Source organism: Glandiceps talaboti, chromosome 10 (genome assembly GCF_964340395.1).
Source record: "Glandiceps talaboti chromosome 10, keGlaTala1.1, whole genome shotgun sequence".
NCBI lineage: Eukaryota > Metazoa > Hemichordata > Enteropneusta > Spengelidae > Glandiceps > Glandiceps talaboti.
This window is the reverse complement of record NC_135558.1, coordinates 17,292,716-17,348,270: the sequence shown is the minus strand read 5'-3', so window position 1 is coordinate 17,348,270 and position 55,555 is coordinate 17,292,716. Positions and strand designations below refer to the sequence as shown.

The following is a 55,555-nucleotide window of genomic DNA, read 5'->3' as shown; positions in this document are numbered from 1 at the left end:
AATGTGTGTAGCCTTTCGGGAGGGGGGGGGGGGCTACGAAAATTCTTAGATTCACATCGGATGGCTATGACTTACGGTTTGACAGCATGATCAAGACAGAGGGTGCAGCAAAAAAAATGAGAGAAGTTTCCAATCAGCCTCTGCTAGCTCGTTCCCCTATGTTGCACTTGGGGACTAAAGTTAAGAGTTCGATGATGGTAACCTTGTTCATAGGTACTATATATAACCAATTCTTCAGGATGAAGAGATTAATACGCATTTAATACTTTTTCCTTCGGACACTACAAATCAACACTGTAAATTGCAGTTTAGGAAGGGGCACGTAAAGTTCTATAACATAATTCCAAAGGGACTTTACTATTACAATAATATACTACTATATTGTATATACCGTACCAATATTACTGTACGGACTGACTGTCAAAACTGATTTTTTAAGACTACTTGATATCCTACCATTTTAGAACATATTTCAACCCTATGAAGTATAAAGGGTCGCTTTTCATCATGATACATAATGGTGTTGTCTCATAAAACATGGAAATTATTGCCCGGAAGGGTCTGAATAGCCGAAAGGAACTGATTAGCCCCAAAATTGGCTTTAAGAGTAAAAAAAAAACATCCAGAGATTCTACTGAGGAGCGAACCCTTGGACCCCTCCCCCATGAGAGATTGATAAACAACGTCTCAAGTTCTTCACATACCATTTACTGTCAAAATACTGTTAAACTTTTTTTTTTAATATTTCAACACTATCTAATTGCTAATTGCACGATATATCGTCTTCATAAGGTATTTGCGATATGTCTTAGTCAAACAATATTAAAAAGATGAAGTATGATTTCGTAATGGGAATGATGATATCACATGTTGGTAATGGTATATTAAATTTAAAAAAATCACTATGACAACATTAGGTTTGATTGACAGACTATGTTATTCATTTCCATGATGTTGCACCAATCACAGTACGCTAAGATGATGTAATGTCTCTGACGAAGACGATATGCTGTCCGTCATGAGAGTCACTACGCATGTGTAAACGGCATTGTCTGTGATGTCAAAGGTCAAACTGAATACAGACAAGAGGAATGCAATATACCATCCAACAATAATACAGAAATACTCAGTTAACCCGAAATAATGAAATATGGATCCATGTTATTGTAATCGTGCATGACAAAACAATCTACTGGTGAGTTTTGACAGTTGGTGACAATTTCATCAGTTTTGTGCGCAGCTTTTAGATGTTAGACGGGCGGTGCCGTGCCTGGACGGGGGATCCAGACACATAGACGACAATCAGCACACAAAACTCAGAGGAGGGCAATAGATGGTGTTTATGCCCTCAGACTTTTCAATAATCCCAGAATTATCGGGGGGATATAATCTGGGTTATTCCAGTAGAGCATTTCATCACACGCTCTTACAATGATATGGACCCATATCTCATTATTTCAAGTTAAGCGAGGATTTCTGCATCATTGTCAGATAATACATTGCTTTCTTCTTCTCTGTATTCAGTATGATCTATGACGTCACAGACAGTGTCATTCACACATGCGTAGTGAAACCCATGAAGGCAAGCACATCACCTTCGTCAGAGGCACTACATCCTCTCAACGTACTGTGATTGGTCAGAAACTCAGATGTCATATCTTGTTTTTTTAAGTTTTAGTTTTCTTTTCTTTTCTAAACAATCTTCTCCAAGATTTCTTGTTTATGCTCTCGTCGATTTCACCTCGTGCTTCATCGGTTGCTTCAAGGGTCTTTTGCTTTGCACGCGAAAACAACTTCTTGAATTTTTTCATTCCTGCTTTCTTTTTTTCATTACTTTCTCTTTTTAACATGGCACCCTTCTCCATCTTCTTTGTTACATCTTAGCGGAAAAAATAACATAAAATCATAAGTTCTGTGCGAGTGTATTGATACCCTTGTGTGTCTCGTTAAATGTGTCTGTATGGTTATATCGTTACCTGTCTGTCTGTCTGTCTGTCTGTCTGTCTGTCTGTCTGGCTGTCTGTCTGTACGTACGTACATACGTACGTATGTATGTATGTATGTATGTATGTATGTATGTATGTATGTATGTATGTAACATACATACATACATACATACATACATACATACATACATACATACATATATACATACATATATAATACATACATACATACATACATACATACATACATACATACATACATACATTACAGGGCCGCAGTCTGACCAAATTGCCAAGGGGGGCAGAACTTTGTCTTGGTGCAATCATGCATTTAAAATTTAGAAAAGTGCTAATTTACATAGATTTGCATGGAATTTACATAATATATATTGTAGCATACGCAATTAAATATATGTAAGGTCAGAAAACATAAAAAATGCTTGTCAACGGGTAACCTAACCCATCACATTGGGTAAGTAGGTCGATTTCATTTTTTCACAAAGCTTGACAAGGATAAAACAAACCATATATAATGACAGCAAAATGTTTCAGGTCGAGTTTAGATAGAACTTATTCAGTCATCTTGATACTATCTCATGTAATTTGTCTGCATAGCTACAGTTAGGATATGTACACAATTTACGGTTAAACAAATGGTGTAGTTCCTCGCACCCTCTCTTCTCAAAAAATGTTAAGCCCCGCCTATTGAAACTCAAGCATTATTTTAGCCACCCCTTCTCAGGCTTGTGTCACCTACACTACAGTGGAGATATAAAATCATATGGTACAATGATGCATTGGAAGGAGGCAACTCCAAAGGTGAAAAAAAAAATGAAAATAAGACCATTTAGAGGCATAAAATATCAAACCATAGACATAATAAAATACCAGAATTGAAACAATTATGCTATGTATTACATATTATCTGGAAGTGTATTTTGTTTTGGCAAAGCTGAAAGATATTATGCATGGATGTATCAGAAAGAACCGATAAACGGTCATTTGCAACGAGTTGTAATAATTTACTTACCATCTCCACATCCAATCGACAGAACACTTAGTTCCTTCTGTGTGTCATCAACAGACAGACTACCAAACACCTCATTCATAGTGTCCTTACTTTTTTCTTTAGCTTTCCCCACTCCATTTTCCAATAAAACGTTAAATTTTGAGCGAACCGTCTGTGCTGAATTTTCTCCCTGGTTGATTGCATCTGCCATCCTTGAAACCTCTCTAATTGTAACTGGAGTATTAATGTTTTGATAACAATACACTCTGCGAAAAAAAAAGTTAAATTACTAATAATTAGATTTTATACATATTGAATTAGAGGTTGGTTATATTCATATAAATCACACAGCAAAAAATGGAAATCGTGACCGTATAGGGGGGAAAGTGGGGTTAGGGGAGAGATTTGGGGTGCAGACCAAAACAAAAGTTTAATTTGATTGGCTTCATTTACTATGTTATGTGTACAGCTGCTCAACTGCGTGTTTTACTCGGTCAGAAATAACGAGCATATTCTAATCGGTTCTAAACTTTTCTCGCCGTGTCCTGACGGAATGCTCCATTAGCTATATAGGGACAGATTTGCAGTGGGACACTACAAACCGTTCATACAACACCCCTCCCAACTTCATTGAAAAGGGGCTGCGCCCCGAAGTTAGAAAGTAGGGGTGATAAAGCCCAAGAGTGCCAACCGGGGAGTGCTACTTAGGGAGGGAAGAACTACACAATCACGATGACTGAAGCAACCTCCCATTACCTTGTAAAAGGTACAAGTGACTGTATTAAACTAACTATATTGAGACAACTATTGAATTATTTACCTCACCTTTCATGAGGTATTAGTAACTATGAACTAACTAGCCATTTAGACAGTAGCACAATGGCTAGCTACCTTGATGTCTTTACCAAGGTATTGGTAACTAAAAATAATACCACTGTACAGCTAGGGATTCTAAATAGGTGTTATTATGGTCCCCTGGCTTGCAATTAATTACTGCCATTCCTAGCTATTAACTGAAAATATATCTTTGGATAGTATACTACCGTTGGTCATCTCTACACCTCCTAAGAAGCTCCCAGTGCCAATGGCCGTGTACTAACACTATTAAAGTGCATTTGGCCGTTTATTATGTATATTTACCCCTGTAGTTTGCCGATGTTCAACTGTTTACCTCTAAGAAGGTGCCAATTGTCATGACACACTACAATTGTAAGCTACATAATAAACCATTTATTCCCTTCTTCCGACTTATAATTTAATGGGGATACCTATATCTTTAGGGAAACTATAAATTGTTCGGGTATTCCTCACCGTTATGGGGAGTAGTTCACGGAGAGTGGTGCCATGAATTGTAAAAATCAGAAACTCAACACCTCCCATGGTCTAGGACAATCGGGCGGGGGAAATAGGGAGAGTTTGTCTCCTGGATAAGGTAGTCTTCAGGTATCTGTGATATTGCTGATACCTGATGGACTATGGCATGCCTTACACTAGCTGTACACCCGCCAAAATATTTGGGAAGTGGGCGAGCCAGTGTTTACTTTGTGGGACATCCCCGAAGAAACAATGGAAATGTATAGACTGTTCCCATGGGGCAGTACTCAGTACAAGTTGTAACAGACTTTCACCGGGCTTCCGTCCATACGGGTTTCCATCACTTCCTCGTACTTGTAATACTAGGGGCTTTGAGACACACTTCTCTTGCAAGACTTGTAGGACTTGTTCCAGAAGTTCTTTCTGTTAAGGCCAAGTAAATTCGGGTACAGTGTAGTCAAGACCTACTTCACCTACAGCGTCTATATTGCTGGATTCTATCAGACTACAAAACTTCTAACTGTTTTGGAGACACTTTGTTGGCATTTTTTTGGATGCAGCCCTACAGCCTAGGCATTCTTTCAGCGAGGGTTGTGGTGAAGGGGTTCCATCTTCTGGAATCCACAGACACGTTCAGGTGATCGATTATTTTAACTCATTACGTATACAGTGCATATGACGAAAGCATGAAACGAAAAGGTTGCAAGTGGTAAATGCTTGGACGACACGTGCCTAATAACCTTAAAGCCATGGATGACACATATTCTAGGGAGATTACAAGGTGTGCGTACAATGGCACAAGGCATAGAGGAAATCAATACTGTTTATCATCATGTGCTCTTGCTGTTCGACTCATAATCAAACATACATGTACCTTAGCAGCCACCGAGGATACACCATTTGATTTCTGTAGGATTTTCGTGAAAACAAATTGTCTCTAGCCAAAAGGACGGACAAACTTTGCTGACGAACTCAAGACAGAACAAAAAAAATGTTTCAAGGGTATGAACTAAAAAACAAAAGTCTGTTGTGCTGCAGGTGCAGAAACTACCCGGTAGTAACAAATGTCAAATTGCCAGGTACATGTGTTCCGGCAGCACCTAACTAAACTATCAAATCAATTTACTAAGACTGACCTGACTTAGTACCTTGAATGAACCCTGTCATTTTTCATAATGATAAAACAATTTTAAATTACATTGCAAGCAATAATATACTTTGAGGATTTTCTCGGTCTTAGTATTCTGAATTCAAGTTTCAATTATCATCAGGAAATGGGTATTGTTATCATCTTGACATGTTATAATAACACCATATAACACTCTTTTAATCCTTAAATTCAAAAATATCTCAGGGCGAAAGGCGGGAACCCCTCCCGGACCCACCCCTACACTGCTCTAGATCTCTTGTATCCCTTGTATTTTGATTCAATTTTTACCTGGTACGTATTATCACTACCTCGACCAGGGGCATGAGGCAACAATATTAATTCTAGTGAAACCCGAAAATAATAATGATGTGATACAGGTAATAAAGGTCCAAGTTAGCTATGAGTCACATTTACATACTTACTTCTTTATTTATAGTATATTTTAATGAACGTAATATACATGTCTACACATATTTGTTTATTTTGGGTATAAGAAATGGAATGATTAAAACTATTATATGAATGTACTTGTACACTTTCTGGTCCTTTAAAAAAAATGAAAAATGTTTAATAATCGCAGAAAAAGTTTATATAGATATGGAAGACTCCAAAAAAAGAATTTAAAAAAAGAAAGTATACGGACAGACATGGTGCAAAATCGACGCTTAGTGCGCTGAGCTCGTGAAGGTTGAATTTTCAAATTCCAAGATTCGAATCATTCGATCTCGCGATCGCGCGACAAGACAGAGAAGTAAATTCTACGACCGTTAGGGGCGCTATTCAATCGGTACACTCCGATCCGGATCCACAGCGCAGCGTCCCCTATATTCTCTTTCCAGCGCGATTCGGTCGAGTTAAATCTATGTACTTCTCTGTGTATTATAGTTAGATATTAATTAGCGATTCAAGATACTGAAACAATTATAAACAAGAACTTGACGGAATTCGTTGATGTTGTCTATATCCACGTTATTCAATATTGTTATATACACCGGTTATAGACACCAGAATTGTTGCCTCATGCCCTTGCCTCGACATATTAAAATAGCACCTTTTAATCCTTGAGTTTCAAAACTCCTTGGGAGCGGGAGGCGAATCCACTCCCGTGCCCTCCTCTACTTGACTCTCTCAATCTTCTATTCATGATCATCAACTTTTACTGTCGACTTTCCAATTTTAGTAGCCACTTTTGGAAGTATGGGGTATTCAGTTCGAACGATAAAAAGTTACACGACGCGAAGCGAAACGATGTGGCGAAAAGTCGAATTTAAAGCTTATATTTATCAAAAAAAAATTGGTGTACACTTATTTGGAAAAACAATTCTGTTTACTTGCTCTTGCAAGATAATTCGCTACCCTTCGTTACCTACCGCTACCTTCGCTACCACATTTCAGTACTTTTGCTGGAAAAAATATTCCGCTACCCTCCGTTACCTACCGCTACCTTCGCTACCACATTTCAGTGCTTTTGCTGGAAAAAAATATTCTGCTACCCTTCGTTACCCTCCGCTACCACATTTCAGTACTTTTGCTGGAAACAATAATTCGCTACTTTTACCTTACGCTACACCCACCATGCTATTTGACAAGAATTTGAGAGAAAATATTGCTTTGACAGGTCACTTCATTAATAATGCAATTTGCAAACGTCACTTACTTACTGCTCAAGGTGCCATATGAATAACAATTATTCAAGTACACAAAACATATTATATTTAAAGAAGGATAACCCATTTTTCATGTGTGCAAAAGTAGTTCCTACGACATCTATGGAGCATTTTAATATCCCAGGCCATGTTTTGGTAATTTAACAATCATTTTACTTTGCTACCTTCGCTACCATCCGCTACGTAGCGAAGGCAAAAAAATAAAAACAATTCAACCCCAGATTGAGCACTATATATTCTCTGTAGTGGGCTTCTCCTCGAACGTAATCAGATTGTGTTTTACTGAAGACAGTTTGTAGTGTACGCAACGCAACGCAATGCAATGAAAAGCGACCGAAAGTTTCACGATGAGGACGTTTCTTTAGAAATTATATCTTAAATGTCCTCTTTTCTGGATTCATATAACACAACTGTGGCCTGGTGGCAAATATTTCAATGAATCGTACAATACTTCAAACGTTCGCTGAGATAAACATGCACAATATGGGAGGCGATCAGGCTAAAAAATGTAAACATGTACCAAGAAGGTCAATTCGGGCAAAATAATGAAGGTAAAATAGCAATGAACGACTAGCTGACATCTACGTCGGATTTTAATCAGATTACCCACAACCCACGAAATCAAATGGTTTACACCCCAAGTACCACAAAAGAACTTCAGCAAATCAAATTTTCGATGCTACGTCCTAATATAGTAGAATATTTTGAACAAACTCGGCTAAAATGTTTTAGCAAAAAGCCAGCAAGTATATTACTATAGGGTTTACAGACACGACAAATGGTGGTTTACATACCAACTATCATATACAAACTAACATATACCAAATTGTACTTACTCGTGGGTGTATGTGTCCAACCTCAGGTGAAATTACTAAATGCTTCTACAGGAACTTACAAGCACACTCTAATGAAGAGTTTAAATGTGATAAAAACTGGCTCTTCTGTGACATATCGAGCACCCCACTGGTTACCCACCTTACGTGACACGTGTACCCGACACGTGTACAAGCCATGAGTATTCTCATTAACACCCTATACGTATCGATTAATGCATCTCATCTCCCAATTTAATACAATGACATGACTTGCACACTTCAAAGTCCGTATATAAAAAGTATGAAAAAGAAAACGCGAGTGTTGTACCCCCTCCAAGATCTGGGGGTATAAACTATGAGACGCCATTTTATTACATCACTGCAGAAAGACGTATTTAAAGAGTATGTTGTATAGCATTGTTTTATATATATATATACACACACACACACACACACACACACACATATATATATATATATATATATATTGCTTTGCTTTTTTTCTGCAAAGATAGTGTATTTGAGATAGAGAGATGGGGTGGGGGCATAAGGGATCTATATTTATTAGACTCTAATTTGCATCCAAGACAACTACTATTATATATTCCTTCCAGGGTCAGACCCGACTAGCCTCGCTATTGTCTGACTCCTGTTGTCCAAATTCATTCTTTGCCATTTTGATATAATTGTGATGTTCATTTACTTTTTTTGATAATAAATCTTAACACAATCTGATTAAAATCCTATGTAGATGTCGGCTAATCGTTCATTGCTATTTTACCTTCGTTATTTTGCCTGAATTGACCTTCTTGGTACATGTTTAATTTTTTTAGCCTGATCGCCTCCTCTACTATGATATGAATACTCTGGTTGGTTTTCATCTTTTAAAGCACTAGTAAGTCCACACCTTGACATTTGGAACAGTTTACCAGAAAGGGTTATAATAGTGACTATATCAATTAATCATTTTATAGTGTGTATTGATAACACCTCAGAACAGTAAGGGGTCTATAAAAAGCCTCAATGGCTTCCTTCCCCATGTACATTCATGGGTACATGCATCGTAAAAAAAATTAAGGCATTCATTTATTGCATAGAACGACCCTTGCCAAATAGTATGTCCTTTTGACCAATTTCGGCGTATCGGTGTGACTTGTTATTAAGTGTACATACACACATTAAAAATATTCCTTTTCAGATCTGGCATCTGGTTTTAATACGTATCTACACATGTCGTATTGAATCATGGACAGGTACATTCTACACAGGATATAGAGTCCAAGTTTAGGTCTACACAAAATTTGAAATTTTACCTCTCAATATTAGCATACAAGTTACATAAATTGGACCTCTTGCAAATATTAGATAGAAAAGAAACATCACTCAGTAAAACACCTTTAGAAACCTTCAGAATGTTTAATTACCCCCACTTTTGACCAATTGAGATACTTTCTAGAGCAATGGAAAAAGTCAATATGGCAGCTACTTTAGAACGTTTTTGTTATTTGTTCTGTATGCAGTTCTCCCTCTACGTTCTGTAGAAATATCATATTAAAAAGTAAATGAATCGTTGTTAAAGGCATTTCATGAGTGCTTATTAATTTCCCACTTTGCAATGGTGTCAAAATGAGATAGGCTTAGCCATCAAGTTGGCATGTGACTACTTATTCCCAGCAATGAAGGTTATTTGTGTATGAGACGTTTACGTTGAGGATTTGAACGTCAGATTTTCTTTGAGTACTAAAACACGTGGAGTGATAGCTAACAATGCAATAAAATTTGATTTAAGATACTATTTTCTGGTGGGTTGGGGTTGGGTGGTACATTAGAATCTGTCTCTGCTGTTACTTTCAACCTTTATTCATGACTGACCATGAGATAGTTCGTTGCGTAATCGAATGTAAGAGTGCCTTCACGCTGAATAACTAAATTAAATATGCATATATTCATATTGTTCCTTTGAAATATTATAAAAGGTATTCTTCAGATACTGAATCTATCATCTTATACTACATTGTCCTTTATTCTGTTTTATTTTAGAATTTCGATGAAATAACGTAATCAAATGTAACAGCGGAGAACACGTCTATTTTGGAAAGGAATTCGGGCAGGTGTCCCACAGGGAACTAAACTCGGGCCCATTCTTTTCACAATCATGATTAATGATATTCAAGAATGTATAGAATGCTCACATTTTGTATTCCTGGATGACACCACTCTATCTGAGTGTTTCAATCGAAGTTCGTCTTCATCTGCTATGCAGTTACAATTAGACATGGTGAACAACTGGTCACATATAAATAACATGAAATTAAACCCCAAGAAATGTAACTTGAGAAATGGTTATGTGTTTCGCAAAAAGTGTTACTGATCCCCAGCCCCTCATGCTCGATGGTATTTCCTTGTCATCAGTTGAAAATTTTAAATGCCTTGGAATCACTATTAATAATCAGTTAAAGTGGGAAAACCACGTTAATGAAATTGTTACCAAAGCTTCCATGAGATTACATATTCTACGGATATTATGTCGGTTCGGTGCTAGCGTAGAAGACCTCAAGCTCATTTATGTATCCTTAGTTCGTTCAACTCTTGAATACTCGTGTGTTGTGTGGCAGGGGGGGTCTAACAGAAAAGTTAAAGACGCAAATTGAGCGCATTCAGAAACGGGCCTTGCGGATAATATATCCTTTTTACAGTTACAATGAATCACTGTCCTTGTTGAATCTCGATTCACTTGAATCTAGGCGGAAAAAAATCTGTCAAAAATTTGCTAAGGATGTAATTCAGTCCAACCACAAACTCAACTATCACATCCCAACTCCAAGTAATCATAACTATGCAACCAGAAATCGTAACCGTGTGAATTTTTCATTTCGCACAAAACGCAAAGAATGTAGTCCGATAGTGTACTGTGTAAATTTGTTTCGCAATAGGTAAAGTGCTTGCTACATGCTTTTCCTTGCGTTCTCGTGTTTTGTGTATTTCTGTAAATTGTGTTTTGGAGTTCTGTGTAAATTTTATGCTGTTGTGGTTTTACCTTGTGAGAGATACCTTTTTAAATTGGTTTTGTGTATTTCTGTAATTTGTGTTTTGGGTTCTGTGTAAATTTTATGCTGTTGTGGTTTTACCTTGTAGAGATTCCTTTTTAAATTGGATTCAATTGTATATGTTTTTGTAACTCAGTGTAATTTGGCTATTTGGCCACAATGGCTGAGATTAATAAACCATTATTATTATTATTATTATTATTATTATTATTATTATTATTATTATATTCATGTTGTTCCTTTGAATTGACATGTAACGTCACCCAAATAGCTACACTAGTAGAAACGTAGACAATGCATACGACATTTGAATAAAAATAATTGGATCTATTCACTCGAATACATAACTTTGTATAGTAACCATTCAATTGATGCTATGCTATTGATCAACAATATGTTTATATCAGATGTAAACTGAATGCCTTCAATAAAGGCAGAACTTTAGATTGCTGTTCCTTCACGCCTTGTCGAAAGAAAAATTCTGCGCTACCAGACAAGATATTGCATATCCATTAGTTACTACATCAATAAATAAAACGTAGCTTTGGAACTCATTTTTCATATCCTCTTCTGTAAAAGTTGAGTTTGCTGTATTTTCAACCCACTGTAACTTTCACTAGAGTTTAGTTCACTATACGAAATGTCATATTTGACCATGTCTTTCCACCGGGGTAAATCTTTAGCAGAGGATGTGTAAATGTGGTGAATATGAGACGAAGTGACACTTTTGACTTAATTCACCTCCGGTGACCTCTCCCCTGGGGCTGTGAAGTCAAAAGTACCACTTTGTCTCGTACTACCCCTTGACAGAGATGGTAGATAGGTGGGTCACAGGTAGGGTAAAGGTTGGGTAAAGGTGGGTAAATTTGACTTTTCGTATAGTTAACCTCAACTGAATCTCTTCTTTCGTGCCAGTAAAATGAATTTAATACTAGGCAATAATTTTGAAAAAAAATATTAATCAGGTCTACCACTCAAGTAATTGTTTTGTCAACTATTTTTGTCCTTGTTACCACGTCTACTCAAATAAAACCTACCTAAGACTAAGAGTACCCATTCATTCTCATTCAGGCTAATAGCCTACCATCCACAGACACCACCACGATCTAGGTTAATGTAATCTGTTCACCCTATGAGATTCGCCAAGTTTTATTACAAAAGGGCGATGGATATATTCACTTGTTTCAAAGATGGTAAATGTAATTTGCTATCTAGTTAAATATCAGTAATTGTACGTGTATTAATGTCGTACAGCTCGGTGTAGTTTTAGTGGAGATTCGACTAACCCTGGGCTTCGCATCACCGTTTCATAGCTGACCCCCACAGGCTACCTGTTCCGAATATATGCATGAACCGTTTATTGTTTCGATACTGAGAGGTATGACATGCAAAAATATACATGTACTAGTATACAATGATATTTTCTCTATTTTATCGATTAAGTAATATATCTATTGAGATCAGAAGTGCATATTTTTAATCAGCTCACACATCCATATAACACCAGAGGATGAGTGCATCCTTAAGTGTACATTCTTAAGATCTAGCCTAAGTACTGAAAATCACTAATTATTACTAATAACTCATTACAGAGGGAGGTGGCCTCTATGTTTGTCCAACACTTTATTACGGCAACCCTTACGGTACATTCCCTTATTGTCATAAACTATTGTCCGCTTATAGTAATGCTACTTCGTGTAGACTCTCTTGAGGCAAAGAACTGCGTAAAAGTTGACTAGACTGTACAGTGTTTTTCATCTTCAAATATTTGGCGTTCGATCTCGATGGAACACCCATTCGCGTGTCATAGTCACAATCTCACGTTTGTCTTTCCGTCGAACGCCTTCACATTTTTCACCGATGTGCATGCTCACTTCAGATTCAGAGTCAACGATTGCCTCTCCTTGTACATCATCCAAATCTTCTTGCCGTCGTCGAACCACACAATGCCTACATGAAACACACAGTAATTCATACCCACCACGTATTAGGAAAGTGTTGAACAACATTTCGTACGATTTCTTAGCGTATTTCCTTTTCCAATGCATCTCATAATCGTAATATTCATCACCGCATATCTCACTTTTGTGAGTTATTTGTGTACTATAGTCTAAATGTAAAGTTCGATAGAGGTCGTCCTTTGTCCCACATAGGGTAATATTATCAACGTTCCCGCCTAATTCACTTCTGACGACAATAGTGGAGCTTGGTAGGAACAGATTCTTACGTTTTGGCCATTTTCGTCCCGCCATAATCCTCGGCGTCTTTGACATGAGCAGTGACGCCGCGTTAAATATCGACATATCCACTGATCGACTTCGGGGTCGTGGGGCAGACGGAATCTTGAGAAAGTGTTTTTCAAATCTAGCAATTTCAGTCCCACTGTCGACTCTAGTCGTATCCTCATGAACCACTGGTGGGAATAGTTTGTGCTCCTCTTTGTCGAAACTCGTCTTAGAGACTATGATTTCTGATGTGCTTTCACATGATTCAAGAGTATGGTGTTCCTCGTGTACATGCCTTGTCACAGGGTTATCTTTCAATTTGCAGGAGGGAGTATGTTTTGAATTTGTTGTTTCCAAGAGTTGGGTAGACAGAACTTTTGCATTACTTTTGTCCTCGTTAACATCGGTTTGGTATTCCGAGCGCTTTCTATTATTCGATCGCTTTTCACCTTCGGTGTTATCAGTATCACCCAAGATGACATCATCGTTGTCATCACCCGTATCGCGTAACTCTACGCTGTGTTGGTCAACATGTTTTCCCTCCGTTGAAGTCAACACTGTTTCTTCTGAGGAGCTGGAGCTTAGAGCTTCTTTTTCTCCATTTGTGTTTGTTTGGTCGGTCCCTGTTGCCGCTGCCATGAGATCTGCCTGTGTGTGAGTGTGTCTGTGTCTAGATATGCTTTCATCCCTCAGTGTTCCTCTAGATGAACGTATATTCTGCAACTCATCGAGCACAAGACGACTCGCATTCATAGTCCTATAGACTTCAGGTTGCAAAGATAAACGCCGATTCCTTGGATACGCGTACGGGGGAGTAACGTCGAAAAGGAAAGACGACTTCGAAGCTAAATCTTGCACAACCATCTCTTCTTCCAGTCCAAATGTCGACTCTTGTACCGTGTGTTTACACAGTGCATCGGAGAGCTCAGAGAGTTCGTAAAAATCTGCCTCGGCAAGCAAATCTTGGAAATCGCTGTAAAGTTTCGGCACTAGTACATCCCTACATTGTAAAAAATGCAAAATGAACCCAAACACTTTCCCGTTCCTTTGTCGCGTTTCGTCATAAGGTACTGTACTTTCGTATAAACGTTTACCGATTATCGCATCATTTCCAAAAAGTTTCCAAAATCTTACTCCTTCTGGGCATTTAAAAATACCTGTACGTTTCGTTGCATACACGTAGGTGCCAACTGTGGTTAGATAAATCTGCTCGTCCGCTTTGAAAGGACAAAACGTAAAATCACCTGTATTTCCAACAAAATCCATAATGCGATGACAATTGTACGATCTCAGACTAAAAACGGATGAGTCTTCGACTTGTTTCATACATATTAGCGGGTTTTTCAAATCTCACATACAAATGTTGACTGAATTAAATGGAACCTACGCCATTCACATACAACATTCTAAAAAGCTGCTTTTCATGTTCCACCGTGACGTCGTTCGATATGGAAACTTTTATTCCAAGGACAGATCTAGACCACTGGTGGCGCTATTTTCTATGCGTGTCGCAACCGGCACCGTGACGTCATTTCAGGGTCTGGCTAATTTCAAGCGTGGGTCGAATCACTTCTCTAGATCTGCTGTAGTATGTATTTCTTTGTTTCATGTACTTGAGACATATTGAACCATATGCATGGAATATAAATGTCACTCCCTAGCGCGGATCTAAAAAACAACAACTTCGCTGACGGTAAGTTGACAAAACCCTACCCCCACTGACCTAGCTTTTCACTGCCGACCCTAAATAATAAAATCGCAAAAATTGTGAAGTCTCACGAGAAAAAGTGTGGATGCGAAAACTGTCATCAACTTAAAAAGACGTCGACAATCTAAAACTATTCTCCCTATCCGTAATGGCTGTACATCTGATAGGAAGAAATAAACAACACAGAGACCATTCGGAAAATAATGGAAAACCTGAACTCGACACGCACACGTCCAAAAAATATATGATAAAATGATATGAAAAATCTACCTACCTCACCTATTCTAAAATTGATCGTAATCGGAACGACACAATTTTTTTATTAGGCCTTATTGTTCTATCATTGAAACACGTGATCTTTTGATAAATAAGACAAATTACAAGGAGTATCTTTCAATTCTCTCCAGACACCTAGAATGATTTTTCATTTAATGGATCAACTACTTGTCAATTTAATTTTCTCTGTGAAAGATCAATTAGATTTTAAAAGGGGGACAAATTTAAGGGGAGGGTGGTTTCATGATCTTTAGCCACACTCTTTCATTGATAATCTATTGTATTTTAGAGCAATACATTTACTATAGCGACAATGCTTAAATTGCACAATTTGACATTTTTAAAGAAAAAAATGTATAAAAAGTGTACAAGACATATCCTATTAAAAGTAAAATTGCTTATGGTATAGTATGAGAACGAGAATGGTTCATCTCCCTACATTCAAAAGAATTCATTGCTCTACCCTACGTTGAACTAATGATCAGTTATAATTACCAAGGTATGGCGATCATCATACCAAATGAACATGGACGCCCCGTGTACTCGAGTCTCATCCTTTGGAACACAGACTTTGTTTTGAAGATGAACGCCAATCCAGGAACTAAAAGTATGTTCAACACACTTTGGGTTCTACTGTCTGACTGAGGGAGTTATTTCATTATTTCACTTTTTGCTCGGTTGCCAAGAAACACCAAAACCAACCACTTTTTCATCACCTCTATTGTCCGTGATGTCTCAGACTACAGAGTTTTAGTTCAAGGGCACTATTGCTGATGAGTCTTTAGCAGAAATAAATATTTATTAGAAGAACAAAGCATATTCATGGCTATTTACGTAAAGGAAATAAGCACTGAAAGGTTGACTACAGGAGTGAAAAAGACGGTTCCAATTTGGTGTTTTTCGACAATCTGGCCAAACTTTAATGGCTCTCCAGAATCAAATATATGCAGAATGGCCACAATTGTACTTCGTAATTGTACTTCGTACTATTGTGACCGCGTATAGGAAAACAAAAAGTATATATATATATATATATATATATATATATATATATATATATATATATATATATATATATATATATATATATATATATATATATATATATATATATATATATATATATATAACTCGGTGAGTATCAATCTGCTAAGACAGTGCTCTATACCGCAGTGGCAGAGCGTAATAGTTAAAAAACTATATATATATATATATATATTTGTTTATTGTCTGGTTTGTGTATTATTATTATTATTATTTATTTATTTATTTATTTATCTATTTATTTATTGTGTTTGTTTGATTTCGTAAATATAACTAACTAAGCCTGAGCGCCCTGTGATACTTCCACAAATTAAATTCAATACTATTGAAACGTTGAGGGCACCCGTCAATGTCAATGTATGACAATTCCAACTAACATAGGGAGTCTTTTTATGTCACTTGAGGTCATCAGCAACCAACATGGCTGGAAACACTAGCAGACGTCTTCTCTTGATTTCCAACTCAACCTTACACGGTAGTGGCTACTTAGATCATTGCCAGGATAATATCAAATCATTTCTTGGCAGGTGAGTTTTTTAAGACATACAACCACTTGAATGTGATGCTTGCATCCGGGGACCGAGTGCTACGAGGTATACATATTGCAATAAAATAGGGGAGGTGACGCCGTGACATGGGACGTGAGGACATGTTCATTGTTGTATTCCTGTCACGTTCTGTCAGGTATTTCAAAGTCATGTTGCTTTTCTACATAGTGTTTTCGTTCATTAATTACTAAGAATGTATTTTTCAAAGATTGACACTAGTGTGACGACGGTTGAAACATTAAGAACAAATTCTCTAACGTTCAGTCTTTCGGTTTCACTTCATAAATAAGTAGTTGATCCACGCTTTCACTTTCGTGTTGATTATGTTGGTTACAAGACGCAAGAGTCACACGACTAGTGTATTTAGTAATTAAATTCAAAGGAAATGTTGCAGTGTTGTTGAGAGTTCATTTTAATGAAATTGAACTTGTTGAATTCGTATTCATATATTGCTTGGCTGAGAGGGGGCGTGGAAAAATGTGAAACTATTTTAACTAATCACAAAGTGTTTGAATTCGTTTGTATTTTACTGGTAACAGTGGTAGAGCCGAGTGCCAATAGAAAGCATTTCAAAATACTTTGCAAGCATAATGCCTTAAAAGATATAATATTAATAATGTGAATTGTTAAAGATTATAAGTAAAATCTACAAAATTTGACAAAAGGTTGTCATATTGTTTTAGAAAATATTATTTTTGTTATCATTCATGTTTATGTCATAGATAGGTGAAGTTTAAACAGTTGAGAAACATCTAATAGGAATGTTGTGACACTGTTTTCATACCCAGCTTTATTGTAATACTAGCCATGCATGGCTTTGGTGTATTTGTTTGTTCGTCCAAGTTTTTGTGGCAGACAGTCACATGACTGCAACAGTTGTAGTGATTGTTTCAAGTTAGAATTTTACTCCTTCTGTTTTTGAGCTTTGTTTTTCATTCTGTTCCAGTTAAATATCGGAATGAAATTAAGGCTCAAAACAGAAAGAAAACAACAGCAAAAACCACAATGAATGTTACAATTATTGCAGCTAACACTAACTTTATATTTATAGTACCAAAATATCAAAGTTTCATTAATTTGAAAATCAGGAGACTAGAAACAAAATGTAGTCTGTCTCAACAAAAATCTTCCTACACTGCCACATTTTATCATTTGGCTTTATATCTTACCAACAGAGATATTTGTCAATCAAGATTTTAAAACTTAGCAATGTTGGTAAGATTTTTGTTGAGCCAGATGGTAAAATGTAGCAGTGTTTGTAAGATTTTGGTCAATCAAGCTGACGTTTTGTTTCCTGTTTTGTGATTTTAATTGTAAATATTTGAACATACTGTCCCATTTACCAGGCAGTTTCATGTATTCATGTATGTATAATACAATATTTCTTTCTTTTTTTACATTCAGCATCGAGAGGGTTCTTTTTATCCCCTATGCATTGACGGATCGTGATGGCTATGCCAAGGCAGCCAGGACAAAGTTTGAATCTCTTGGTGAGTGTAAGATAACACAGTGCCATTTATTTACTTTGTAATGTCCCATGTCACACTGCAAATGATATATGTGGGAAGTGACACACCTGTAGGTCAGTGTTTTGTTTGGTGTCTGCTAACAGCTCGGGATATGAATAAATCACACTTAGTTTCCCATAGTTCAGTGAGAATTGAAGTGGGGAGTCTTCTGGTAAATAACATTTTTATACTTCAATGGAGTTTACTTGTCATACAAATCTATTAATGTTGAACAGTGGTCAGTGGACAGTTATGAATGACACATGGCGGTATCTGCTATCCAAGAGACAAGATAAACACATTGTTTGTCTTTTGTGTCAAAGGGGACATGTGTGTCTCAATTTACTCAGATAACAGTTGTTTATAGTATGGCAGATAGCGAGATATCCAGGTTTAAACTCACACCATACACCCTGCGCCTACACGTGTAGGGTCTATGCTCAAACCACAGACCCGTCATGTAGGGTCTCTGCTCAAACAGACGCACACTGATTAATTGGGACAGTCGGGTTATGTCCTAAACCTACATATTTTCGGCACAAGAAAATGTTGCGATTTGACAGTTCTCAGCTAAGTTCTCAAAGACTGATGTTTTAACTAATTACCAGACTGGTACAAAATAAAAGTTATAAAATTCATGCACAAGAAAGATTTTTAGTCATTACTTATTTTTTGTATTTTATTATTTTCAACAAAAATAAGCCAAAAAATACATCTTTAGTAAAAATATCCAGGTTTACAGATGACATTACAGTGTATTTGTGAATGAGAAATCCAGCTTGCCTGTAATTACCATAAAAAGTAGAATAACATAAATATGTTCATTTGAATTTTCGCTGTTGTTTGCTGTTCAAATCTAAACTTGATAAAGTCTCCCTCGGTGTGACAGATTGTGACTAGTTGGAAATACAAACTACAGATAGAATGGTTTGTAAGGTATCCCATGACGGAGCGCCCTCACACATCAGTCAACCCCTTTCATAGGCTGGTGAGGTTGGAGCAACACCCACATAACATATCTTCCAGTCTACAGAAAAAAATAGTCCAAATTGTAACAAAAAAAATATAACTTTTATGGTCCTACTTGGTGACATTTAGCTGGCCTTTTTATGTTTTTGTTTCTAGTAATTGGGCATGTATTTTAGTGAATGCAGAATTTGGGGTTTGCTTCCGAAGTTGTTTTTGACTTTGAAAAGAAATGTTCATTTGAAACTATGAACCCAGAGTCCATGAACATTCATTGTTCCAAAATGCATTAGATTTTTATCTTCGACTTCATTATATAATGTATGAGGTCAAGTAAGTTATGATATACCCAGTATTGATCCCTGTGTAATTCAATGGAGATCATGCACATCGAACCCGGGCAATAATTATCCATATCACAGCCCAGCACACTTTGCCAAAATATGGCAAGTGCCGCGCTCATATCGATATCCATTTGCTCTGTGATTTGCCTTTGTTAATTTCTTCACTATGTCAATCATGATGTTTCTGCGACTAAAATATTTCAGTGCCAATGTATGTGATTATGTGACACAAATGATGTTTCTATATGTCACAACATGGGGTATATGAAAACCTTTAAGACCTGGATATGGGTTTTGCGGACCTTAGTAGTACTGCTTATGGGCGCTCCTAAAGTCGGGCCCTTATGCCATTCAACGTTACTGCATTTTGCAAAACCCATATCCAGGCCATAAAGTCCTGAAAGTGAAGAATATTCTATAGTTTCAGAAATTTATACTAATATCTTTGAGCTATTCACCAAATGACACACTTAGTATTGCTACAGCCTGTATCCAGGCTTTATAAATGGCATAAATGATAACATTGCTTTATTAAAATAATATCCTCTTTGAATATATAGTAAAGTACATGTTTCAGGCTATAGTTCTCCCATTCTCTGTTACCCTGGTTACCATGGTTCACAAATACTACCAAGAATACCCCGGTACTATTGGATGGCATTGCATTTTTTACATAGATGTGAAGACTGTGTATGTGTGTGTTAAAATTAAGTTGTGCTTTTGGTTATCAATGATATCATAATATCTTAATCTTTCTTATCACTGTAAATGATTACATAATATGACATCTGTACCACATACAAGCCTCATATGATAACACCAGTAACCATGCTTTATTTTTTTAGGTTTCTTTCTTTCCTTTGAAAAGTTCATAACAAAACAACCATAATTTGTTTAATTGTAAAATTGACAAAATGAAATATTTTTATCTATATGCACGTAAATTATAATTATAACATTCAATCTATTGGTAATGTAGTTTCCTTTATCTAGTCAGAAGTTCTTTGCTAATACAAGTATTTTGATTATAATCATATATAAAAATGTAGATTGTAAGATACATTGTGCCATTTTGCAGTCGTTGTCCTTTTGTGACAGGGGTAGATCAACATATAAGGTGCCATCATTAGCCTTCTGTGAGAGGGGTAGATCACTGTGTGAGGGTATCATTAGTAGCCTTCTTTGAGAGGTGTATACCACTGCCTGAAGGTACACAAACACAGTATATTGTACAGACTTCCATTTGAACCTTTATATGTATGCTGTCCTGCATTGTATAACTGTGTGACCCCCTAGACTGAGACTCGGGTATTTCCTTCAAACAAGAGCCTATATGTTCCCTAAAACAATCAATTGCACCTCACAGGGAACTAAGAAATTGTAAATCAAGCTCATTTCTGTCAGTGTCTCGTTAATGCTACAGTACTGTATTCAATGACTAACATTTGGTGTAAATTGGCTAAACATACAGTACTGTAGTCAATGACTAACATTTGGTGTAAATTGGCTAAACATACAGTACTGTATTCAATGACTAACATTTGGTGTAAATTGGCTAAACATACAGTACTGTAGTCAATGACTAACATTTGGTGTAAATTGGCTAAACATACAGTACTGTATTCAATGACTAACATTTGGTGTAAATGGGCTAAACATACAGTACTGTAGTCAATGACTAACATTTGGTGTAAATTGGCTAAACATTATATTCAGTTATTAAAGTGGCCATATGGATGAGGATTGGGTATTTATATTGGATTTCTGATTTATACAACAATTTTATGATGGCTTCCTACTTGGAAAATCAATGTGAAACAACATATGCCAAGTCCTTGTTTGTAACTCAATAAATTGCAAAAAGCTAAAAGTTTGTTATTGTACGTACAATAACAAAGATTTTACACGTTTATTAAGCTTTTGCAATTTATTGAGTTACAAACAAGGATTTGGCATATGTTGTTTCACATTGATTTTCCAAGTAGGAAGCCATCATAAAATTGTTTTATAAATCAGAAATCCAAAATAAATACCCAATCCTCATCCATATGGCCACTGTAAGTGCAATATTGTCTTAGAATATGGCACAAATGAATGACCTCAGTGCATGATACTGTACAGATATGCTAGCAATGTGCTCTCCAATGAATGATGAAAAATATTGTTTGGTAGAAATTTTTGGGTTTTTTGGGTCCCCACATAATATTAAGGAGAGGTGATTACCAAATGTTTGTGGGTCACATAAGAAGTGGCTGTACAGGCATCATGTGGTTCACCAAATTGGCTTAGATGGTATACTGTATGTACATGCTATGTGGTCTACAATAACCTTCCTGTACTGATTTTCTTGTAGGTTACAAGTTAGACAGTATACATGAACAACCCAATGCAGTTGAAGCTGTTAACAAAGCTCAAGCTATATTTGTAGGTGAGAAGGAAGAAATTGTAGACTTTTTCATGATCATGCTAATAATTACTCCTCTTTCTTCTACCAACAAATACCTCTTGGGAGAAAGAGGCCTAGATGAAGTTATTTATTTCAGTAGTATGCCATAAGTCCATGACCTATCATATGACAGAACCCAATATCGCGTGAGTGCCAAGTGTGGTGTACTCGGGTATATATCCACAAGTGCTTGCAGTGTTCTCTGTGTCCATACTTTCACGAGCACAGTGAGTGAAAGTGCAGCAGAAAACACTGCAAGCATGAGTGTAAATACCCTGGAGTACCCAAACGGGAACTCACGAAGCATGAGGTTCTGTTATTTTTACATTATGTTTATTTGAAATGGCAAATTTTCATTGAAATCATACAGCACAATCACGATTTCATGTGTAGCAAAGTATCACATCCTCATTTGCATATCATTTGCATGCAGGTGTGCAATAATGCTTTCGGTATTGCACTGAAGTGAAAATACCACAAGTATGCCCATGCACCAGTGCAAGTGATCTCTGGTACATATGTAATGATACAAAATATTGCATACTTCAGGTGCATTGGGTAATCAGGCTTCAATGAGACTTACGTAAATATCGTGGCAAGGAGTTTAAAAATTTAGATATTTTGTGCATAATATGCATGCATTTTCTACTTCCATTGATGGTTGTCATTAATTTGTGTATAACATATATACATGCTAGTTAGTTTATTACTATAAGGTGAGAATTTGTGGTGGAGACTTGGAATGGATTGATGATCAATTTATTGTTTGTTAGCAAAGTATGAAATTGTTCAGGAATACTATATTACTAAATATTACATTCTATCACACATTGATGAACAAAACCATAGAATGTGCAATCTGTGAAGTTGTGAGGAATGAGTATTTATTTTGGATTTTTAATTTATAAAAAAATATTATTGTGGTTTCCAAATTGAAAAATCAACGCTAAACCAAAATACTAAGTCCTTGTTTGTAACTCAATAAATTGCCTAAGATTAACCCTCTTTATCCCTAGAAGGTATTTGTTTGTACTGATTACAAGTTGAGAGAAAGAAACTTAATAAATGTGTTACAATATTTGTTCATGTACATACAATAACAAAGTTTGTACACCTTTTTAGCGTTTTTGCAATGTATTGTGTTAACAAACACAGACATAGTCAATGTTGTTTAACATTGATTTTTCAAGTACGAAGCCATGATAAAATTGTTTTATAAATTAAAAATCCAAAATAAATACCCCAATACATATGGCCACTGTAAGGTATGACATTTGTGTTATGCTATTAGCATTACTCATACTGATGTGTGAGGGCACCATAACACTGCATACCTTACAGTCTATAAAAAGGGGTGCCCTTCTTTGCCAGAAATACAAAGAAGTGTACAAAAAAGACAGACTATAATGATATAATAATGAGTGATCCAGGTATATGTATTCATGTCTACCTGTTTATAATCTCTTACTTGTGGCTAGAACAACTTAATTCGGTCAGATCTTGTTCATATAGTCGATTAAAAATAAAATCACTATATTTTTTGTCGAAATGCTGATATTAATTCTGAACATTTGTTTTCCCACAAAAGTGAAAAATCACAATTTTTTGTTCAGGTTTTGTGTACAATACACCATTAACTGAGTTAAGTACCGTGGTGTTCTTGATCAGCAGGATTATTATTAACCTTCATCTTCAGAACATAAAAATTACTTCGGCGTAAAAAAAAATATTGTGTGGTTCTGATTACATTCAATTTTAGAATATGTGGGGTAGGTAGATTTTATATTTTATTTTTTAAAATTCTTTTGTCTTCAAATGTGAGTGTTTAGCTCAGTTAGTTATGTTTTCCGTTGTTTTCCAAATGGTCTCTGTGTTATTGGTTTCTTCCCATCAGATGTACAGCCATTACAGATTGGAAGAATAGTCTTTTAAGATGATTTCAGTTTCTGCATCCACTATTTCTTACGAGACTTCACGATTTTCACAGTTTCATTATTTTTCTCGAATACGTAAAAAGAAAATTTAGGGTCAGTGTGAAAAACTAGTTGGGGTCAGTAACCAGAACCAAACAACTTTTTAGCTCCGCTGTCAGCGAAAGCTGAAAGCGTAGCTTTAGGTATAGGTGGGTATTGAGGTATAGAGAGTAGAGTGAATCATAGGTGTCCGTCAAACTTTTATATTTTTACTATCTACTCCATAAGTGACAGTCGGAATTCTTCGATATTTGGTGTGCATGTTCCCTGGGGGGAGGCTATTCAGATTTGTTCATGCCAAGTTGATCTGTGCCATTTTCAATTTTTTATGATTTTTTTTCATAAAATGTCATTTTCATCAACTCCTTGAAAACCTCTTATTAGATTGCTTTGATATCTGGCGTGTTGATGCGCAGGGGGTAGCTTACTCAGATTTGTTAATTTCAAGTCAGCACATCCTCATTTTTATTTTTTATGATTTTTTTTTTGTAATTTGAAAAAAAAATGAATATGTTAATGAGCATAATGACCGACGCCATATTGGAAATCAGTCGACGAGACTTTAAGTAAACTGCCACTTTTCAAAAGACACTATTGACGTCAAACAAGCAATGTAATATGTGCTATAGTCATAATTCTACGCATTGGGCGCCCAAATGACAAGCGTTTGTTCGAAACAGGGTTGTAAACTTCAAATCCAATTCTGCACCCTTCTACATTATCAGCCAATCCGCAACATCCTCATTTGCATACTCTATCCTGATTCGACCAGAAGCTGAAGGTGACCTCATTCGACCGAGCGATTTTCCACAGCAAGTATCTTGAGTATCAACACAGGACGTTCTTAGTACTCACTAAAATCACACTTCAGACCCACTATAAAAGTGTGATGTTTTCAGATAACATGTAACTTGTGGTTAATTCTATATTGTCGTGCAATTTGGAATGACAGTGAACCAGAATTCAGACAACTTGCGTAAGGAAGGGCATGCCAGGCATGCGGTTGAAGTTTAAATATGGCCGACAGTTCACATGTAAAGTTAAACGACATGAACGTGTCTTGCCTTTCCAAAATGCAAATATTTGGCAAGTAAAAATAATTAAAATAATTACAACTTTAATTTGGCTTCAGACTTTGCATTATGTTTTGCGTATCTTTCCCCGTTTTACATGTAAATCCGAAAAGGTTCTCTCTCATCATGTCATCAGTGTCAGTGATCATACCGCGCGGGGTAGTCCTCGGGTGCACGAGTCTGTATTACTGACTTGACTCTAAACACCGGAGGGGGAGGGACAATTGTCAGAATCGAGTCCCGAATTCCTCCGTATGCAAGCAGGACTACGTGCGGGGCTGCTTTGAGTACGAGCGAAGTGAGGCATGTTGAGGTATTTTGTTGAGAATTATAAATATTGCGAAATGTCAAGTACAAGGTTTAAATACAATGGAATGATGAAAAAAATGACAGAGTCTGCTGACAGGCGCCGGTCACAAAAAACACTGTGAATTAAAATATCAGACGATGTACATGTATGTATTAATCGCCGACAATCCACCCGTATGCACGAGGGACTAACCCGGAAGCAAGTCGTTGTCAGCCATACGTTACAGTGGTAACATCGTCCGAGAAATCGCTGCGTTCAGAGTGTCATTATTCACAGAATTGTTGTTTTCGAGTGAAAACCCGTCTTGAATTGTATAACTCTAACAAATGAAGACATGTCAAGTTATATTTTGAAAGTTGTATCGCTAGTTTGAGACGATTTTCTCACGTACTATAGTACTATCGAGGCTTACTTGGAAGTAGTAGGACCTTCCAGTTCATCGGGAAGTTTAGCCAGTCCGATAATTCTTTCTGGTTTAGTTTACAACACTTTTGATCACGCAGATTTTGTTGTTGTGATGAAAAGAAATTTAAAAAAGATCATTTCAACCATTTCGTTGTGTTTTCTTTGTGAAAGGTAACCGAACATGAACGAGTGTTACCACTGTAACGTATGGCTGAGAATGACTCTCTTCCGGGTACTTGAGATTGTCGCCGTACGGAAACTAAGATGGCGATTAATACATTTCTTCCCTATATATATCTACCACAACTAGAACAAGTTGAATGTTGTTGACTTTGTAAATTTGTTAGAAAATTGAAATTGAAATTGCCTCAAAATTATTTTAGATCCCTAGTTTATTTCATTCTTCATTAAAATTTTCCAGGGTTACAGCTGTAAGACACTGGAATTACTTATAGCCAACCTCAAAATCCTCTTTTTTTCTTTTTCTTGTGTGCATTTCCCAGTCATTTTTTTCTGAGATTTTGTGCAATTTTTCATAACAGTAGATTTTTGTTATAAAATGGTGACTATGGTATAAAAGTACAATACATGACCAACTTCTGTGTAAAATGTGTTTTATAGTGAGACATCATATGAAACCACTAACCACTTTATTGCATCGCTAAAACAAAACTGCATAGTGACTCGAAGAGCTGAAGACCTGAACCACTTCTACATGTCACCAAAATAAAAAATTAAATTAAAAAAAAAACAGCGGAGCTATTCTGACCGATAGGTCGCTTGTTTTATTAGGCCTTACAAGAAATAGAATTAGAATTGATGGAATTTAGCTATCACAATTAATGTCCCTGAGGTTAATCAACTTGCATACACTGCTTTTTCTAGGTGGCGGCAACACATTTCGTCTACTAACAACTCTCTATGACCAAAAAGTAATCCCTGTTATCAGAAAGAGAGTGTTCGAGGTAAGTTATCAACAAGATGTAGGACTCTGGGTATATATGGTACTATACCTGTCTCCTGTCATTCAACTAATTATGTCTGTCTACCATTTGCAAGTAAAGGAAATGCAATATGGAACTTGCAAACCCGCCATGTTGAATGTTGCGTCATGGGAAATGTGATAATAAATACTAATCAATTAACATTGTAAACAATATTGTTAAATTGTTTATAACCACGAATGATCAATTCATATGTCACTTGACCAGTGTGGGAGGTTTATTTCATTGGTAGCTCCAGATAAGATATTACGATAAACACAGATAATCCTTTGCGTCTGAGCATGCTCAGTCTGGATTGCAAGTTCCCTATTGACGTTGGATACTAAGTTTCTTCTACATCTCATTGGTGAGAAATACAACTGACCCAGGGTTCCTCGACATTACTCATTGATGACAAAAACAAATGACATGGGGGGAGGGGGGCTGAACACTTTCAGAATGAGAAATACAATGTAGAGTTTGTTCGGTAGAGTACATACCTCTGCCATGGCTGAGAGAATTCACAATAAATCATTAGTTACAACATACAAAACATAAACCAAAGAAGGGTGCCCTCAGAGGTCGAAGCCTGATGTCTCATGCAAATAATGCCATGATTTCACTAAAGAAAATTCACTGAATTTTCCAGACTTGAATATTCACCAAAATTTCATTGATTGATATTTGTCTCATAGGCAACTAGACTGCAACATCAATTATGCCATTCAGCCCTCATTGACCCTCTCTTTACAAATGTATTAATTTCTTTTTCGAGCAGGAAGGACTCCCATATATTGGTTCCAGTGCTGGTACTAATGTAGCTACTGCTAGTATTAATACCACTAATGATATGCCAATTGTTTATCCACCAACGTTTACAGCATTGGAGCTGGTTCCATTTAATATCAACCCACATTATATTGACACAGACCCAAATAGTAAACATATGGGGGTAAGTATGAAATGGAGATTATGATTTAAAGGAGTATAAAATCTAAGATTATGTGTTGTTGTTTTTAGTTTTGCATGGGATTGGGGGTGGTTGGGGTGGTAATTTTAGTCATTATATTAAAAGGTAATTGTACAACCCGTGAAAAAACACTGGTGTGTTTGCCTGCTGGTGGTAAGCAGTAATCAAATAAGTCCTATACAATGTAATTGCATCAATAACTTGTGAAACATAAACACCGCAGGAGCCAGGATGCCACGACGCTGTTTACTGATAGATTGCTACATTGTGTAACAATTGAATACAACTTTTAGCTAGTGTGATGTTATAACTTCCAGATATAAAACAAACTAATAAAAGCGTCGCCTAGACCTACATCAGAGGCACCCCTACTGTTTTTTGTATCAGTTGCATAGTTGCCTTTAGCCAATTTTGTCATTGCATGAAATCTTTCCCTAGCTGACTTCATCCAAGCAAACGCACCATTGTTTTTTCACAGTGTTGTAGTATTCTACTCACTAACGCATACTTCATCATTACTTGCTATTTACAGGATTCATATCTTGTATTTAGGCATTCAATAACAAATTTAATTTGATTGATAATCATAGAATGGCTTTTCTCAGTGGCTTTATTTTCTAAAACCCTTACTTCTGAGTGGATTTCATTGGAAAATGTTGAGGGCAGTATAACATGATGTACTCATGTTAAGAGTTAGATTATCTCAAGTATGAACAGTTTAGTTTAACATAGTTCTCATTGTGTTTTATCAAATCACAACATTCAAAATATGATATATTTAGATGTTATTCCCCAATGTTTTTCTTCGTTCAGCCAAGGAAAATACGAGTGACCTAAGGGGTCTTTGTCGACTCGTAATGACAACCCTTAGGTCATGAGTATTTACCGGCTGAATGAAGAAAAGTATTGGCGAATAACATAATTGTAGCACCAGTAATATCAAAGAAATATCGGGAGACAGACATTGTCATGATGTAGAATGACCAGGGTATAAATTCCATATTTGTTGTTCCAACTAGGCTTGTGCATGGTATAATGTATGGTTATCGTCATGGTACAGAGCATATTAATTCTGAGACAAAATAATGGACATACTTAATTTATCAATACATCAGTTCCTGAAATTATCATTTATGAAAATGTTTCACTTTTTTGACGTCAACATTGGGAGAACGGCAATAATCTTCATGAACTTTATTGGAATTCCTCCTTCAGGAAACTAGGGAAAAGAGAATCCAGGAGTATCATGAGGAAGAAGCTAGTAGAACAGTGTTGGTAAGGCAAAGATACTTTGTTATTTCCATTTTCCTTTGGTCTAATAAGTCAGTGGCTTACTGTTTAAAGTAAAAGGACATGAGTGCATTTCTAAACATCATTCTAATGTCAAACTACTCAGAAAGCTATAATCATATCCATGTTAATTTCACAGGCTTTAAGAGAAGGATGCATGCTGTTAGTGGAAGGAGATAAAGCAGAACTACAGGGGAGAACAAAGGCAAGACTATATCTGAAGTAAGTACAAAAAAGCATTGTCCAACGTGTGTGTGTACTAGATGCTTTGAACAAAGAGTTACTTTAAGTCAAACGCAAAATTCAAGTTTGATCTGAAGTGTCAGGTAATTTTTTATAACTTGAATTTAAAAAAAATGTAATTCATGTTATGAACAACTTGTACCAGGATAATTTGTTTTGATTGACTTTTAAATTTCATTGTTACGTAAAGAACTCGCTAATATAATTTAAACATAGATGCTTATATTCAACTTTTTTGTTATATCAGGATTATTGCAATTATATAATATGAGAGAAAATGTATGTATGTATGTACATATGTACATGTGTGTATGTATTTATTTATGCCCCTGTCTCTGTCTCTGTCTGTCAACCCATCCACCATCCTACCCAACTACCTACCTGTGTTCTTATGTGTGTATACTTACAACTATCAATTCTGTTTTGTTTCAGGGGAAAAGAACCATCAGAGCATGAACCTGGAGCAGACCTCAGCTTTCTTCTCAAGGAGTAAATGAACAGCCAGAGAATCATGAAAGGAGTTTTATTCAAAATAGTTTTGCCCGCTGTGGCTGTCATGTCATACAGTCTCCTGTAGGATTTTATAATGAGTACTCATACAGACACGTGTCCAGATTTTAAATCATAATATAATGAATTCCAAATAATAACAAGGTATATATATATTAATTTGTTGTATTACAAAACTTAAATGATTAATTATCAATATGGTTCAATCATAAGACTTCACACCTACTACCATGATGATTCTTAGAGACAATAACATGGAAAAGCAAATATACACTTACGCTATCTGTGTTTTTCCACTGCGGTGAAATTCCTACTGTTTACATTAGGTGGAATGAATATAGTTGTTCATCCCATAGATAACAGATAAATGAAAATGTAGTACAATTTACAGTATATCCACAGCATTGTGTGTGAAGGACATAGCATAAATTAGAAAAACATGGTATTTTTTGCAGACAAAATAAATGGACAATATTAGTATCAAATAAAATTGCATACAGTTTCATAGTGGTGTGTGTGTGTGTGTGTGTGGCTAGAGTGGGGTGAGCATACATGACTATGTCTGTGGAAGTAATATGTGCTTGACAAGGAACTAGATGGCATCTATAACATAACTCCACACAAGGCCCTGGCAGTGTCTTTTTTATATGTATATCACATATATTGTATTGCCGCTGTGCTGCTATAGATCCATATACTTTTTAAAATTATATATATATATATATATATATATATATATATATATATATATATATATATATATATATATATATATATATATAATTGTTATTATTACGCTCTGCCACTGCGGTATAGAGCACTGTCTTAGCAGATTGATACTCACCAAGTTATATATATATATATATATATATATATATATATATATATATATATATATATATATATATATATATATATATATATATATATATATATATATATATATATATATATATTACATGTGCTGATGCGTGTCTTTTCCTTGGTACTTGCACTACCATCGAATGTGAAGGTAATCAGGTATTAAGTTTGTACTACAAACCACAAAATAATTTGTATCATAGATATGCAGGTTGTAACATGGAAACTAAATAGACATATTGGTGCATGTGTATGCATGTATGGGGAGGGGGGGTGAGCAGACATGACTTTGATTACATGCTCTTTAGTAATAATTATTGTAATATATGCTTGATGCCCGTCCAGATTCTAAATGACATATACCTCACATGACAATATGCATTGTTATAACACGAGACGTACAGGACTTCATGTTTATTGTTTATTAAGAAATTATTGCACCAAATTCATTGAGTAAATATATTTCTAGAGTTCGTGGCCCCTACTCAACGTAATTGTTTCGTTACAGTAACAGACTTGAAATCTCCAGGTTTGATCGAGCCTCGTCGCTGCCGTTTGTTCTTGATTGGTAAATCCTTCGGTAAGATTTGAACCATGATTGTTTACCCAGCTGTTTAATTGTCCACCTGGTAGATAGAACTAAGATTGCACTGTGATGGGCTACCTTGCCGCTGCTGTACATTCGTTAGTGTTTTATATAATTCCTTTTATTGCAATCAACCCATAAAAGTACAAACAATCTTGCAGACTAAATCAGCAACCAAACTCATTAAATAAGTATTCGTATACAAAAATAATTTATGCATCGTACATTTGATCAATGAATTGATTTCCTCACATTACTATCGAGAAATCATAAAGGGGAATAACAGTTTATTAGCAAGCAAGTTTGTCACCCATGCGCCCTCCTTAGGCCTAATAAAAAAAATGTTCGGTTCCGGTTACCCAAACCCACCTAATTTTTCACGCAGACCCTAAACTCTTGTTGACGTATTGGAGAAAAAATCAATGAAATCGGAAACTGACATCAACTTACAAGACAATACAAAACTGTTCTTCCAATTTGTAATGGCTGTACATCTGATGGGAAGACACCAATAACATAGAGACCATATGGAAAACTACAGAAAACATAACTGCCTGAACTAGACACTCACATACATGCTTGAAAAAAAGTACAAAAAAATAAAATATCTACCTACCCCCTCTATTTTAAATTGAGCATAATCGGAACCATACAATTTGTTTTCTTAGGCCTTACAGAAAATGAACTTTACTTTTTCTCTCTCCTCACCCCCACGGAAATTTCTTATAAATCATTTAATGTGTTTAATGCCACACTAGTCGTTAACCTTCCTATTTGTATTTCAGTTTATATTTAAGCTATGGACAGTTGTATTTGAAAGACTTTTAGGTGTCTGTTATTCGTTGAGTTTACTCTTCCAAATTACGTATACAAAATTAATTTTGCTTTCCAATATATTGCAATCTAACACCGTATCTAGTATAAAAACTAGTATTCTCCGTAGAGAAGGTTAGGCCAAAAAAAATTGTTTCTGGTCAAAACAGTTTGTCTAAAATGGTGTGCAAGGCGATTTTTTTTCATTCTCAACAAACCTGGCACTCAGTCTACTATGTATGGCAGTTACTGTTCTTTTTATTTAGTACTTTACGGTAAGAGTGTATGTGGGGCAGATGCCATTTGCTTGTTCATGATTGGCTCTGCAGTTGTCTTCACTGAAGTAGGAAGGGTTATTTTTTTTTTGCCCACGGATCTACAGACTGCATGGCTGGATAAACACACAAACAAGACCGACGCGGGGTATTTAAGTCATGCGCGCTGACCAGAATTTTTCTTTCTTTCTTTCTTTCTTTCTTTCTTTCTTTCCTTTCCTAAGTATTGCCTTGTTCATGAATGGCGTCACTTGTACTGGCCGTTTCTCGTTAGTGTTCACTGGTTTTATTCGATACATCCACAGAGACACAAAAAGAAACTGCACAATCTACACTTTAAGAGAAATCACTATATTTGTAAACATTTCGCCTAAAGGAATTACACCATTTATAAATGTACTGCATCTAGACACAGACACGCAGGCGCGAATGCTTTGATGTATGCCTGGTGGCACAATATATTCCATTTCGGCAAAATTTTGCAGGAAATTTCCTGACTGTATTCATTTATTGCAATTTTCTATCTAAGAGTGTAGCATGTACAGTTTCTTACTAGTTTCTGCATATTTGTATCAAACAGAGCTGGTGAACGGTAACATGAAAGTGGCTTTAAAAACAATATCATCATTTCCTAAGAGAATCACTGAATCAGGCAGTGTGCAGTCAAGTTTTTAGTTGTTATGCACCTTCGTCTATTAGCTCAAAAGTGGTCTCCTTTCTTCTTCCTCCTCGCTAATTTCTCCTACTGTCTTTTTCCTTTGTCTCTTCATAGCCAAAGGAATGGCAATCAAGGAAAAGATAAATGACAACACATATACCCCTGGATAAAGAATCATTAAGGTGTATCTAAGTCCAATGATTGATTTTAGCGGTGGTACCAACAAATTCAGATTGCCACCAAAAAAGTTGATGGAGAAGACATACACTGCTATCGCGGATGTGTGTCTTCCTCTGGGTGCTTGTTCCGCCGACGCTGTCATGGCAATACTCCCCCACATCTCGATAACAAGGTAGTTAGGCATTAGGATGATAAAGCACCACGGAGGATCCAGATATAGAACGCCGATAGAGAGGGGGATGGAGATGAACTATACGGGATAGAGAAATGAGTCATGTTAGATGTCAAAATGTGACATGACGTGACATACAGACTAAAACTTCTAACAAAAGTATAATTTTTTACAAGCCTACAATTTGTATATATTGAGAAAGCAAATAGGGATGATGGGGATGGGTGGGGGTTCAAGATGGTGGTGGTGATGATGATGATGATGATGATGATGATGATGATGATGATGATGATGATGATGATGATGGCATTGGCATTGATTACTCTGTTCACAATTTCATATCTTGCGGTCAGATATTTAAAAACAACACATTTTCGGTCGAGTTATGAGAAACATATAAACGACGAAGGCCACATTGGCGATGATTTTACAGAAGCAATTAAAAGAATTATGTCTAAATTTTATGAAAAAGAAAGAGATATTTTGTTACTTACAACGCTGATACAGAAGACAACCATTCTACCAGTCAACCCATAACGTGTCGCTGCTCTGTCAGAAATAACTCCACCGAGTAAGGCACCACAGAAGCCCATAGCAACTGGAACCCACGTCATAAAATGTTCATACGGGAATTTGGGATAGTACAGATGGAAGTAATTGCTTATATTATAATTGAAAACATAACCTCCACCACAGCGCATTGCTGCGGCACATAAAATTACCACAAAGAGAACGCTACAAAATGGCTGCTCCGGCGGACTTTCCTCATCTGAGTCTTGAATCTGAACTTCTTTGGGAGTTTTCTGGTATCCTGTGATCTATAAAAGGGAAGAGAACAACATAGATTACATCAACCGAAAGCATGTTATCAAGTAATGAAGTCACAAGTAATATATATGTATATCTACAATAATTAATTTATTCTTTTCTGTGTTATGTTCGAGTTGTCAACTTCAACGGTTTCCATGCCAGCCTTTAATAAATTTATTGGAGATATTCCAACTTTTTTGTTGTTTTGTCCAGAATGATGAAAAGACGGCAATACTGGCTACACAGATTGCAAAGTACAAACTGGAATAGTTTGTTATTCTCCTAAATCCAAATATATACGACGAATTTAAACCTTTTCAACTCCTGGCCAGCTAAACGTGATCTTTAAGTTCAACGACATACATGCAATTTGAAACGACTTTTGGGTTTTAAGGAACATACATGCAAGAAGAGGGAATGTTATAAATGAGGATTTTTGATGATGAGAAGGCTATGTAACTACATTCTTTATGATGATGAATGTTGTATAAGAATTACAAAGCGGCCTTAATTTTTTCGAGACCTAAAACGTCACTCTTTGAGCTGACGTGGCCAGACTACACACCTCCTTCTGTGGTTCTTTTACCGTACATAGGTTTAACAGTCCAAGAATAACACCTGGTATCCCAGCTATCCAATAGGCCCATCTCCATCCCAAGGCATCTACCAGCATGTTCAAACCAAATGCCACTCCGAGTCCAACATACACGCCCCAGTGAAAAATAGCTAAACCAAGGCCACGCAGGCTCTAGGTCAGAGAAGACGGCAGAATTTATATCGTAAGTAAACTGTCTCGACCACTCTCAACCTGTTTGTTTTTACATGTACATGTACATTTCATGTATTCCATCAAGTATTACGTGGTAAGATATATATGCGTCAAATGTTTACATTGAAAGCAATCCGGTCAAGCAAGCAACTTGGAGATGTTAAATGCACTCTTAAAAATGGCAGTAAGTCGACATAGCCATCAGTTCAAGTAAACTTTGAAAGAGTATCTGGTATGGTGGATTGGTGAAAATATTGTTAGTAATATAAAACTGGTAATAACAAAGCCCTTTGTCAAGTTTATATGTTTACTTACTGGCAAGAAATAACTCGATATTATGCTTCCTGCAAAGGCTGTAAATGGTGCTTCACTAGGAAAGAACATGGAAACGAGATTAGTACAATGCTATTGTTTGTTACAACAAAATGTGTGCAACCCTAAACCTTTTTAATTAAAACATTTGTAATCGTGTAATCGACGTAATGCCACTTCATAGTTAGACTTTGCGAATTTCAGTTATAACAAGAACTTCTTGTGTACGTGTGTGTGTGTTAAATTTCTGTCTGTGTATGCGTGTGTTTTGAATAACGTATTAACTTGAATGTCCTTCTCTCTCTCTCTCTCTCTCTCTCTCTCTCTCTCTCTCTCTCTCTCTCTCTCTCTCTCTCTCTCTCTCACACACACACACACACTACAGTAAAACGGTGAGAAAAGCTCGAGGTGAGAAAGATTTAAATTTAGCTTTTTTCACGAATATGATAACTTAAGAAAGGTGGATAGTTTCGTACCACATACATACTATGTCTTGCAAAATGACATTTGTTGACACTCACAATATTGCAAGGCCCAATCTTGTGACAACCAGGTGCCAATATTCTTGGGAAAATCCTGTTAAAATAATCATTATACTCCAAAGTGTTGCACAGAAAGTAACCACATTTTTCCTGTTGACTGTAGTTCTTTCAAGGATAATACTGACCGGTACACCAGTAGCACTGAACAGAACCATAAATAACGGACCCGCTAATAGTTGATATTGCAGACCTGTACCCGTATATTGCCAATCACAATACTCAGAACAATTGGAGTGCTGATTACATCTATAGTAGAATTGCCATAGTGATGGGGTTAGTACAGATGTAGCTGTGATATTGTTAACGTGGCACAGTCGACTGTTAGTGTGTTTCTACTTTTGGCTGGTTAGGATACAAAGTACACTAATACGGACTTCAGGTAGAATGCGGCAAATGGATACCAACATTCTTAAATTCTTCCAAATTTGTTCCCGATCCTTTTCAAATAATAACAGATATTTAGGGGTTCACCATCTTGTTTTCAATGAAATATTTTTCCAGCGTTAATGCTCTATTCGGCGGCCATATTGAATTTTAAAATAGATTAACTTTGACAACATTTTGACCTGCACTAATAGAATAACATTTGTAAACACCTTTTTTCTTTATTTTAGCTGAGAATGGATTTGGGTTTTATGGAACATTACAGTAGTGTCGACATTTTAGATTTTCAATTCTATGTTTGAAGCATGCCTGTGTCGGTATTACATGCGAGAAGTGGTTAAGTATGCACTAAGGGGTTTGGTATCGAGACTAACATTTTCCGAATTATTGGTAACCAAAAAATTACGTCATAACGTCATATTTATATATCACATCTAATACCTTGTGAGATCTTACTATACACATGAGTCAATACAAAGCCTATTAACACCAAGCATGAACAGATGTGCCCTTTAAATAGTACAATTTATTGCAATATATGGCAGTTTCATCTTCTGCTATCACCTTCTGGTATAACCTTGGGACCCTGGAAAGTTCTGTAATATGAGATGATGTCTTGCATTGTAGATTTTTCAATCAATTGCGGTCATACTGTATATTGAGAAACATATTCTATTGTGTTCAAAGGGCATTATTGAATGTATACAAAGTGGATTATGGACAACAGCTGCAATGAGTATTTGTAGGTCCAAACAGGTTAAAGCTTATAATTTGGAAACAATGCCATGGCATATATTCAATACAACCTTTGTAAATACATTTGTATTTGCAAAGTACTTACCTTGTATCGTTTTTACAAAAGGTTTTTAAGGAATAATTTTGGTCGGGATGAGTATCTATATAGTGTTTAACAGCCGTTGTATTTGATACATTGCAGACTTTATCACCAAAATTGATGTCCCCTGCCATCTGTACGTTAGTAGCTATGAGAACATACCTAGCGTAGAAAGCCGAATTAAATATTATTTTTAAAAACTGTATACTTTCTTAGATGCAATAGTGCAATCATTTTCATAACACACCTTGAACCAATCTCACTCATGTGTCTCGTTCTCATCACAAGCTCATTCTTCTTGGAAAATTTGGATTTGTGAGCAAGTATTTCTTACTTGACTACTTTATACTTAATAGTCGTGACGTGCGATGCTGTGGTACTTTGGGCAGTTTTTAATGGCATCTTAAGTGATGTTTGGTTGTTTTTCTGTCTGTGTGTCTGTGTGTCTGTCTGCCTGTCTGTATGTATGTATGTATGTATGTATGTATGTATGTATGTATGTATGTATGTATGTATGTATGTATGTATGTATGTATGTACGTACGTACGTACGTACGTGTGTGCGTGTGTGTGTGGTTGTTTGTCTGTTTGTTTGTTTGTCTGTCTGTGTGTCTGTCTGTCTGCCTGTCTGTGTATATGTATGTATGTATGTATGTATGTATGTATGTATGTACATGTATGTATGTATGTATGTATGTATGTATATACGTACATACGTACGTGTGTGTGTGTGTGTGTGTGTGTGTGTGGTGTAGATTTAGGGTGGGGACCGCGTTACTTTTTTTCACAAACAGTACATGTATATACACATATTACGTCCGTGGGCAATATACGACCCTATCCCCTCCTATGACCTTTACGTGTACAAATACCCATTTTTTTTACAAGAGGAGGCGTGACAAGTGTAGTAGACATAAAGTATGGCAAATAAAACAAATCTCACCCAGGCTATCATATAGTTATAAGATTTTAATCTGATTGACTATGACAGAACAATAGTTGTATCAAGATGAATGAGATCGATAAACTTATGATTTGACCTATTGTCGATGGCGTGTATTCATGTTACCCTCGTTTGTAAACAATGACTCATGCCTCAAACCCCCCCCCCCGTCAGATCTAGCACAGCCGATGCAGTTGATAAACTTGTTTTCGCTACATGCTGTTAACCAATCACCTATACAGTAAATCATCCTATCACCCCACTGCAATACTTCATATTCCCTTGTGTAGTGTTATGTACATAAACGTTTGTAATAAATATGTATTATCTGACATGTCTGTCATGTTTAAAGCAATACGAATAGGCCTTACAATACAATTGAAAAAGCTAATGAATTTTATATTTTAATCAATATGAAAACGGACCAAAAAAATGTCATTTTAATTACCAACATAACGTTGTTCACTTAAGATATATTCCGTCTGATACCCTGGAAAAAGTATTACTTATTTCTTGTGCCATTTAGGTCTTTAACCACGATAACGCACGTGCTACGATTGGCAAGGCTACCATAGGGAGTTACGACTGAATAGAAAAGCTGTATTCACTTTTGGTGGCGATCACTTATTTAAGATTATAAGCCTACACATCCTCGTATACAATTATATTGCGAGTGTACACCATACAACAATCGCCTGTGGACTATAATACTTTGCATCGACCCGCGCAAGAGGTGAAATCCACAGAGTCGAGCTCGAGGCAACCTTACCTGTCTAACTGATTGCTCATAAACAATAGCATCATCAATGAAGTCACGTAAAATGGATACTTGTTGTCTCGTAAGACAGTACAGCAATCCGTACAGCATGGTGTGCAAGTGCATGGCATCATGAGTTGCCGGAACTGATCAAGTGACCTCGATATCGCGACGTCACAGCGGTACTGTGAACAACGCAACCGCTAATACCTTTGATCCCACTCAAAGGTCATCAATTTACAATGACCCCAGTGTCATCTCATGATTGTATTGTGGATTAACAGATTAGACACGCATTTTTCCAATATATGTATGGTAACATCTGTATTGATAAATAATATTTATTGGTATTCACTCGGCCCTGCCTCGACACAGCTGAGAAACATCAGACCACACAATTAGTGTGACGTACGAACGAATATCACCTTGCCACGACCTGGTGTAAATATTAGTGTGCTTGTAATAGACATAGGAAACCGTAGTTTTATTTATTTATTTATTTATTTATTTATTTATTTATTTATTTATTTATTTATTTATTTATTTATTTATTTATTTATTTATTTGTCTGTCTGTCTGTCTGTCTGTCTGTCTGTCTGTCTGTCTGTCTGTCTGTCTGTCTGTCTGTCTGTCTGTCTGTCTGTCTGTCTGTCTGTCTGTCTGTCTGTCTGTCTGTCTGTCCCCGTTGCAGCTAATATACCTTTAAAAAGGTGTCACATTCTAAAAGTATATTATGATACTGAACAACCAGTCAGTAAAACACAGACTATAACTACTAATTAAAATATAATTCACTAATCATAAAGAGTAACTTTTGAAGAAAAGAAATCACATTAAAAATATACACCAGTTAAATCACTTGCCAACATGATTAATTATGTTGTTTCTTTATCTCAGAATCCAAAACAAAGCTATTTCATATTAATTCAATAACGGCACAGATTGAAACATCTATTGGGTGCAAGACTTTCTAGAAAACCAGTCCGTGTGTAGAGTTAAATATTATTCACACAATAATCTATGATATTGCTCGAAACCTTTTGTGACTTTTTCATTCTTTGGAAAGTTTTGTTTTTTCTTTTTATTGTCTACTTCATATATGACTATTTTTGTTATTGAAAGTCTGCTCTTTATTAAATTATATAACGTTCACTTTTGTATAAAGTATTTTTTTCTCTGTCGCTGTAAACAAAGTCTAGCAAGGCTACATACATTCATTCACGCAACATGTCTACCTTTCAACAAATTGTATCTTGCTTTATCTTTTACCTACATGCTTTTTAAGTTAGGAGTTGTTCCAATGCAATCTAATTGACTATTAACAGTTCATTCTTTCAGCATTTTAAAGGGTTGCCTTCCTCTTCCTTCACATTCGTCGGTTTCATTACAATTTAGATGTACAAAAAAATATACAGGGTGTACGTGTTGTAATTGGGATGTTTTGTTTGTTCAAGATGGCATTCAGTTGAATTGCAACATAAACCCATTTTCGCTAAAGTATTACATTCAAAATAACTAAGATAATACTTTATTAAATCCCTAAAAGGGTAATTATAATGCCTGCTATAAACAAACATACAATAACAGTGATAAAACATACAATAACAGTGATAAAACATACAATAACAGTGATAAAACATACAATAACAGTGATAAAAACGAAGACACAACTTGCAGACTAAAAATGAAAACATAAATAACTCAATAGCTCAATAAATATTTACAGTCGTATGGAAAATACTGCACATGATTGATAAAAGTAAAGTCTGATAAAAATTTAGATACAATAAACACCAGTCGAAATGGTTTAAGTAGCACGCTTAAAATTGGCATTAAAAAGCCTGATTGCTACTGGTATAAAATAATTCGCATAACAACACGTGTCAGCGGCCGGTAGCCTCAGTCTACCCCTTCTATTGAGTCACCTGTCATCAAGTTCCTGTCTTAGTGGATGCGTAGTGTCAGTTAAGATGAGTGTCAGTTTGTTGTCGAGTCAGTCCTTGTAGATTGAGTCCAACGGCTGCTGACACGCACCAATCACTGCCCCTGCCTTCTTTATGATTTTATCCAGTCTAGAACGTACCCACATTACTTGTATGCTTCAAACTGGTCATGTCGGTTTATTACAAATATCGGTTTATTACAAATGTGCAGAACGTACAGGAAATAAATAAATTTTGCAAATATAATGACTTAAGTAACAAGAATTTCTTCTAAACAAATTCTGACTTAATTTTCAATGATCTAACAAAACTACTTGGGAAGGAAAGTTCAATTGTCTTTTGATCTTTTGATATGTACAGTCCACCGTGGATGTGTTAGAGTCCGATTTAGGACATAAACCGTAGGTCGCTAGAACTTTATTGTATTGAGGTTTCATTTAAAATTTGTCGAAATGTCAACATGCTAATATTGTCTGCTATATTAAAAGATGAAGTATTCTTTATTGATAGTCTGGCAACACCATCAAAACAGTCCAACGCCCATTCTCAGGAATATGTGTGTGTGCCTACTGTCATACTTATCTTTAACTAGGACCTGATTGTCTTGAAGTGGAAACCCTGGTCCTTGGTGAAAGTCAACCAAAAGATATGTTGACAAAAAGCCGCTGTACTTGGCCTGTATATTTAAAGTTTAAATTTCTTAGTTATATCAATGCCAATATTAATGCCCAGATACATATGGATATGCGAATGTCTGATTTGCGAATATGCCCTGCGTTCTTGGTGTGAAAATTCTAAATTATGATTCTTGTGGAAAGTCACCAGTAACCTGGAAGATAAGCACACCATTGGATCTGTAATATGACAAAACTTTTCCAGAATAAAAGTTGACATCTGACATCGACTGAATCTCAAACCACCAAACAGTGTACTGTGAATCAGCGAATGTAAACTGCTTTATGGCACATGACTTGGCGGTGATGACATCCTAAATATTACAACTGATGAATAACATCAAGTTTCCTTCCGTCGCATCTCGTCATCACTCAACAACCAAGGCGGATGTCTAAAGTTCCTGGGTATGTAGAACTACCAAAAAGAGGGTTTGGAGTGGGTTGTGGTGTCTGGAAACAGTCAATAAACATACACAAACAAAGGTTTATTAATTTGTGCCAGTGAATGAAAATATCATAAACCAAATTTAAACTGATTGCCTTCCGTAATATAAGGGTAAAGTTTTGATATTGTCATTCCTACAGACAATTGTTGGAATACAACAGAACATATGCAATAAGCTATTTTTTCTCATTTAGTGATATTTGCCCATTGCTGTTAGTGATCTCCTGGCCAACCACAACATGTAATGTGAAGCTTTATAGAACGTTGCATAGCACTCACCGTAGAAAGAGTTTTAAAGGTCAAAAAGATTGTTTCTGGTCAGAACCCATCACTTAAGTACCCCCCCCCCCCTTCCCGAGTTATATTTGTCTTCCGTAAGCCAATTCAGTCTGCAGATGAAAGGGAAAACACGAAAGTAACTCTCCCTACATTAATTGCCACCAGTTGAAGACAACTGCAAAACTAATCATGAACTAGCCTATGAGACATCTGCCCCACATACTCACTTGCTGTAAAGTACTAAATAAAACGAACAGTAACTGCAATGATAAGTAGATTGATTAACATTTGTTGAGAACATCCCTCACTTCGAACTTCGTTCGCTTATGGTATCAGAAAGAAGGCCCAAACGTCTAGCAGCAAGACTATGTATGTATCAGGTAGAAAACACAGTTATAATGCGTGAACCTTATAATATAAATACCGCCACCACCGATGGTACACACATTGGTCATAGGTCAGGGGTTGCCAGCTGGGAACGAATTCCGGACGACGTGAATCGTCGGACACAGCGTTGCACATTGACAAAACTTAAATGTAATTTCATGAATAGGATCATGGCATCGTCCTCGTTAAATCCCAGGTCCGCGTTGGTTACTGGAGCTGATCGAGGCATCGGCCTTGAACTGGTCAAGCAATTAGCTAATTTACCAAAGCCTCCTGCACATGTGTTTGCATGTGGACTCTCGCCGAGCACATCCCCGGTGAGTATGTTTGTTCTCATGATCTCAGATGGGCTCTGGAGGGGTGGGGGTGGACACATCTTAGTATATATGCCATGGAACACCAGAAATAGACAAATAAATAAACAAACAAAGTATACACTCAAACCACTATATAGTGGTACACATAAACAAACTAAAATAGATTGAAATACATGTAAAATATACGTGAGTAAATGAAAATGCCATAAATACACAATCTACCATTGTACATGTGTAGATATATAAAGACCTGTATACTTTAAACTATATTCACTACAAAAAAGTGATAAGTCTGCTGTACGGCCCCATTTATAACACGGTTTTTAGTCTCTGTTTTAAAATAAGACAATACCCACCTCAGGTTTATTGGGCAATTTGTGTGAGAAAGCTTCAGTATTTAAGCATTTCTGTTCAATTTCAAAAACAATTATATTTAATCAATTCTGCAGGGACTGAAGCAGGTTGCTGAAGACTATGCAAACGTGATGGTGCTTGAAATGGGTAAGTATTGCAGCCATTGTAGAATTACCTGTATGAGATTATTATTGATTATTGTTGGCAAAGACACCTAGATGTCGTTTAGTATGTCACGACAACTCAACAAATTGAGATTTGTAAGTGGCCTTTCACATGTACGATTAGGGCTATAACAAACTTTTAGTTACACTTCATGCCCTACATTAGTTTCTGGGCAAGATGTTTCGCTCAGACTTCCAGAATATAACACCATCATTAACCTGTATTTCGTTAGTCATGTGTACAAAGTGGTAATCAAAATCGTAGTATACATATACATACATACATACATACATACATACATACATACATACATACATACATACATACATACATACATACATATATATATATATATATATATATGACAAGTTATGATATGTTCATTTATCATTATAGATGTGACAAACACTGGCACTATTGATGCAGCAGCTAAACAGGTGGAGCAGGTCACGGGTCAGAATGGGCTAAATCTCTTGATAAATAATGCAGGTGTATTTAAAGCAGAACCCAAAATTGAAGATGTTGAAGCTGAAACCATGATGAAACTTTACAGTGTGAATACAGTGGGTGCTGCCATGGTGGCAAAGGTAATTTGTTAAAAACGACCTGATGCTAATTTCAATATGAGTAGTAGTGGTGGTGGTGGTGGTGGTGGTGGTGGTGTCGGTGTCAGTGGTGGTGGTAGTAGGCATTTACCTGTCATTGTTTTTGTAAGCAGCAGACCCAGGGCTGGTGACCTGACTATGCCTCAGATTTACAAGTAACAGCTATTATCATTGATGGTGTCTTGTGTTTCTTATATAACATGTTAATAACTAACATCTACAGTAAACAGGCAATATGTCTTTCCATTGTCTGACAGTATTTCAACTCTAATAAAGACTAAATGGAGCCTATATGTAAACAACATTGTCACATGCAATGTATCTTAAAACAGGAAAAGTTACTATGAAGACATTGTGAGTATCGAATATTAAGACATATACAGTGGTTAAAGTATATCATGTACTGCTGTTAGTATTTGTAGTGTATTTGTTTTGATTCACTCACAGACTTTTGGAAGAAGTTTAAATTGAATTGGTACTTGGTATTATTATATGAACATTATAGAAATTAATTTAAAATGTAAGACACATCTGGATAGACAAAATACCAGGAAAGGGAAAATTCATCGATAACCAATTCACAAGCATAAAAACAGGGGGTTTAGAATGTCTCTCAATGATATAACATTGCAACCACTAAAACGCCAGGTGTATAAATATAAATAAAATAAAAGGGAGTCAGCTACATATATGCACAACACATCTGAAGTATAAAAGTAAGCCATAATACTATACTCAATTCTCATTACAGCGATTTGTACCTTTAATAAGAACAGCTAGTGGATTGTTTGATGGAGAAGATGTGAATGCATCCAGAGCTGCTATTGTCAATATTTCAAGTGGTCTAGGCTCACTGAAAGACAAAAGATCGTCTAGTCTAAGTTACAGTTGCACAAAGGTATGAAAAATTGCTATGCCAATAACAAAAAATAAGCCTGTGAATGGTTAGTCAGCATTAATGCCTCAATTAGCTGTTGACATACTCATTTTTGTCTCACGTTGTTTCAACCAGGGTCACAATTTCATTCAACAACATACTTCCAGGTAACTGGAGAGTTCACGTGGCAGTTTTACACTAAAACTCTTCCTAATTAATCTTGTAAAGTACAAAATGAAACTGTCCACCATCTTGTTAACTATCACAATCACTCTCTTCATCAACTCCCACCCGCATGGATTGTCACACACATATGACTTTATTTTTGCAACTATTTATTAAACTACATACAAATTTCATCTATACCTTGTCTGGGACTCGAACCTGATACCAAGCTGTCGTTATACGTAGTCTTTGAACACTATGTCCAGAAGCAATTTATGAAGGTTACAGTTTATATGATCATTTTGTTCATTAACATGATAAGAAGTAAGTTTACAGTTGTTATGTCTCAGAATTGCATGATAAGAATGACATCCTGCTGTTGAAAAAAAAGACTATAAACATTACCGAATTTGAATTATAACTTTTGTTATACTATGGGTCTTGTGAGTTTGATGGATTTAACAAACATTTGCCACAGGAGTGTGATGTGCAGTCAATTAAACTGACAAGCAACCATAGTATGAATATAGGTTGTTGAGCTTCATAATCTGTAAGTTACAAGCTGCAGGTGTCATGTAACCATATCTGGCGGTAGGAGGATACTAGTTACAGTCTTGCAGTGTGAATATTAATGTGTTGTCATTGCATAATTTTCTTGAAATGGCAATGTACTTTCTTTGACACTTTCTGATATTAAAGAATAATCATGTGCAATTGAAATATGACAGCTGGTGGCATGCCATTGAATATCAGCTACAAATTAAGGGACATTTCAAGCAATGTCCAAGTTTGAAGTGATTTTTTTTAAATGATACTTTATGATACATTTAAGATTTCAGTTTGACTTTACTGTAAAGTCCCAACATTTCACCATCGTTGTTCAGAATTCTGATACGCTATATAAGTTTTCATGGATGAACTGCTTCTGTAGGTATATATGACAAAGCACGTTAACTTATAATATCCGTCTGTTTTTATTTATTTTCAGACTGCCTTGAATATGTTGACCAAAGACCTTGGCCTACAGCTGGCAGCGGATCACATCCTGACGATGAGTATCAACCCTGGTTGGGTGGGGACTGATATGGGAGGTCCCAATGCCAATCTATCACCACAGGAGTCGGTACACAGCATTATCGATGTTATTAGCACAAGAACAAAAGAGCATTCCGGGTTATTCTTCCAATTCAATGGTGAATTGATTCCCTTTTAAATCTACAAGTGGTCATTACCCAAAACATAGACCCAACTCCAAACCTTATTATACAGGGTTAGAAGATGAAAAGAAGAGGCCAACTATGAGACTTTCTATTTTGCAATTCTTACCACTTTTCTATAGTAAACCGCGGACAATGCTGGCGAAATGTCAGCATCAACAAATATACGCATATACGCGAAAATTTTGGAATCACTTCGAAGACATATGTTAATCATAACAGAGCGCATATGTCTCATAACGTTTGTTGATGTAGCTTACAATTTGTTGTGAATAATTAGCATAATTAATGATTTTCGATAATTATGCTATATCATGCTTCAATTTCAATGTAATTTAGTTCAGACGTTAATCGTAACAAATCGCTTATGTCCTATAACGTTTTTTGATGGAGCTAACAGTTTTAATTAATAATTTGTACATTTGATGATCATCTGTAATTCAATTTTAATATGATTTAGTAACCACAACTTCAAATATAGACTCAACATAATACATGAAACACATAGTTATCTTGTCTTTATTGTTGAATATTAATATTATGATGGAAAAGTGAGCCAACGACCCTGCATCTCATCCTTAACTTGGAATATCCATCAACCATAACAAATCATATGTATTTGATATAGTTCATGTACTTTTTAATTGTTGTATACAATTTTATCTATAATCATTTTTATAATTAATGAGGCAATATATATCTTTTGAATGAAAGCTTTAAATTTCAGATAATTTAGTACATGAATTGATGGTAAAGAAGTACACGTGTCACTTAAAGCTTGGTGTTGTAACTGATAAGCTATATGGTTAATTTGCATAATCAATGATTTTTTAATAATTAGGAAATATGTTAACTATGCAAGCGTCAAATATTAGTGTATCATATAATATCGTATAATTAATTTTCCAATGAAGCGTGTGTCATGTATAATACCTATTTCAACAATATATGTAGACCGACAAATCTATTGTTTTGCCATTACGGAAGGCATTCACTTTACATCTGGTATACCTATGAACCTAGAGCCCATGGACATTTTATTCTCGTACTTTCCTATAGATTGGTATTCTGTATCCTGTTTGACACCATGTATTGAGAAGTAGTTATCTCCAGTTTTCTTACACTCTTTTTAAACGGGTCATCAAGTGATGTGAACGTTTCCACGTGTTTGTATGATTATAGCTTCACTTAGCGCCCAATAACGTTAACAGTCGTGCATAAATAATTTACTGAGCAATGGCTTCTAGTTCCATAAAGCATGAAAATGTGATATATATATATATATATATATATATATATATATATATATATATATATATATATATATATATATATATATATATATATAATTATTATATAGGTCAATGAAATAAATTATCTACGTTTGTGTTAATATATCACCCAATCCATGATATGTAATAAATCCTCATTGACATGCTACTTCATAAATTCCTATATCTGTTGATTCACTACTTTATGATAATATGACGCCATGTGATTTTATTGTATGTGTAGGATTATGCACAGACTGACACATAGATGATATTTATCATATTTATCACGATTTTAGCTTCTTTTTGGGAAAGTATTATATAGATTTTTGTTCCGTGCCCGAGAGATTAAACGATGCACGTAAACTAATAATATCAATTCACATTGCTGTAGTTACAATATAGTTTATATGTGATATATATTTAAGAAGTCTCGACCGTCGGATCTAGGAAAATTACAAAACGTTAGAAATGTTTGCAATGAATCTATCGTTTTTACATCAGAATTTTCCAAGACCAGTACAATGATATGTGAAATAAAGTTTAATTCATGTAGCTATTTTTAATAACAACGATAATGCAATTTTGTGACGGACGTCCAAAATAGCTTCGAAAGTGTATAAATATTATGACTAGCTGTGTAAACCTGTGGAAATTATCAATTAACATATCGTATGACAAGCTGTCATTGAATCTGCTAATAAATACTACTAACAAAGCCAGACCTGACATGGCAGCATGTGGCACGACGTATTCAATAAACTCCGGGTATTAAAAAATATGTTTAGTTCAGTCATATTCCGGTGCGAGGTACAGGTCAGCAACGAATTCGACATGCAGGGTTTGAAACAGTCTTGATTAATTGTTTCACGTTCTACCTTTCCCATCTCCTTTCAATCCACACATTCTGCGCCGAGTTATCATGGTGGCAATGGAGGACTCCAGTTGCCGTAGTTACTGTCAGCTGCTGGGCCACAACAAATACCCTCTATACGTATCTGTGGTTACAATGCTACTTCTCACGTGCAGCTCAATGAGTAGGCAAGTATCCGGCGATTACATGTGATGGCTTTGTTTAAATATCCATCGTATCTTGACAGGATTTTATATTCACAATTGCGAAAAAAAACTGTTACTAATAGTTCGCATGTTAATACATCTTGAGTATGATTTGTAATAATTTATGATTTGTTGTTAGTATGTTATTAGTATAATTTGTAACGTTACATGTATTGGGAAATCGCTTGAAATGTTTAATTGCTTTCCGTGTGAAAAGTATACTTGAGAGTAAATTACAGGAAAAAACAGTAAACACAAGACCGTATCAATGGGAATGGGTGTCACATTTATATGTCGTATTGGATTTTGGTGCATTGCAAATTATTTTGATTGATTGATTTTGGTTGATTGATTCATTGATATAAATGATTAGCCATCAAATAGCTCCAAAACAAACAATATTATTGTTTGACCACTTAAGATTATATTGCATTACGTAATCGTATTTAACTGGTGGATAAGCCTGGACAGGCCTTTCTGTTATAACGACAGCAACATCTGTTTACGCTTTTCGTCAAATAAAATATTTTAGTTGTAAAGTGTACATACGTTCAAGAATGTTGCAGTTTGTTGACGCTTTGTCGTATAGAATTTGTTGATATTTGTATAGAGCCAACATTCACCATTTAAATGATTCAAAAAATCGGTTTGAAACTCTAACCCGGAACTGATTATAATTTCGCACGTAAAAACTTTAAAACTATTCGTTAGCCAAATCATCGTAAGCAGTGTCAGTCTTTGCATTATCGCTTCCGTTACGTCCGTTAATTATTTTGGTGGTGGGGATTGTTGCAAAATTATCTAGCACACGAACAGAGGACATGTAGTATATCAATGGGTATTTGTTAGATGAAAATGTCATGATTATTCAGTGGTGTCAATATCGCCCTTCAAACGATAGCCGTAAAATGCTTGACACTAACTGATAACTGAAAAACCGTATAATAAGATCCTTGGCTTAATAAAAATTGAAAAAAATTGTGCTCAGTGACAACATATATTACGGTGCTGTTATGTAGGAAAGAAAGACATCCAACGTAATCGGATATATTATTTCGCAGCCATATTGTTAAAAAGCTGTAAGGCTGCTTGGTTTGTGCTCCAGCCATAAAATGCTATGCTGTCGTCCGAGATATGTGTCACATGGTATCGAGAGAAAAATTAATCTCATTGTAAAATGTTTACTTATGAAACATGTAAACACGTTTTTTCTAATCAAAACAAGTTACCGTGCGTGTATACTAGGTGAAATTGAAATTATGAGTTCAGATCCCAATCCTTTTTTTTATTTCATGCCTTTTAAAATATTTTGCTATTTTTTAACAATGATTTATAGGTTTGTCCTCGTGGCGACCAATGTACCCATGGCAAATGATATTCATTTTGGCGACAGGGTTTGCAGACCTATCACTATGGCAACTGAACACGATCGAATGCGAAATAACACGTGTACCATGGATGCATCGTTGTAAGTATTATAGTCTGCAAACCAATACAATCATGTGTGACATGCTTGTATAATATATTCTGAGATTGTAACTTATTTTGCTCGCCAATATGTGCTCTATTGTATAACAGATTAATAACAATGACCCAATTAAAATGCAGTACATTATATCTTAGGTTTCATCCAACAGCTGACGTAAAATAAATATGTACATTAGAAAATGACTAACCAGTCAACTAGTAACTAGTACCATACATACATACATACATACATACATACATACATACATACATACATACATACGTACGTACGTACGTACGTACGTACGTACGTACGCACGAACGCACGCACACACACACACACACACACACACACATACATACATACATACATACATACATACATACATACATACATACATACATACATACATACATGAATTGTGATATATGTGCGCGTGCACGCTGCTATGATTTTCTATGTGTATAACTATATGTTTAATATTCACAGATGTGAAGGTTCCACCAAGTCAGCAGAATGTGAGTGGTACTACACTGGTACTGGTTATGAATATCAATTACTAGCTGGACCATTATTTAATGTCATCTTTAGTTTTACTGGAGTACCTGTTGGACTAATTCTAGAAAGGAACAGAAACAACAGAAAGAATGTGATAGCTTTGTGTGCTATTTTATGGAGTTTAATGGTTGTGTTTGGAGGACTTGCTACACAGTATTGGCATCTAGCTGTTACTAGACTAGCTGTTGCCTTCTTGTGAGTATTTCAAACCACTGCAGAACTTGTCTAGCAATTGCTTCAATCTGGGCAACAGTTTTCCAGTGGCAAACATTAGAAATTCGTGTGATGGTGTCAGTCAGTGGTTGTTTACGACGAGCGATTGATTTTGAATGCAATTTGACTTGAGTTCACAAAACATTTGTTTCGACGGTGTCATCTATGTGACTCCGCTGCTTTGTTCACTTTTCTTAAACATGAAATGCGCCTCGGAAATAAAATCTTTAATCATGTTGTTACTTTGTACATGGACACTCCTACCTATTGTGGAGTCATCGTGCTATATTTTTTTAATTGAAGTCAAAATGATTTCAAATTTTAATTTTAGTCATTTTAGAATCCAATATTGCTGCCGAATACTGTGTTAAAAATAACAAGACCGTGAACCTCAAAATTTCTTTCATTATTTCAAAAAGAACAAAGAACAAACGTTCATATGGCTAAGTTTGAAAAGAATCGAAGAACTTTGATTTTCAGTGTAGTTTATCTCTGAAGCACATGCTACCTTCATTGCATAGAAAACATAGTAATTAATGTTAAAAGATTTATGATTCCACGTTATAATAAACATGTTATAGTGGGAGGGCTTATAGCTTGTCATGCTTCACACCATACATACTTACCAGTGAAGTCAAAGGATTAAGTAGTGTGCAAGCTATATATATGTATATATATATATATATATATATATATATATATATATATATATATATATATATATATATATATATATATATATATATATATATATATATATATATAAAGAGAGTAATTCAAAATAAATCAATATGTTTTCTCGCAGTGAAGCGCCATTTACAGCCTTTGCAGTAAGTCTCTTGTCCAGTTATTTTTCACAGGTAAGGACCCTAAAGTCCAAATTGTGAAAGTAAAATTGACAGGCCTTGTGGATGTTTTAAAATATATGGTATTCAGTCCAGATTGAAACAATTTCTTTTATTTAATATTATATCATTTGTTTCACATATAGGAAAATCAATTACATATATTATTCTATGTACATGCTCCACGCCGAATCATAATATTTAATTATCACGAGTTACTAAATGAGATCAGTAGCATTGTATTGAGGAAAAATATCGATTGTGGCTGATTTTTTGGATGTACCTAGAAACTATTGACACTCGAACCGTATACAAATTCATTATGAGTAAACTTATTAACTCTTTAAATATGATGATTTTATACTCATTTCATGACACAAGTCAACTCATTTCTGTCAAGGTTAAGATCAAGACAAATGGTATTTCCCATTAGAATATATAACTTTGACCGTAGACAGTTTATGTCTTTTTGTGTGTTAAACCAAGTAAACAGTATTCTGAAGCTGTTCTAAAAGCAACCAGGGTCATAGGTATGGTTTAAGAAGCTTCGTACCAGGGATGTGATTATACGTCTATATAAACATTTTGTCTGGTCAAATCTAGAATAAGAATTTCAAGCATCGGCTCCATGGTTAAAGAAAGACATTGCTTCTATTGAGAAAGCTGAAAGACGATTAACTAAGAAAATAACAGAATGTCACGGCAAAACATACATTGAAAGGCTTGATATGCTTGAACTTACTACTCTGGAGACTCGATGCATCAGAGAGGGGGGGGGGCACGATAGAGGTTTATAAGATATTGAACAACATTGATAACTGCTCAGTTACCTTGACAAAGAGTTTGTACACTGCAGCAAAGGGACACAACTATAAACTATAAAAACCACCCGCAAAACTAGATATACGAAAATATTGAATTTCCGTATATCTAGCTGTGCGAACTGGGAATGCATAATTCATTCCCAGTTCGTATCAGAAATGAATGGAACGCTTTGCCGAACCATGTAATCAAGACATGTCAAAGCACACACATGACTTTAGGGACATTGATCTGCATTTTGGCGCGACTAACAGGATCTGAGGGATTTCATTATCTATAAAAAAAAAATATCCATCCCTGAACTGAACTGAACTCTGGTTTAATTCGGTCACTTGCCTAATGTACAATGATTTTTTGCATAACCCCAGTCCCCCCCCCCCCCCCAAGGAGACTAACAAATATATGTATAAACTATTGGCTGATTGGAAAATGACTTTAAAATTTGTAACCCTCAAAACCAAGAATATCAGTTTGTTTGATTGGCTGGTTGTTGTTATCCCTGATGCACCCATGACATTTGTGTTGCCCAATTTTGTTCAGTTAAATGTATTGGTATATTTTATCAATTTTTAATAACTGTAACATTTTCTTACAGGAACTAAGGGCCTTTGCTTTAAGCATATTTACATCAGGGTTACATATTGGTTTCAGTATGGCATTCCTCGTCAAGTTAGTAGCCAATGATTACGGATGGAGGAGGGCATATCTAGCAACTGCCATACCAGGCTTGACCTTAGGCATAATTACATATGTGACCATCAAGGAACCATCTCGAGAGGTATACTACAGATATTTACACACACACACACACACACACACACACACACACACACACACACACACACACACACACACACACACACATATATATATATATATATATATATATATATATATATATACACACACACACACGTATACGTTTTTCGACTTATGTGTGGATAATATCTCTCTCTCTCTCTCTCTCTCTCTCTCTCTCTCAAAAGCGCTCTACAAAACTTTTTGGCGAGCGCGAAGATGTCACAAAACAGATACGTAGTATGGATATGATGAAATTGGAGATAATTAACATGTAAGCAACTATTGACATTTTTATCTTTAATAGCTCGCGCAGAAACAATCTATTAGACCTTACAAAGGTAAACGTACGCCAGAACAGACGTTATTACCCGCACCACTACTCAATCCACTTTACATTACATTGGTCCTAGCAGCTGCGGCAAGATGTGGTGGAGGACGTGTGTATGGATACAATATCAACAATTACATTCAGCATTATTACCCCGGGTATCCAACTGAACTGTATTTGAGTTGGATACCAGCTTGCATGGGAATAATCTCATCTTCAGTGGGAGGCATATGGGCTGATAGAATGGTCATGAGTTCGAAAGGATATGTTGGTAGAATTGGAGTTCTCTTGATTGGTGTGGTGAGTGTCATGTACTGTTTTACCTTCATTTGTAAAATATGATTGTACTTAGATTTGTTATCATTATAAAGTTTATTATGCTTTTTATACCTGAACGAATTGTCAACGTCACGCATCTCAGGCTACTAAAAGGTATTGCGTAGCTTATTTATTGTAGCATCTTGGAATAGTAGGCCTAATAGAAAGTGTTTGAATATCCATCATGCAAAAAAATTGTAGACACTCCGATACTGACGTGAAAGACACGTTGTTGTCTAGTTTGCTCTATTGGCGTTAAGATAGTGCATAGTATACTGCATTTGTGCCAAGTTTGAATGACATTGGTCTGTACAGACTGAAATATATGGATTTGCAGTAACCGTCGGTCCAACAGAACCCAAATAGTGCCCCTTTTCCTTCTGGCGTTACTAATTGAAACCTCAAACCACTAGAGTTGAAACCTAAGAATGCAAGATATAGAAATACACATTCTTTAAATATAGGAATAGTGTTTCTAAGTCATGGAGTTACCTTCACCATGTACTAGACGTTGTAGTCATGGTAAGGTTATATAATATCCACGCATCTTCAAACTCCAAAATGGATACTTTCGGACAGATTTGTCATTTTTTTTATTCTCCTTGAATAAGGCTTTCGTAAGGTCATCCTTGTCAATCATAGTGACAAAACTGATAATTTTTTTCTTCTATTTTTTCATTCAATGCTAGACATTCCCAGTACCAGCTGCGCTGCTGGCACTATACACACCTCCGCCATGGTGCTTCATTGCAATTCTCGTGGGAGCATTTTTCCACGATCTGATAGGAGGAATCATTTCAACGGTAATTGTTGAACAAGCTCCACCAGGACGTCAAACATCTGCTATGACATTCTTTGTCTTCGCTATCAATATGCTTGGTGGAAATTTGACTCTACTGGTCCCTGCGCTAAGGTCCATTTTTAATTGGCAAATCTCCATGTTGATACTCTGGCCAGGGTCGTTTGCTGTCTCTGCAATTTTATTTAAATGGTCGTTAAGACTTGCAGAAAAGAGAGTAAAGACGCCTTCAATACTTTTGAATGGACATAGTAGTATATATGCATAAAATTATGTAACAAACTTTTATATTAAATATAACATTCGTTTTGTTTAATATTTCGACTTTGTGTCCACAAGAATTAGTGATTTTTCTGAAGAACAGTTTACAGAATAGGTTTTGAAAAACCTATTGTTTATTTTAGCAAGCTTTCCATATTGTGCTTTATTGTGTTCTATTCTTCATGAAAATACCGCGGTGTAATATGCTCTTAGCTCTTGTGACCTGCTACAAAAGTATGACGTGAAGCCTTTTCTGAATCTAAATATGAAACTGAATCCTGATATGAATCTGAATCTTTCTTTACCTAAAATTAACACAACAACAAATCATGTCCAATTCGCTGTAGACAACTATGTACATTTCAGAATAGTGGGAGAGAAGCTAGTCACTTTATGAGTTTGATTTTTATTTGTTAGAAACGATTTTTTTTAAATATTGCTTCTGTTTATGACAATACAGATGGATATGCTTTATAATCGGCGGAAAATTTGAAAGGTCTTGACATACGGCTTCACCAAAATAGTGTTAACTGAAATGCCAAAAAAGTTATTTCTGGAGTGATATTAAGTTAAGTTGTTGCACACTACATTTGTACATTGTGTTTTCCAATGGTCAGTTTTCGACCCAAAGCAGCTGTTACTTAAGTTCATCTTTTGGTGTTGCTATTCTGAAATCTAGTTAGGTTGTAATATTAATGAATACTTTTACATGTCTTT

At 35.8% G+C, this 55,555-nt stretch overlaps 4 protein-coding genes across 4 annotated transcripts; 3 read left to right on the top strand and 1 right to left on the bottom strand.

The window, feature by feature from the left end:
- The first annotated feature begins 16,605 nt into the window (after window positions 1-16,605).
- LOC144441102 (alpha-aspartyl dipeptidase-like) lies at window positions 16,606-30,235 on the top strand. The gene is made up of 8 exons (XM_078130631.1): window positions 16,606-16,728; window positions 18,154-18,239; window positions 21,921-21,995; window positions 26,660-26,739; window positions 27,536-27,709; window positions 28,943-29,002; window positions 29,157-29,239; window positions 29,693-30,235. Exons 1-8 carry the CDS (start codon window positions 16,622-16,624, stop codon window positions 29,751-29,753), a joined length of 726 nt encoding a protein of 241 aa, XP_077986757.1. The 5' UTR covers window positions 16,606-16,621; the 3' UTR covers window positions 29,754-30,235.
- A 2,462-nt stretch (window positions 30,236-32,697) lies between these two features.
- On the bottom strand, window positions 32,698-38,798 carry LOC144440685 (putative galactarate/D-glucarate transporter GudP). Its single transcript, XM_078130070.1, has 5 exons — window positions 38,680-38,798; window positions 35,210-35,264; window positions 34,691-34,873; window positions 33,810-34,133; window positions 32,698-33,393 (listed from the first exon to the last, which is right to left on the bottom strand). Exons 1-5 carry the CDS (start codon window positions 38,796-38,798, stop codon window positions 33,001-33,003), a joined length of 1,074 nt encoding a protein of 357 aa, XP_077986196.1. The 3' UTR covers window positions 32,698-33,000.
- A 3,684-nt stretch (window positions 38,799-42,482) lies between these two features.
- LOC144441391 (C-signal-like) lies at window positions 42,483-46,506 on the top strand. Its single transcript, XM_078130957.1, has 5 exons — window positions 42,483-42,712; window positions 43,162-43,213; window positions 43,628-43,818; window positions 44,588-44,734; window positions 45,867-46,506. The coding sequence occupies exons 1-5, from the start codon at window positions 42,554-42,556 to the stop codon at window positions 46,089-46,091; spliced, it is 774 nt and encodes a 257-aa protein (XP_077987083.1). The 5' UTR covers window positions 42,483-42,553; the 3' UTR covers window positions 46,092-46,506.
- A 1,583-nt stretch (window positions 46,507-48,089) lies between these two features.
- LOC144440684 (uncharacterized) lies at window positions 48,090-54,845 on the top strand. The gene is made up of 7 exons (XM_078130069.1): window positions 48,090-48,407; window positions 49,762-49,893; window positions 50,383-50,646; window positions 51,470-51,524; window positions 52,927-53,109; window positions 53,437-53,760; window positions 54,468-54,845. The coding sequence occupies exons 1-7, from the start codon at window positions 48,289-48,291 to the stop codon at window positions 54,843-54,845; spliced, it is 1,455 nt and encodes a 484-aa protein (XP_077986195.1). The 5' UTR covers window positions 48,090-48,288.
- Window positions 54,846-55,555: the final 710 nt, after the last annotated feature.

Bases quoted from the DNA above. Each gene is read 5' to 3' on its own strand.
- LOC144441102 (XM_078130631.1), top strand. From the start codon at position 16,622: ATGGCTGGAAACACTAGCAGACGTCTTCTCTTGATTTCCAACTCAACC. The intron at 26,740-27,535 runs GTAAGTTATCAA...TTTTTCGAGCAG, and splicing joins TCAGAAAGAGAGTGTTCGAG to GAAGGACTCCCATATATTGG. The intron at 27,710-28,942 runs GTAAGTATGAAA...TTCCTCCTTCAG, and splicing joins CAAATAGTAAACATATGGGG to GAAACTAGGGAAAAGAGAAT.
- LOC144440685 (XM_078130070.1), bottom strand. From the start codon at position 38,798: ATGCCATGCACTTGCACACCATGCTGTACGGATTGCTGTACTGTCTTA. The intron at 35,265-38,679 runs GTAAGGTTGCCT...GTTCTTTCCTAG, and splicing joins ATGAGCAATCAGTTAGACAG to TGAAGCACCATTTACAGCCT. The intron at 34,874-35,209 runs GTAAGTAAACAT...TCTCTGACCTAG, and splicing joins TATCGAGTTATTTCTTGCCA to AGCCTGCGTGGCCTTGGTTT.
- LOC144441391 (XM_078130957.1), top strand. From the start codon at position 42,554: ATGAATAGGATCATGGCATCGTCCTCGTTAAATCCCAGGTCCGCGTTG. The intron at 43,214-43,627 runs GTAAGTATTGCA...TTATCATTATAG, and splicing joins CGTGATGGTGCTTGAAATGG to ATGTGACAAACACTGGCACT. The intron at 44,735-45,866 runs GTATGAAAAATT...ATTTATTTTCAG, and splicing joins TAAGTTACAGTTGCACAAAG to ACTGCCTTGAATATGTTGAC.
- LOC144440684 (XM_078130069.1), top strand. From the start codon at position 48,289: ATGGTGGCAATGGAGGACTCCAGTTGCCGTAGTTACTGTCAGCTGCTG. The intron at 49,894-50,382 runs GTAAGTATTATA...TAATATTCACAG, and splicing joins TGTACCATGGATGCATCGTT to ATGTGAAGGTTCCACCAAGT. The intron at 53,110-53,436 runs GTATACTACAGA...TATCTTTAATAG, and splicing joins TCAAGGAACCATCTCGAGAG to CTCGCGCAGAAACAATCTAT.